This window comes from Helianthus annuus, chromosome 13, assembly GCF_002127325.2.
Source record: "Helianthus annuus cultivar XRQ/B chromosome 13, HanXRQr2.0-SUNRISE, whole genome shotgun sequence".
NCBI classification, from domain to species: Eukaryota; Viridiplantae; Streptophyta; class Magnoliopsida; order Asterales; family Asteraceae; genus Helianthus; species Helianthus annuus.
Window position 1 is genome coordinate 89,122,157 of NC_035445.2, and position 72,089 is coordinate 89,194,245.

Below are 72,089 nucleotides of genomic sequence, written 5' to 3' on the forward strand. Positions count from 1 at the left end.
TGTTAGAACGATATATAACGTGTGTTAACCTTGGTTACTAGTAATATGTAATGTAAGACTCTTATTATTTTATCTAGGACGTGTTGTTAAAAATGTTCCGGATGTTAATGAAAACAAATGTGAAAACAAACACCGACATAAACGTAACACATGTTAATGAAAACAAATGTAACCTTACATGGTCCGCTATTCATATTTCACGTTACCTGCCATCCTCCTGCTGTATGTACATGTTAACACACGTTATACACATGAACCACTAACACAAGAGCCACCAACTATCCCCTGGTACTACTGGGGAAAGTCATTTTTCCATTGAAGGAATAAATACGGCGTTTCATTTTATTTATTCCCAAACTACCTATAAATGTGTTACAATACGTGATCCGCTAATCATATTGCACATTTACATGCCATCCTCCTGCTGGCTGCACATGTTAACACACATTATATTTCGTGTATATCGGGAACTTAACACATGTTAATGAAAACACGTATGTTACACACGTTATATTTTTGTTTGTGTGTACCATGTGCCATTCTCAAATGTTGCTGCTTTTGCACTCGTACTCAGTCATCCCCTACGTAATTTCGTCATTGTTGTACACTCAGCAAAATAGAAAACAAATGCAGGAATCTCTGTTTGGAAAACTACAAATAAAAGTTTTGTGTGTTTGTACCATGTTGGCGCCATGGTTCAGGATGTTTGCTTTTGAACTACTGGTTTATTTAAATGTTATAAACATACCAATTAAATGACAACCATAGATCTTGTTAATAAAACATAATCAATGGTTGATCTTTGGCTTCATAGAATTTCACAATGATTTCGAATGTCAATCTAGTCAAATGAAATAAAATACATGGTCTACATTTATCCACATGGTCAAAGAAGTAATCATGTTCTTTTTGTCCTTTGTACATACTTTTTAAATTAACAAAGGTTAACACACGTTATATATCATTCTATCAGGGGCTTAACACATGTTATACATGAACACATGTCAGGTTACATCATGGAGTTCTGTTACAGCATGAACCACTAACACATGTTATAAACGAACGAAGAGTTCCTTCCCAAAAAATGTGACCTATTGAATATCTTTTTTTAACACATGCCCCCGCATTAGCGTCGCCCACATCCATCCAGCTTGTCGATTGAATATCTTTATTGGTCTGTTTCTGTAAAGCAACACACGTTATATATCATTCTAACAGGGGATTAACACATGTTATGGGTCTGTTTCTGTACTATAACGCACAAAAACAGTTACTATTCAGATCAAAAGCCCAAAACAAAGCAACCTAACCAACAAAAAACAGTTACTATTCAGATCAAAAAGCACCAAACAAGGCAACCAAACCAACAAAAAAAACAGTTACTGTTCAGATCAAAATCCCCAAACCAACAAACACATATTCTTAACACAAAAATAACTAATCCATGGATCAAAATCAAACAAGTTTGAAACCAAAACAAGTAATCCATGAATCAAAATCAAAATTTATAAACACCAGAAGAATGAAAACCAAACTAAAATCAATAGTATTGAAATTTATTACCTATAAACGTCATTCTTTTTTTTTTGAAACAATAATCAATGGTATTGAAAAATAATTAATCTTTTGGCAACATTCTTAATTCTGGAAAAAATAAAACCAATTGTGAAGAACGAAAATCAAAGTCAATGACAATTAAAAATCAAAACCAACTTATTATTGACAGGATCATGATTCTTCGATAGTATCTTGGTTCTTCGATTTCTTTTAAGAAATTAACATGTAAAGTTGAATTAGGGGTGTAAAAAAGAAAAAAAACTCGAACCCATCAAAAAAAAGGATGAAAAACCTTGATCATTCTTATCCTCGTCAGTAGGGAACTCGTTGTGAATGACGTTCCCGTCAGTGGGGATCTTGAAATGGAGGTTTTGAAATGGTGGATCTTGAAACCGAAATGAAGTTCATGGAAATGGATCTTGGGTAGAACTTGAAACAGATATGAAGTTAATGGAAAATGGAGGTTTTGAAAGGGTGGATCTTGAAATACAGAGATGAAGTTAATAAAAAAATGGAGGTTTTGAATGGTGTATCTTGGGTTTTGAAAGTAGATTTGGATGTGATGGGTATTAATTATTGTCAAATCAAATAGGGGAAGATATCTAAGATAGATGTGAAAATACCATAATGCCCTCAAGGACAAAAAGAATATGATATTTACTATGGACACGTGGCAAAATCTAGACCATGCATTGGGTTTGCAAAGTTTTCTTAAATTCAAGGGTTTTTTATAGAGCATTGCCCTATATATATATATATATATATATATATATATATATATATATATATATATATATATATATATTATACTTGTCGCTAAAACTTAACATCATAAAACTATAAATTTATATTTTTTTTAGTCATTGTAGACTTATATTCATGATTAATAAATATACGTTTAGACTAAATCATTATTTGTTGATATTCTTAATCAATTAACGAATATATATATATATATATATATATATATATAGGGTAAGGATAGTGTAAAAAGGGTCTAAAGTGTGAGAAGTGTGAGAAGTGTATTATAACACTATATATAATACTATATAACACCATATAAACACCGTATAACAATATGTAACACCATATAATACCATATAACACTATGTAACACTATATAACATTATATAACAAATATAACACTATACATCTATCATAGACATGCTATCAGACAAACTATAGTGTTATATTTGTTATATAATGTTATATAGTGTTACATATTGTTATATGGTATTGTATGGTGTTACATATTGTTATACGGTGTTTATATGGTGTTATATATTATTATATATAGTGTTATAATACACTTCTCACACTTTGAACACTTTTTACAGGATCCTCTACCTATATATATATTTATTTTAACAAATGTAATATATTTTATTGTATCAAACTTGAAGAGGTTATACATTTGTTTTTAGATAAAAATATATATATAATATCTTTTTAGTCGAGACTGTACAACTTCGTCATATTTTTACTATTATATATAAATACCAATTGTATTTTTGGTATTTATATATTTTAGTCATTTAAATCGTTTTATAGTTTAAACGAAAAAAATCTCCAAATCTTGTGAACCTAGAAATCATCATCTCAGCGTATTCGTTGTTCGTTTGATTCGTTATTCATATTTGTTTTCATATATATGTTGAATAGGATTACTTTTGGAATAATTGTTTCCCAAAATGCTACAACTTATCCTAAGTTGTATTTGGACACTTCGCAAATTTTGAGTAGGTCTATTACTCTCCCATTTTTATCATCAAATATTTTTGGGGTGTATTATGTGTCATGTTTTAGATGTTTCAGGTTAAATCTTCAATATGCAAATAAATGTGTCCTTATGTGTTGCGTTTCTTATTTCTAGTATCTATTGTTTCTTATTTCTAGTTTCTATGGTTTCTCGTATTTATTGTTGCATATGTGTGTGTCTATGTGCTTATTCGGTTTGCGTCACAGGTTTCACGTGGATCCACCTGGCTGACTAGGTTCCCCACGGCCATGGGTTGTAGCCTAGTATCGCAACCAGTATTAGAATCGCTCTTCGAGACTTAAGACTAATACATGCTATAGTCTTTGTGTCTTGTTATTTCTATTGTATCTATGTTGTGATATTGGTGATTTGTTGATTGTTGTTGTGGTTGTGGTGATTATGGTTGTTTCTACAACACATGGATATGCATTTAATTATATCTTTAAAAGGTTTCTAGGTAAAATAAATCAATTAATAAAGCAAAAATATTTTATTTAAAATTCTAGATCTATTCACCAACATTTTGTTGACCCAAAACCTTTATACGCATGATGCAGGCACACAAGTAGGAGATAGAGTTGAAGGCAAAGACACTTAGGACATGCCTTGGTAATAAATTGGACTTTTATACATAACTATTTATCTTTTGAATAATGTATGATTTACGTTAAATATTTTCTATGATTATGTGTGTCAAATTTAGTTTTGTTGACTTTAAAAATCTAAACTTATAATAGTGTCATAAGTTATGGGCAATCATCATGCCATGTACCATTCCGCTGCAGGTCGGGGTGTGACATTAACTAATGCCTCCTCCTTGATTTTTGACCAAGGTTGCGCCTTCGGTTTCGAAGGTTGATCAACAACTAGACGCGCCATTTGTTTCCCTTTTTTTCATTTGGTGGTTTGGGGTTGCGTTTCCGACACATGTTCTTTAACCTCATCTTCTACGGGTTGAGACGATCCTACCGGTGGCGATGAAGGTTGTGGCTGCGATTGAAATTGAGAGTTAAACGTTTTCGCATTAACATTTGTTGGCATCAATTGCATTTGGTTCATTTGAGTGAAAGCATTGGGGCTTTGTTGGAAACCCGAAAAAGAAAATTACGACGCCGACCAACTCAGATCCATAGTTGGATAGTAGCCGAGTACCAAGAAAACGTTTTGTTTTGGGTTCGGCTTTGGTTTTAGGTTCGGGTTGTTTTGATTGTATGGATCCATGGCTAAAACTTTTAAAAACTTGAAAAAATGTATAAAAAAGTGAGAGAGATTGGGTTGATTTGGTTAGAAAATGCGGATAAATGGTTAGTATTTATAAATAAATATATTTTTAGTAATATAGCCGTTGTAACGGCTATGAATTTTGAAAAGTGGCCCGGCGAGCGCGTCATGGGGGAGACGGCGAAGACGGGGATGACCCGGGGGGTGTGCAGGCCCGTCACCGCACATAGCTGGCCCGGGGACGTCCCCACACCGAGTAGCCTTATTTCTTCATCTTCGTTTAACACAAACCTTAGTTTTTATCATCCGCAAACCTCAATTTTTTATTTTACATTTAAAATTTTTTATTCATTCCCAAATATATAAACCATATTACATCTAGCAAGTGACTAGAAACAAAAAGAGTTTTTCGCATATTTCCACCTCCTAGAAGGGCTTATTACATATTTCCACAAACAAAAAATTTAGTTACATATTTTCCCTTTCTAATCCATATGAATTACATATTTCCCATTTTCATTATAATTACTTTTACTAATTACTATTTTACCCTTAATGAACTTTTAATGACTAATTACATATTTTCCCATCTTTCAAAAAAAATTACATATTTTCTCTTTCTACCATCAAATACAAATTTCCCTCGTTCTTCTATTTTCTCAAGGGATTTTTACATATGTCCTCTTCCCAAACCCTTTTGAAAATGTGACTATGTTAGTTTCGATTAACGAAAAATTTGCATAAATTACAATTCACTTTCATCTTTGTGCGATATACTGAATCTAATACCATCACAACAATATGGTGTTGTTGTTTCGTAGACAATGTGTTACCTAAACTATTCGTAAGAGTTTATATTTCTAAAATTTATTCATTTATAGTAAATATTAATTTGTTAATTGCTATTGATGGTGTTGCCATTAATTTATATTTCAAAAAATTAGAATGAATAAATAGACTGCAATAGAATTCTAGATCCATTGCGTGCCCAACCCAAAGCAATAAGTACATTTGTTGTTGATTTTTTTTATTAATAACAATATCTATAATGATCCCCAGTCCAAGTGGTTGGGAGGAGGTCAGGAGTTTTCCCCTTGGGGGTTTCTTCTGGAGGGGTACAGGTTCGAGTCCACTCTGGTACCAATATTGGGTAATTCCAGTGCGGCTGGACCTTAGGGGGGGCCTGGGATTCGAACCCGCAGTGCGGGCGAATTTCTTAAGAGGAGTGAACCGTTAACCGTTCAAAAAAAATAAAATAAAATAATAATAAAAGAAACCAATAAGTAACACGTGTCATTCATTGAAAGCGTCTACATTTGTAATTTCCTGTCTTTTAATACTTATCTTATATCAATTAATTAAATAATAAATAATCAATTAATATTAAATCTTATCTTAATTTGAATGTCGGATAGAATCATTCTATTTTTTCTAATAATATTTTGAGAAAAATGCCCGGATAGTCCCTATGGTTTCGCATTTTTTCACCTATAGTCCCCAACTTTCTAAAATTACCTGAATAGTCCCCAACTTTTCATTTTTTGTTCCCGGATAGTCCCTGGGTCTAACTTCAGTTTGTTTTCTCTGTTAAGAGGGTGTGAAATGACAAAAATACCCTTTCCTTAAAAGGCCAAACCATAGGGACTATCCGGGCATCTTCTTCATTTTTATTTATAAAACCCCACCACCATACTTCATCTTCAACCTCCACCCACCATCACCCTCCTCCACCCTCCACCATCACCACCACAATCACTCTCCATCTCTCGTTCCCCTTTTAATTTGATTAATCGCAGCAGCTGAGATCTGAAACCAAGGCGAAAATTAGAATCGGTGAGACGGTTCAAGGGTGTGATGAAATCGAAGCTGAGATCTGCATTTGTATCTTCATCTTCTCCATTCCTCAAGACCTCATCCCTAAAACACCATAGCCCCAACCCACCTGCCACCACCACCTAGCCCCACGGGCACCAGCACCACCTACCCCCACCCACCGGTTTACGAGCAGAAATCAAAGTTGTTATTTCAAGATGGGGCGGAACCAAACAATTTCAACCGGTGGCTAGTTGAATCGGTTCGAGTTAAAAAAAACGATTTGTGCACAGTTAAAATATTGCCTGAAACGACCATTCTCTATCCATCTAAAACCCATCGAGGTATGTACAACCCTTAAAAAAGATGAACTGGGATTCTGGTTTACCAAATTCAACTATAGAAGGAGCTTGCTGTTAGACAATTAATAAAAAAGACCCATTATTTTAAATCCACAGACAATGAAGGTGAGCATGACCAGAACTTCATCTACTTTTTGCGGAAAAAAACAAAAGGTCAATTAATATGATAATTTTGTAGAAACTGTGTTCCCAAGCTCCACTTTGACTTGTTCCATCACTTCAGCATTTTCTTTGTAAATTTCAACAATTAGTAATAATGAGCAGTTAAAGGGTGAATTTGAGATCGATGATAATAATGAGCAGTTGGGATTTCTGGTTGTCTACTTAGGGTTTGACGGCTTCAAAATCAGAATATTCCGGCACACGTCTGCCGTACTTCCGGCACACGTCTGCCGTACAAAATAACAGCTTCGATTTCATCACACCCTTGAACCGTCTCACCGATTCTAATTTTTGCCTTGGTTTCAGATCTCAGCTGCGATTAATCAAATTAAAAGGGGAACGAGAGATGGAGAGTGATTGTGGTGGTGATGGTGGAGGGTGGAGGAGGGTGATGGTGGGTGGAGGTTGAAGATAAAGTGTGGTGGTGGGGTTTTATAAATAAAAATGAAGAAGATGCCCGGATAGTCCCTATGGTTTGGCCTTTTAAGGAAAGGGTATTTTTGTCATTTCACACCCTCTTAACAGAGAAAACAAACTGAAGTTAGACCCAGGACTATCCGGGAACAAAAAATGAAAAGTTCGGGACTATTCAGGTAATTTTAGAAAGTTGGGGACTATAGGTGAAAAAAGGCGAAACCACAGGGACTATCCGGGCATTTTTCTCTAATATTTTCTCTTCAAATTTAAGCTATAAATATTCTATTTTTTCTAATAATATATTATCTTCAAATTTAAGTTATAAATTAAAGGTATTTTTTAAATAATGCTTTCTTTCCCTTCGTATTTTATCTTTCTTATTTATTCATAATATTGAATTGATTCTAACAACAAACATTTAAGATGTTGCACATATTATGTGGTGGCGTTGATAACAGAAAGACAAAAGGGAACATGCACTAATCGGTCTCTGTCCCGATTGCTGAGTGTTATGTGCTTTATGTTCAAGGCTTGATGCAAAACTACTATCGAGCCGGGGGTCTCACTGAAAGCAGCCTGTACATCTTACCCTCCCCAGACCCTACCTTAGCTTTGCTATTGGTGGGATTTACTGAGTATGATGATGATGATTTAATACATATAATTAGATTTATTCAAACCGTATAATACACGAGGTTTATAAGGATATAACTTTTTTATTATTTAGTTTATAAAATTACATTTATCCAAGCCGAGTAATATACAAGGTTATAAAATTACATTTATTTAAACTGTGTAATACACAGTATTTTTAAAGATATAATTTTTTTTTATTATTTAGTATATATAATTAGATTTATTCAACCCGTACAAATTACGAGTTTTGATTATTTGATATATAAAATTACATTTATTCAGTACAATACATGGGATTCTTAGAGATACAATTTTAATATATAAAATTACATTTGTTCAACCCGTGTAATAAACGAGATTTTTAAAGAATAATTTTTTTTAATTTATGCTATATAATAAAAGAAACCACTTTAGGGACACTTGTCATCATATTAGGTCATCTCTTATAGATAATTATTATTTTAGTTTAATTTCTTCTAATTAATTATAGATTACTCTCATACTAAATATTATTTAATTTAATATCTTCTATTATAGATAACCCTCCTACTAAATATTATTAGTTTAATATCTTATCAATAATTATTATTTAGTTTAATATCCTTCTCATTTATAATATTATTTATTTTAATTAATTATATTTGAACATTTTGTTTAGTTTGGTATCAAATAGATTTTACGAAACTTAAAATAAAATTAATTAATATTATTTATCATTTATATATTTACGGAGTTTTAAATAAAGGGTTAAATTTATTGAGACTTCGTTAACAAATTTTGCAATAATAGAATAATCTATTTTTATCACGAAAACCAAACTTTGTATTAATATATTAAATATTTTTATTCTCACTATACAAAATTACATTTAATCGACCCATGTAATACATGAGGTATTTAAGATATAACTTTTTATTATTTGATATATAAAATTAGATTTATTCAATTCGTACAATACACGAGGTTTTTAAGGATATATATTTTTTTATTATTTAGTACAGAAAATTACATATATTCTAACCGTGTAACGCGCATATTTTTAAGGATGTAATTTTTTATCATTTGGTATATAAAATTACATTTATTCAACCCGTGTAATAAATGAGGTTTTTTAAAGATGTATTATTTTATTATTTCGTAAACAATATTACATTTATTAAACCTGTGCAATACATGTGGTTTTAAAGATATAATTTTTTTATTTGGTATATAAAATTACATTTATTCAACCCGTACAACATGGTTCTTATAGATATAACTTTTTATTATTTAATATATAAAATTATATTTATTCAACCCGTACAATAAATAAGGTTTTTAAAAATATATTGTTTTATTATTTAGTATGTAAAATTTATTTATTCAACCCCGTGTAATACACGGGGTTATAACCTAGTATTATAATATTCAATATGTTTTTGTGGTAAACGTGTAATTGAAACCACCGCATAGGGTTTTTTTTAAGTTAATAAATTCGTTTTATTTAAATCAGTCACACAACAAAATTAGGTTTCTAAATTGTTTCCCTTGTCATTTGAAGGAATTTCATCGTAATCTGTAGTTTTTGGAGAAAAACATATGAGTAGGTACGAAGGAAAAAACTTCATGGCAAATGGAAAATTAGGTTTGTAAATTGTTGCTCCTGCCATTTATGCATCATACGCTCTATCTATGAATTCATGATAAAGATCAGTTTTTGGAAAGGATTCATTATCTATCTCATCGTCTAGGGCGAAAGTGGCGGAGATCAATTCTGGTGTGATCTGAACAGGGGTACCATTCACCTTGAAATGATGGTAGAGGGCTTTTTATCATAAACTAGATAATTTGAGTTTGCCCAAAAAATCTTCAATGTTTTGTAAATGAATGGGTGCATTGGCTACAAGAACATTGTGGTATTTTGATGAAGTGATGATGTTGATAATCGAGTGAAACTCTGTGTTTGTAGATATTTCACAAGATATGGGAGATAGTTGTGGGGTGATTTCAAAATGAGAGCCATTGTGAAATTAGGTCAACTCTTTTGATAATTTTTTAAACAGATAATCTTTTGAGTGAAGAGTGAAAATCTTTGAATCGTTGATCTTTTTTATTGTAGAGAGAGAATTTTTAAAATTTCAGAATTTATCGCACTGGTAAGGATAACCTCTGTTTGGTTAGGGTTTTTACAGGTAGAAGATGACAATAAAAACCCATTTTGTTTTTAGGTTTAGCCTAATCATAACCGGTATTTTTTTCAACTTCTAAATCTACACATCCTAAGCCCTAAGAATAGTAGTTAACTAGCTTCGATTTAGTTAAGCCCACCGACTTCCCTCTAAAAAATATATCCTAAGCCCGCCACTGCTATGATGATTGTGGGATAGTGGAACCACAAGGTGAAATCGAAGCAAGTGACAAATGTGATGGCTTTGAGTCTTTAGTGTTCCTGAGGAGCTAGGTAGAAGAAAACAATAAAAACCCATTTTGTTTTTAGGTTTAGCTCATCCATAACCGGTATTTTTTTTTCAACTTCTAAATCAGTACTTCCTAGCTCATAAGAATAGTAGTTAACATAAACAACTCATGACTTTGAATTTAATCAAATCAATATTGCCAAGATTGTTATTCATAATGATTTTTTTTAATTATGTCAAACGGACAAATTACTCACATTATACCATAAATCATGACCATATTCATAAAATCCTCCATGCGAAACCAATAAGTTGCAATCTACAAAATCCTTTAATGTTAGTTTTGTGGTTAAAAAAAGGGGAGAGAATCTTGATATTGGACTTACATTGAAAACTAATTCTCCTTAACTTTATTATCAAAACCATCACATCAATTTGTTTTTCTAGATTTCCACTTCATACGAATATATTATTTTTCTCTAAATTTAATCATGAAACTTTATTCTTTTCAAAAAGATTATGCTGAGTTGAAAGCATAGCATATACTCTTTTAAAATTGAATTTTACGTTTTTTGAGGAGCTTTAACTCTTGAAGTTTTGATACACTGAACTTGGTTCTTTATATACTATGCAAAAGCCTTGAGGTGCCAAAATATGCCATCATATAACTTGGGTTACAAGTAAATACCTTCACCTTAAAAGATGTTGCATTTTAATTCGAATCAAGTAACCTGTAAACACCCTTATGACAAATGATTTTACTCATTTTAACTATTAAATATGCTTTCAACACTACCCCTAATATTATAAACAGGGCCGGCTCTTGGGCCGGCCAATCCAGGTCATCGTTCGAGGATCAAATTTTCAAAGGGCTCAAAAGGATTTTATAAACTTTTATATTTATACAAAATTATATATTTAGCATATGCATCCATTTATTAGCCAAAAATTGTTGTTTGTGTAGTGGAAAAAGACATTTAATAATAATGTTGTGGTCTCAAGTTCAAGGCTTGATTCCATCACTGTTGTTTTATTTTTTGAATTCATTTCCCCTTAACCACAATTTCGGGCTCAATTCTTTTTATCGCCCGGTGCCTAAATTTTTTTTGGGAGTTTTCGGGGACGGCTCTAATTATCAAGCTTTATCTCTTTTTAACGGCAAATTTGGATCACTGACGGACCACTAGAGTATCATCGTGTCACCTGTGGAACCTGATGGATGGTATTTGGATTGTGATTTATATGTGTTTAATGTCTAATCTTATGCATATTTGAGTGTTTATATGTGTGGAATTGGATAACTATGAGAAAATGATGCTTTGCAGGTTAAATATGAAGATTAGAGGTGTTTTGGAGAATGCAAATGGAGAGTAAATAAAGATATCAAAGCATGATATGATAGAGAATTGGATTACAAAGACTTGGGCGCAAACGGGAAAGAAAACGGAGTTAAAACGAAGAAGTTATGAAGAAAACAGTTTTGTGAATAAGCTGCCGACAGTAGCCAACAGTAACCTACGGTTCAGGGGTTACGGAAATCAGGTTTAATGTGCGAAAATTAGGTTTTTATGGGGATCTTTTATTCCATTCGACTGGGGACGATTTTGGGGATACCATTAGGGGATTTTTGGGCATTCTTCCACCATTCCACACCTTCCAATCATCTTCTAATCATCAATCATGCAATTTCTCATCAAGATTGAAGATCAAATCAAGAGCATGAGCGGCTAAATCATCCGTGATCATCTTCGGGACTAGGGTTTGTGTTAGGAACCGGGTTGACCTAGTTTTACAAACTTTTGGATTGAGATTTGACTAATCATTCGGTTAGTTTATCTTTATTGTTTATTTGTTTTTGATTAAACATTGTTGGATTATCATTGCATACTCGTTCATCAGTTATTTGGTTTTGTCATCAACAATTGGGATTAAATTCTAAGTTGTCATTGTTCTTCAACCTTTAACCATTGAACTTGTTTATGTTTATGAAATCTAGGATTGGTAATTAATTAGGTTACTATTCAGTTGCATCAATCTTTCGGTTTCGATCGTGGATCATTGCAACCAAATATATTATCTGTTAATTATTTATCAAAACAAGTAGTTAGCAAATCATGTCTATGTGATTTCCAATTGGTAGTAATTAGGTTACCCGTGTTTCTACACAACCTGAAAACCCGGAGATTGGTCATTTTTCTCATAATTGTTTACAATCACATTCATTACATTTGTTTTTCTAATAAAACTCTTAAGCAGCAAAAAGCAATTAGTTTAGAATTAGATAATCATTAAAAACAACGAGCTTTCATACTTTCCACTGATTCCCCGTGGATTCGACACCCTACTTGCCCTTTACTAGTAAAAGGTGAATAGGACACTTTTAACTTATATTTTTGACCGACCTTACGACATCGATCAAAATGGCGTCGTTGCCGGGGAGTCGGTGCGCTTAGTTTAGTTAGTTGTTTTTCTTAAAAAATTAAAAAAAATATAAAAATTTGAAAAAACCAAAAAAAAAATCCAAAAATATTTCCTTTTGTTTGTCTTTTATTTGTTTTGTTCCATATTACGCTTGGTTTCTTGTTTGTCTGTGTGCAGGTGATCCTCGTGTTGCATGCATACCAGGTTTTCAAAGAAATCATCACCGCTTTTGTTTGATTCAGAGATAGAAAAGACTGCTCGACAGAATCGCGTTCTTCTACGTTCAGCAGTGAAAGCTAAAGCTCAGTTGTCAACAGTTGCTCAAGACCTTGAACAAGCAGCTAACGAGATGGCTGACCAAGAGCCACAAAACCAAGCTCCACAAGATGAACCAATCCCGCCCATTCCAGATCCACCAATCCCTCATCAGTGGGAACTGAACAGCAAGATGGCAACAATTAATTGCCGTAGGCAAGTTGTCCTACGGTAGTTTCTCAACAGCAACTTTTAAAAGAGGTCTTAATGGGTCACGGGTCCGGGTTGTTTATGTGGGTCGGGTCGCTTGTTATAACCCGAGTTGTGTAAAAAAAAAACCCACATTAAAGTAAAACCCGGTTTACACGCCAGTATCTGATCGTCTCTCTCGTTAGAACCCTAAACACCATTGTCATCTTCAACCTCTAGCTTCGCCAAATCTGCACCAAATCGAGTGGTTCTTGGGTGTAACTTGCTTAGTTTTTCGAGGAGAACAAAACCTCAATGCTCGTTTTCTACGATTCTCGCTCGTTTGTAAGGAATCAAAGAAGGAAGTGACGAACCCTAAGTTTTAAAATTGGGGGTTTTCGTTTTTTAGTTACCAGACGTTCAATCTAGGTCCACACAAGTGTTTTAAGCGACAAAGGTATGTGTTTCTCCACCGAATCATATGATTAGTAAGGTATGATCAGTATATGTCTTGATAGTGATGGTCAGGTATTGCAAATAAGAATGTGGGTGCATTTTTTGTGTGTTAATAATGAGATTGTGATGCCTAGGCTTTGTTGCTAGCAGGGGGTATCTCTATGGCTACTAGCAGGTGTTAATGGTTTATCGAATGTTCATAAAAGCAATTTTGTTGATTCTAAAAGTCAACGAATTGAGAATTCATGAACCTTTTGAATGTGGTAATTTGTTGATGCTTAAAAAAAAGAGAAAAAAAACTTGTGTGTTTTGGATTGCTAAGTTAACTAACACGGTTGGACTCAATAAACCAAGTAGCCAGAGTTTTAAATAAGTTTGGGGAGGTTATTGGAAAATGGTGCACCCTTGTTTAACTGATACGTACGTTTTGAAACGTTCCACTGTGAATTCTTGACTTGACTTGGTTGTTTGGTTGTTGCTTGTTATGTGTGTAGGATGGGCAGGACAATCAAAAGCAAGAATAAGGGTGTTGCTAGTTTGTCCGAATCAACGTCATCACGATCCGTAAGACAAAAGAGAGTTGGGACATCAAGGGGTCAGGATGGTCCGTCAGGTGGAGCACAACTTGTACAACATGAACATATTGACGTTCCACGTAGAGCTGAATGGACGGGTGGTTCATTGCTGAAGATCCATTCACATTGGCAATTAAATGCATTTAATGAAAAATGGCGAAGAATTCTATTAGAGAGGCTGGTTTTCAGTGGGAGAAGGAGATGACTATGGATCAGTTCCGACTGTTTGGGATAGTTCAGAAATTTGAAGCCTTAGGTTGGGAAGCCGCTTTAAGTTGCTATGATGGTGAAAGTGAAAGGTTGTATCTGGATGATGTTCAACAATGGGTTGGGACTTTGAAAATGGACCCTGGTAGACGTCCACCGAAAACAATGTCGTTGACAGGTAGAGCTGGTGGAGTTGACGTAACAATGTCAATAGAGACACTTAATGAAATCGCTCGATTTGATTCAAAACCAGCCAGTCAATACAGTTACCCTACTGAGGAAGAATTAAAACATCCTGAAAAGCAGTCGACATGGGATGCAATGTTGGATGAGATTTTTCTAGAGGGGAAGGGTAGAGGTGCAAATAAAAAGAAGGAGGAACTAAGAGTACCAGCAAGGTTATTGTTAACAATAGTGCAACAACAAGTCATGCCAAGAAAAAGTGACAGAGCATCTGTGAGGAATCCCGATGTTCCTATTTTGTACTCTTTGATCATGAGCAGACCGAAGATATCTTTTAGATATCTTGTTATGATGAACATTTGGATGTCTAGGAATGATTTTAAAAGGTGGCAGATCCCACATGTTCGTTTGATTACCGCATTGCTGAAATAATATGGGGCAATTAGAGAGGGTTCTCCTTTTCACATTGTGCAGAAAATCTCACACCATGGACCCTTGATGGGTTGAAAAAATTTGGATGGAAGTATACCCGAACAGAACGTTACCACAAGTTAAAGCATCAAGGTAGAAAATGGAGGGTTTTGAGACCCGACGCTAGGCAATTGGAGCCGGGTGAGAGAGATGAACCTCAGAGTGATGATTCAGTGATGGGTGAAAGTGATGGTGAAGACGCTGAGGTTGATGAGGGGCCTTCTGTTAGGGCCAGGGCTGGTGTTGGTTCGAGCATGCTTCAACTTAGGGGTATGCAGTTTGGTTTTGAGGATACTTGTCCAGGGTTGGATCAGTTGGTGCAGCAGGCAAGACCTTCCGACTATGGCGAATGGCCTGCTTATTATCAGGCAATCTTTGATCAGAATACCCGAGGCTTTGCGCAATTAAGATGGGATGCTCAGCGAAATTATAGTAGGCAAGAGCTTTGGAACCACATTCATGAATATACTCACCAAAGGGAGATCAATCACAGGGTTGAGGATGATCAACAAAGGCGGTTGCACACAGCATGGCGTACAGGTCAACCGGTGGTGGAAAACCCACCACACATTGATTACACTTCGCTTCCGCCTTATGATGGTTCAGTTGACTACCCGGTGCCTCCGGTTCACCATTCAGAGTGGGTGGACCCACACCAAGAGCGCACTCAAAATCAGGAGGAAGGTCGGGTAGTAGGAGCATTTGGATTCGGGGAATTTGTGGACACGTTGACGTCCATCTTTGGACCTCCTCAGCATCGTTATCACTGAGCACTCGCTGATCGGTGTCGATCAGGTCCATGTGTTCTTCCTATCTCTTGTGTTTTGTATTTTTTCTTATATTGTGTGTTGGGTGGTGGTTTAGACCATAGGCGGTTTGGCGGTGTTTTGTTTTGTTTATTTGTGTAGGATTTATGTGGTTGTCTCTTTGGTGGTGTAAAACATTATACTATGTGTTGGGTATGGTATTAGTGGGTTTTTGTCTTGTGTAGATGGATGGGTGGTTGAAATGAGTCGCTTGAATGGGATAAATTGCATGTTGGTAAATCACACATTTGACCATAAAACCTATACATTGGGGACAATGTATCCCAAGTGTGGGGATGAGGGAAGTTTTTGAAAAATTGAAAATTTTTAACTTTTTGTCTTAAAAGCAGTCTAATCGGGCGTGAAAGCGGCTTGTTCAGTACATCTAATCGTCTCTGCTTGTGGTGCGTGGGTCCTTAGTCATGGTCTAATCTTACAGAATAGTAATATGAGCCGTTTTCAGCAGGTGTTTTTAGAAAAAAAAAAGTTTAGAACTTGCCTAACTAGGGGTGACAAGTTGTTGGTAATAAATGCATGCACACATCGGTAACCTTATTCCCCACGTTAGTGAGATTTTGAACCTACTAGAATGTTAGTTGAATTGAGATTTATATATTCATTTGCTGAGAGTAGGCCGTATGTTTCTCTGTTTTAGAACTTGTGTGATTTGATACATGCTGAGACTCTGGATTTGATATATGCACATAAATGATAAAGGCACATTAGGATCCCCTTTTTCTTTTACACCTTTGATAACCGATTACCCAAAAATTAACCATAGTAGCCAACTTTGAGCCTTATACCTGTTCGTTTGTCAAACCCGAATCATTATCCAAACCGACCCATTACATTACCAACCGTAAATGACAATCTATGTGTTCAGTTGTTTATGTTGTTGAAAAAAAAAAAGAATTAGCGATGAAAAAAAAGAACAAAAAAAGAAAGAAAAAAGAGAAAAAGAGAAAATTCAGTCAAGTAAATAGGCCAAATGGTCGAAATAGGCGGCTGAAGAAAAATATATATTTGTTATTTATTAAGTTTAGTGTGAATAAAGATTGTCATGTGGTGGTATCTTCCTTTTCTTTTAGCCACTTAAAATAGCCAAAAATTCACCACCTTTACCCTAAGCCCAAAACCCGTAAGTCCTTTAGATATGTGCGTTGTCTATGTGATAGAGTGGAGGTGTGATTGTCATACAAGCATATGAATACAGAGTTTCATATTTGGTTAGTGAGTGTTTCATACTAGCGCATTACATGCTAGTTCAGATATTAAACCGAGGGGAGCGACAAATTGTGAGGGGTGTGTTGCATGAAAATAAAAACCGGGAGCATGTTAGGCTTAGTTGGGCGAGTTCGGTTTCAAAAATGTGTACTGTGTTTGCTTGCTGAATTAACACATCTAATGCTACTCTAGGAATGGGGTATAACTTTGGACCCTAGCTAATGCATAGTGGGGGTATTTGGGGTATTCATTATTTGTCCGTGATAGCGTTTCTAATGGATTTGCTTGAGGGCAAGCAAAGGTCAAGTGTGGGGATGTGATGGATGGTATTTGGATTGTGATTTATCTTTGTTTAATGTCTAATCTTATGCATATTTGAGTGTTTATATGTGTGGAATTGGATAACTATGAGAAAATGATGCTTTGCAAGTTAAATATGAAGATTAGAGGTGTTTTGGAGAATGCAAATGGAGAGTAAATAAAGATATCAAAGCATGATATGATAGAGAATTGGATTACAAAGACTTGGGCGCAAACGGGGAAGAAAACAAAGTTAACTCGAAGAAGTTATGAAGAAAACAGTTTTGTGAATAAGCTGCCGACAGTAGCCAACAGCAGCCTACGGTTCAGGGGTTACGGAAATCAGGTTTAATGTGCGAAAATTAGGTTTTTATGGGGATCTTTTATTCCATTCGACTGGGGACGATTTTGGGGATACCATTAGGGGATTTTTGGGCATTCTTCCACCATTCCACACCTTCCAATCATCTTCTAATCATCAATCATGCAATTTCTCATCAAGATTGAAGATCAAATCAAGAGCATGAGCGGCTAAATCATCCGTGATCATCTTCGGGACTAGGGTTTGTTTTAGGAACCGGGTTGACCTAGTTTTACAAACTTTTGGATTGAGATTTGACTAATCATTCGGTTAGTTTATCTTTATTGTTTATTTGTTTTTGATTAAACATTGTTGGATTATCATTGCATACTCGTTCATCAGTTATTTGGTTTTGTCATCAACAATTGGGATTAAATTCTAAGTTGTCATTGTTCTTCAACCTTTAACCATTGAACTTGTTTATGTTTATGAAATCTAGGATTGGTAATTAATTAGGTTACTATTCAGTTGCATCAATCTTTCGGTTTCGATCGTGGATCATTGCAACCAAATATATTATCTGTTAATTATTTATCAAAACAAGTAGTTAGCAAATCATGTCTATGTGATTTCCAATTGGTAGTAATTAGGTTACCCGTGTTTCTACACAACCTGAAAACCCGGAGATTGGTCATTTTTCTCATAATTGTTTACAATCACATTCATTACATTTGTTTTTCTAATAACTCTCTTAATCAGCAAAAAGCAATTAGTTTAGAATTAGATAATCATTAAAAACAACGAGCTTTCGTACTTTCCACTGATTCCCCGTGGATTCGACACCCTACTTGCCCTTTACTAGTAAAAGGTGAATAGGACACTTTTAACTTATATTTTTGACCGACCTTACGACATCGATCAGAACCACCCGACCATATCCATCTCCATTGTCACCTGTGGAACCACCGGATCATATCCATCTCCACTGGCCAATAATGCCTATGCACCAATTCAGGAGGAAACCTAATATAAATTTGGGAAAAAATCTCTTTGTGAAAATCGAACCCAGGACCTAATGGTCTCTAAACCTTATCTCACCTCAAGATGCCAATAGGCTATAATGTCATACCTTCGTAAATTACAACACTTAAAAAAAGCTTACAATAAAGATTGCATGTTATCCCATTTTAATTTAGTTTATTCTGCAGCAGCAAATGCTAGTTCCAATATGGGTTCGAATGAAGCAAAGTTAGTGATTAGTAAAGCCGAAATAAATAAAGGTACTATCATGAAGAGATTAAAACCTCGAGCTCGAGGACGTAGTTTTGCGATACAAAAACCTACCTGCCATATAACTATTGTAATGAAAGATATATCCTTATATGAATATATAGATACCGCCTCTATTACATGGTCACAAACGGGATGCTTACCGATTGAACAAACTTCGGCAAAAGGAAATGAAACGGGCGGGCGAAATGACATGAGAGAAAGAACCTCTTGGTGGAGTCCAGTCCATAGGCGGCTCCTTGAAGGGCTATTGTTCGATAGGCTAGTGATCTCTGAATCTGATTCAGTACTCGATGATGGTCTTCTAATTTTTTAAGTTCAGTATTTGACTAGGTAGGAGGCCTCTTAAGCTTGACTCCGATAGCCACTACCGAACCAAAAGTAATGTTCCCAAAAACGCCAAAAAGTGAGTATCGCCTTGACACCGAAAATGATTTGGTAAGGTAAATTCGGCATCAGTACCAGTACCGGTTCGTTTCAAGATTTAGTACCATTTGCTCATCGCTAGTCAAGACACCTTACCAACACACCTTAATCAACACACAACATGAAGAATCCATATTTCAAGTGTTATATTCTCGATAGTTGAGGGGGTGTGAGTGTCGAAACATTATCTTTGAAGCTAAGTAAGACACTAAAACCGGATAGTTGTAAAGCAAACCGAAACAACCACCCATAATAGGGTCCGATTCTCAGTGGGTGTTGGCAATCAAAGAGAATAATACTCCACACACAAGCTCGCACTTTGATCAAATCAACCACCAATAATATCATGTTCTTCGGTAAATTTCACACCTTTTCTCTCATATTCACTTTCAATTAACCAACAAATTTCAAGATTTGCATCGAATAAAGTTTCAATTTTTAGTTTTTATTCTTGATTCGCAGGTCACTGTGCTCACTCGTTGTTCTTCAAGAGATTGATTTTTGTTGTTCTTTGACGCTCGTTTTCGTATATTTAGATGCAAATTTTCGGATCAGTTTCTTGTTGCATCCGCAGAATTATTGAATTCATGGGGTTAGTGTTTTTCTCTTTCGTCTTCTTTATGTTTTTAGATTTATGAAATTGTTGTTGTATTAGTTTATTAAATTCTCTGTCTGTTGTTGATTTCTGCAAATTGTTGTAATTTTGCAAAAAAAAAATAATAATAAAAAAATAAAAAAATAAAGTTTTTTTTTTTTTTTTTTTTTTTTTGTGAATTGTAGAAGAATATATGATATGAAGTGGAATTTGGTTTTCATTTTATGCAGTACATGAGTTTTTTTTCTTTTTTCTTTTTGTTCATTTGAGTAGTAAAAAATAGTCTTAAGAATCGGCGTGGCCGGGGCTTTTTAATGGATAGGTTGAAGAACTTTTTAGAAATGGATACTGAACACTAGCCAGGATCGAAAAGGTTGAAGATTTATAGTATATAAGAAGCTCACAATAAAATTGGTGTGTTGTATCGATAAAATGATCTAAAAGCGATTATGAACTAAAAACCTCAGCGATAACTTTTTCGATATATAAGATAGATCATCCGAAACGGCATGGTTTAGTGTTAGTTTCAGTGGCCTGGCTTCCAAAAGTACAATTGTCAAACTGGTTTTTTAAGAATGTTTTTTTTTTTTTTTTTTTTTTTTTTTTTTTTTTTGTAGTGGTTAATTGAAAGGGTTTTGGTAGCTATCTATGTTGATCTAAAAGGGTCATCTATGGTGAGTTGTCTTTGTGACCTGGTGTACGTTTTATGAACATCTAGCATATTTAAAAAGAAAAAAAAAAAAAAACCCGCCTTGCGCGCCGCGAGGCGAGGCGCCCATAAAACGAGTATGAGACGGCGCATCAGGGGGGTTATTTGGTATGTGCACCTCATAGGGCTGAAGCGAGAAGAAAAGTTGCGCCTTAGGGGGTTTTGATGTTTGTTTTTTTATGTTTAGGACTTTTTGGGTTAATTTCAAACATTCCATGTCTTTTTAATGTGTGTTTTGATGAATTTGATGATAAATTAGATAGTATTTTATTTTTTATAAGATATATAATTTTATGGAAAAATTACAAGTTTTGTTCTTTATCTTTATACCACTTTTCAGGCGGTGTCCTTTTCAACGAATGTTGACAGGCGGTGTCCTTTACTAAGTATTTTGTTGCAAGTTTAGTCCTTTACACCCAACCCAGTTAAAAAACCCTGTTAATTGTTGGGTGTAAAGGACTAAACTTGCAACAACATACCTATGTAAAGGACTAAACTTGCAACAAAATACCTAAGAAAGGACACCGCCTGTCAACAATTAACAGGGTTTTTTAACTGGGTTGGGTGTAAAGGACTAAACTTGCAACAAAATACCTAGTAAAGGACACCGCCTGTCAACATTCGTTAAAAACAACACCGCCTGAAAAGTGGTATAAAGATAAAGGACAAAACTTGTAATTTTTCCTAATTTTATATTTTTTTTAATTCCGCCTCGGGCATACCCTTCGAAAGCAAGCCTTAGACACTAAGTTCTTTTCCAACGTACGATGACATCATCTCTTCTGTTTAACCCGAATTACAGTTTTGTCTTCCCGTGAATTTGCAAAATTTCTACGAATTTGATATTCGACATTTATCCTAAATCCTAATCATTTTGATGGTTGTAAACCTTATTTGCAACAGAGCAGAGGGTGTCTTGGATGTTGTACTAAGCGTCCATTTATAACTACCGACAATAAGCCCGCAGAAAACATAGAAAAAGGCCAAGTCGCTAATAAACATAGTATTTTAGAAGATTTTTGGAGTAGCAGCACGTATGAGATGGATAATAGTATACCGCAGTCTCAGATAAGCGCTTCATCAATGAGTAATGCACCAGTGGACGCCCAATCTAGTTCCGGCAACAATCCTTCAGAATTCGTAAACCGTGGTACGTTTTTAGTTATATGTTAATCATAGTTGTCAATAGCCAACGTATTGATTGCTATAGCGCGCTAAGTAGCGTATAGGTCTAGGCTCGCTATTAGGGTTGTAGGTAGCGATAGATACCGATAACAGCGACAGTTTATTTTTATTTTTTTGTTTTATTAATATAAATAGCAATTAAATATAGCTATAAAATATCTGGATTTTAGGTTTTTGTTAAATATACGTGTAAAATAGCATATATACCACTTACCAGGGTATTTTGATATAATATACATATAAAAAAATTTTAAAATTTTTCTAGTGGATCGCCATTTATAAAATAGACGCCCGCTATTTATCGCTATTCGCTATGTAGCATATAGGTACCTTATTGCTATTTGTCGCTATTCGCCGTTAACAACTATGATGTTAATTATAAATTGTGAAATAAGTAGTAACTTTTGGTTGCTTTTAGGTCTTCTTCTTTGGAACCAAACGAGGCAACAGTGGATCGGAGATAAGGAACCTGATCACAGTAAAAAAGCTCGACCCCCTATTATAAGGTATGTTTAATCAATTATTTAGGATCCGACTTTCATTCACTCAAAATTTAAAAAGTTCGAAAAAAAATTTACTTGTTTTATTTTAGAGTAAACTGCAAATTGGTCCCTGAGGTTTGGTCACTTTTGCCACTTTAGTCCAAAACTAAAACCTTTTGAATCTGGGTGCCTATGGTTTCAATTTTGTTGCCATTTTCAACGAAAAGCAAAATCTGGTCAGATTTTTTTAATAACTTAAAAAAAGTTGGATGTTAACTGAAAAATCTGACCAGATTTTGATTTTGGATGAAAATGCCAACAAAATTGAAACCACAGGGACCCAGATTCAAAAGGTTTGAGTTTTGGACTAAAATGGCAAAAGTGACTAAACCTCAGGGACCATTTTCGTAGTTTACTCTTTATTTTATTACTTGCTATATTGGGGAAAGTTGATCGGTTTGATTAAAAGATGAGTAAAATGCCAAAATCGTCCATGATGTTTGGGCTGATTTGCTTGTTACATCCAAAAAAATTGTATCTGGACACCTGACATTTTGATTCTGTTGCCATTTCCATCCAAATCACAAACCTAGTTAATATGTATCATCAACTCGGGGACAATTTTGGCAATTTACCCATTTATTTTTAATTTTCTCTTTTACCTTTAAATAAAAAACAATAAAAATAATTATAATATATGTACACACACACACATTTATATATACACACACTTACTTTTTTTTTATTTTCTTTTTAAACCAAATTGTTAATTGTGGTATCATTAGGAATGCAATTATTAAGGGGCTGTTTGGGCAACATCTGAATGGTTAAGTGCTGAACCAGTAAGAGGTCTGAACCATTAAGTGTTGAACCACCATTAAGAGCCTGTATAATGCTTAACCGTTTAGAGGCAAATGTCTGACCAATTCAGATTAGAGGTCTTAACCATTCAGACTCTGTATAATGCTTAACCATTCAGAGGCAAATGTCTGAACTATTCAGACATCTGCTCGTGAAACAAACAGTCTGAACCATTAAGTGATGAACCAGTAAGAGGTCTGAACCATTAAGAGCCTCATTAAGAGGTAAACAAACAACCCCTTACTATTTCGGATGTTCCAAATGATGTCATCTTGGTAATAGTTACAATTATATATAGTTTTAACAGCTAAAACACTAAAGTTATATAATTTCATGTGACGCTATTGTTTTTGATAGTTGGAAGGCAACTTATGATAATTTGCTTGGGACAAACAAACCATTCTCACGGCCCATCCCTCTACCTGTAAGTCGCCTTTATAAAACTACATCTTGAATTTAAATTTAAAAAAAATATATGAATGTGCTGAACAAAATGATATTATCTTGTTAGGAAATGGTAAATTTTCTTGTGGATATCTGGGAACAAGAGGGGTTGTATGACTGAGTTTCTGCCAAACGCAACAGCCGATGTTTATCTATGGTAATGTTCATATCATACGGTGCTTGAATTATGTACGTTTGGATTTTTTTTTTTTTTTTTTTTTTTTTTTTTTTTTTTTTGGGATGGGGGGTCTTCTAATATTGTTGTAAGGTGAGCATAAATGGCACTTGGAGAGTGTAGTGATACATATTTGTTGGCTTTTTGGTTAAAAACTTGAAATTTTTGTGTATAATTTTACCTGGAAGATCACTTGGAAGTTTCTTGATATTAGATTTCTTTGAGTTATATTTTCAAAGAATAAAGTCGATTCTCTTTGGTAAATCGATTGCAAATTCAAATTGGTCGATGCATTGGTCAAGTGGATCGATCGCCTTGCCTAACACACAACACATGCCTGTGTCTAACGCGATATCCTCTTTTTTTCCAAAGTTGTGCGGGGGCGCGAAAACAAGCGACACCGAAATCAAAAGGTCAACAAACTGTTAACCCTGATTGCTTAATCAAAATGTTAAAAAAATATCTTATAAACCTGTTTTCATAAACTGTCGGTAACACTGATGGCAGTTGTAAATGAAATCGAGTATAAAATGTAACTCACGTCTAAAGTATATAAGACGGATACACAAAATATAAAAGACGGATATACAAGTAAAAGTGCATACGTGACCATGAATGCATTTATCATATGAACATACAAGTGGTGTGTGTTTTTTAAAAAGATCTGACATGCCCTTCTGTTTGCGTCGTGCAAACCACACGCAGACATTGCCATATGCAGAATGTTTGTTTTTCCGAAGACGTTTTATGAAAAAAAATGAAAAACATATGCGCGAGCTCTTCTTGGTGCAGACTTGACTCAGCCACTTTTAAGATGTTCTAAGGTCTACAGAGGATTAAATACCACACCACCACCGTCCACCACCATCGTTCACCAGCACCACCCACCGTCCACGTCCACCACCACCCACCGTCCACGTCCACCACCACCCACCCGTCCACGTCCACCACCCACCACCACCAGTTTATTTTAGAAGTTTACATACGTTAAAAAACAAACAGCCTTCTTTTTACAGACTGTAGAGGTTTGATCCACCTCTTCTTCTACAGACGTCTGCAGATGTGATCCGCAGATTATACACATTTTACCTCTTAAAAAGCAAACTGCACCATATATTACTACTTAAACATTATTTAGACAATGCAATACTTAAAACTATTTTTTTTATAATAAGGATAGCATGATACTCTACATGTAACTATAAATTTATGTGTCACAAAATCAAAGTAATATTATTTTGGAAATGAAAAGATATATGTGGATACAGCGACACTGATTTTAAAACCTCAAATTGCAACCATACAACTCATTAGAAACAACGACAATTTAATTAATGCACCACCTGATAGATTCACAAGAATCAAATACAATTCACATAATCTAGAAATTAGTTTTAAATAGATGCAAGTTGCAAGGAGCATGAGTTGGAATGTGTTGGATACTCGATAAACCATGGGGGCATGTTACTAATAAAAAAGGTCCATAATGTGTTGGATACTTGTAAGTATGAATTGGTGGCACTTCTAGATAAAATCATTAACAATTATTTTTGTACTGATAGATCTGATAAATTATATAAAAATGAACACTTACATGATTCTAATTTAGTGAATACAATGTGTGTAATTTGTTATGCAGATGATCAGGGTCAGCCTTGAGAATTCGTGTACCTTGTTCGAGCTCAAAAAAATGTGTCTTTAGGCCTTAACGAAATTGGGTATTGGGCTCACTAAAGGTCTGAATCTAATGTCAGTTGACTAATAACTAATCTTAACCATAAGAATACTTTTGTAAGTGAGCCTATGTTGGTGTTTGTATGAGTATACCCTATTAAAAAAAATTTACATTATACATATCGGGTTTTTTTTAATAACGTGCCCTGAGAATATTGGGCTCTGACCGGTGGTCCTTCTCATCCACCGGCCACCCTTGCAGATAATCCATGTGATATGTTCATATTGCAGCTTTGAAAGACACTTTAGTGCATTCAATAGTGTATACATTTTTGTTAAAAACACTTTATTTGGATTGTGAGCTTACTTAGTGAATTCAACGATGAGTACACTACTTCTGAGTATTGATGATACTTTAGTATTCACTCGTGACTCATGAATACTAAAGACACTTTAGTGTATTTACTAATGAAGACGTACATATGGTATTGAATACGATATTACACTACGAGCGTACTTTAGCGTTTCAGTGACAAATAAACTATTTGTGAAACCGTTCTAAATGTGGAAAAATGAGTGGTCATTCACTAAACTTGATCCACTAGTGAGTACATTACATATAAATACTAGAAGCGTCTCCGAGAATTCACGTACCCTGTTCGAGCTTGAAAAAAATATGCCCTTCCGTAATGTTTTATTATTATTTAAAAAAATAATCAAATTAGTATTGGGCTTAATAAACCTAATGCCAAGTGGGCTAAATTCTAAACCATAAAAAATGATTTGTAAATGAGCCTATAATGGAATTGGTATGTATTTACTATTTAAAAAAAAATAACATATACGTCTCGGATTTTCTTTTATAATCGCGTGTCCCTCAAAATCACGGGCCTTGTGCGGAGGTCCTCCCCGCACACCATCAAAGCCGCCACTGATAAACACATACGGTGTACTTGTGTTTGTTGGTGCATACACTATTTGAGAACTGTAGAGGAATGACCTGATTCGATCATTCTGGATCGGTCAAACTTATAATAAATATAATATAAATACAATTAATATTCTGGATATATTCCCATGCAGATAAAGTATCTGCCAAACCTCTTAAAAATGGGCATGATCCCTATGTAACCAATTCTCCTAGAAAACGGGAAATCCTAAACTACCAAAAAATAAAAATAGGGGATTCCTCCTCAATATTCAGAAGGTTATTCTCTAACCCCAAATCTCTTTCTAGATTGAGTCAAATACTGACTTGAGTGTCGAATGGTGGTTCAGAGACACCGGGGTCTCTGACCCCTTCTAACGTGTTCCATGATTTTGCAGGTTTGAGATGAGATGGATCGAGAAGACGAGGTGTGCCTATGTTCGTGTTCATCATCGTTTAAGTATAGACCCGAACAAGTTCATGCTTCTAGAAGAACTATTAAAAGCTAGAATGTATGCACACTTCACTCATTAACAATCCAATTCTACATAGTCAAAAAAATGGGTGGTTACACGCCAATGTGGGGTTAGCTCACTTGATCGAGGCTCTTGCCTCTTAGACTAGTGGGTGTGGGGAGTTGGTTGGGGCGGAGGTTGCCAGGCAACGCTGGCTAAACCACACCGGGCCAGCGTTGGCTACGGCGTTGCCCCGTTGGCGTGGCTTTGAAGCCTACTATTTTGTTGATGGAATTTACCCTGAGTGGGCTGTTTTTGTGAAATCATTTTCAAAAGATGGAACCCTAGATCCTAAAAGAATAAAGTTTAACAAAGTTTAGATGGCAGCACGCAAAGACGTCGAGCGAGCATTTGGTGTTTTGCACAAAATGTGACGTATTTTGAAAAAGATCAGATAAGAAACGTGATGTACACATGCATCATTCTACACAACATGATTTTAGAGGATGAAGGCGTGCAATTGTTGAATATTATGGCAAGGAGACCGAATAAAATAACAAAGACATTAATGACGTAGAGAGAACACAAACCCAAAATCTAATCGAGTCAAGACAAATAAATTCAAACCTTCGAGCTGATTTGGTAGAACATGTTTCGACACTTCCTAGATTCGACTCCAATGAAGATGAAGATGAAGATGATTGATTTTATTTTGGTGATGTAATGTATTTTTTTATGTGTTTTTAAAATTACTTTTATTAAATTCTATGATTAATATAAAAAAAAACAAAAAAAAAATCGTCCAACATGGCACCCTAACGCCGCTTGGCCACGCCCCTTCTACACCCCAATTTTTTTAGTGTGGACTGGTTAAGCCCACAACTGCCACGTGTCGCGCAATGCCCTCAACCCAAGTCCCCCCACCCCATGGTCTTAGCGAGAGGTCTTGAATTTAATCCCAAGCAAAAGACTAAATTAGGATTTATTTTTTATAATTTAAGAGTATGTAGGCGTTGTCATTAAAAAAAATAAGTCACAATCTCGTTTTTTGTGCTTTTGCTACATTATAAAATTTTCAGATTAAAACTATCCAATATTACAAACTTAGTGTATTGTGCAATCGAACTCACTTCCGTAGCAACTCCATATATCAATTACATAGGTCGTTCCGCATCGTGTTTAGTCGCAAAGATCTAGTTTGCACTTGTCGCAACTTGAAGCTCACATATATAGGTGTATCAAGAACGAGTCGTTTATGAGATTAGAAACATTAGTCGCATATCACATATATAATTGCCTTCCAAAATTATAAAAAAAAAAAAAAACCCTATGTATATATGATTGAAAGACACGGTCAAGGCAAGAATCAAAAAGATTGTAAAGTAAAAAAAAAAAAAAATCAGTTTTAGCATGTTGAACCATGTGAATTCCTAACCAAAGATTCAAATCTCATCCAACTATGACAAAGTGGCTTACCACTTTTAAAAATGTATCTGAAAGAATTAATAGTTTTTATTTATAGTCTTTACTAATATGTGTGTAGAGGGGGATGTTCATACATAACCACTTTATGTAGAGGACCAATTTTACATAAGCAGTCATGGGCGGATCTTAATAGGGCTGTGGCAGGCCACGGCCCCGGGCAAGTTTTTCGGCCGTAGTGCTAATTTTCCGCATTTCGATCGAAATTTTTTATATATTACTATGTTTGGCCCGGGCTTGCCCGGGCTTTTTTTAGTGCCCGTGTTTTTCGGCCCTGGCACGTTCAACGGGCAAGATCCGCCACTGTAAGCAGTGTGTTATTATTATCACTAACAATTAGTATATATGTTTATATGATTCTCTACATGCAATTGGTTTACAACCCTTTGATAATTAATTACTTACGAGATCTATAATTGTATATTATGTTTATTCATTATCTATGAACTCACTCACATTTAAATATTGAAGAGGTGCACCATGGGAGAAGCATGAGTTGAAGAGTTGCACCATGGGAGAACCTCAGAGGGAAGGTTCCAAGATACAAGTAAATGATATTCTGATTTAGACAATTAGTTCGAATCATTTCTGTCAAATATATGTAATATAAGTATATAACATGTAAACTACCCATTGCATTTCTTATAATAAAGAAATTATGTTTTAACATAACTATTAGACTCGTTTGCCTTGATACATAGTTTCCGACAAAAAGTAGCAGCAACAGCAGTAGCAGTAGTAATAATAATAATAATAATAATAATAATAATAATAATAATAATAATAATAATAATAATAATATCTATCTATACTTTCTATAAAAGGAGGAATCCCAATGATATAAGAAAAGCTGATGTGTCAGTAGGAGAGGCTGTCCAAGAAGGCTTTTCTTATGTCATTATTACATCATAAACCTTAATATTAAAAGACTTTAAAATTCAAAGCTGACCCACATTCAAAATCCAAAGGTCTGCTGAGCAAAGGTCTGCCCACATAAAGCCTAATATAAAATATCATTTAAAATTTTGTTTAAACATCTGCCCTCAACATTTTATAATCAAACACCAGTTCCCAATAAACATCTGTCCAGATTCAAAATTCTGGCTCCACATTCAAAATTCAAAATTCAAACATATATTCTAGTTTCTAATCTTATAAATAAGATATAATTATCTGGCTCCACATTCAAATCTCTCTCGCTCATATCTGTGAGCGTATCTCTCTCTCAAATGCATCTTTCTCGTGATTCAACCGCTAATCTCCGATTACACTTCTTTGTTCGAATGTTTGTTGATTTTGTTTACATGTTATCGTTCCAGTATCATTGTTCCAACATCGTCGTTTCAATGAAGCTTCCCATCACACATCAACCTTTCAATATCGATGTTGCAGTATCAATGTTGCAACATCGTGAAAAGTTGCATGTGGTACCTTCTTTGATGGGAGAGTTGCATTGTTCGATTTTCGTTAAATCGAAAGTTAGGTTTTCTTGCGTCAGTAAGATTTTCTCCTTTTATAGAAAGTATAGATTCGTGCAATATCGTGAAAAGTCAGATGTGCTACAACAGTTGAGAAGAGACCTTTGCATTTTAGGTTTGTTTCTTATTTTGATTAACTGTTGATGATGTTGAGAGTTTTTATTTACACTGACATTTTAGAATATGTTAAGATGCATGTTTATATTATTATAATGAACTACTACATAGAAAAATAGAAATTTAATGAAATATTTATAAAATATTACACGCTAAAGTTAACACTTGCTAGGATTTCGTAAACTCTGGCCTTTCTCCATGTGATTTCATGCTCTCTTTTGAATTTCAGGTCAGTTAGCATGTTGCAGATTTTCTGATCCTGTTTTAGAAGTTGTGTCAGAAACTCTTCTGCATTCTTTTGGAACTCTGATGGAGGAGAATGGAGGACTTCATCGAGCAATGCTATGCTGTTCCAGGTTTTGTTGTAATTAGTGTCATTGATTATGTCGACTTTCCTGTTTAGTTCTTCGTCTGTTTTTTGTTCTTTGAGTGACCACATCGAGAATTGTGTTTTAACATCGCTGGTGTCTGACCAGTGGTAGAAGCTGAAGTTTGCCATGTAGACTTTTTGTTGGTTTTCTGATTTGGAACAATTTGTTGATGTTTTAAATCAAAAGTAATCATCGGTCTTTTATAGATTTTAAACACGCATCTACATGGTAAATGAAGAGGTTAATTGTAATTGTGATAATCTGCTTTTGTTCTTTGAACTTCGAAATTTTGTCCCTTGGGTTTCTTGGTATTTAATTTTACAGTTTTTCCATAAAAGTTGGGGTTTGAAAAGGTTTTTACATTAAAAGACTGCTGTTTTGAAATATACATTAATATGTTTATATTAAATGTACACGTTTTCATAATTACAAATTTCAATATGTAAACTCATAGTCACTTCACCTGTTTTTCATCACATTTTCCTACGAAGATATCATACTTTCAGGAAAGTCAAGTAATATAGTTTATTCAAATGGCGTCATTCACAAATGCAAAATCAGATGATTTAAAGCAGCGTTTTGTCAGGCAAATCGAGGAATAGGTGTATGAAGATAGTGCTACACTTCAAGAGCTGAAGAGATGTTTTGATGGATTGCAAGTTGGCCTGTTCACTAGAGAGCAGGTTTCCAGAGATCTTATGCGGATGCCTTCAACTTCCGTTCGTGAGCTTTATGTTGTCAGTAATATAGAGTGCGGTGATAGAGACGTGCAGTTCATGGCGATGCTGAAGGACATACATCGAGAGGTTCAGCAATCGATGGAGTTGAAGCTAAAGTTTCTTAATTCTTGTTGTTATTGTTAGATTTGAACTTTAATGTTGTTCAGTATGTGATGTAATTATTGGACTTTTAGTTTTACTGTCATGAATAAATGAATAAATTTTAATTTTATGAATCTATGTTGTGTTTTAGTTTTACTTATTTAGTATTTGAGTAAGATTTAGATTATGTTGATGTTGAATTGTGTTTGAACATCTGTTTGGTAAGTCAACAGGGTTCAATAGTGTCAAGGGTTGGTTTGATGGTGAACAGATTATGTTGATGTTGAATTATGTCTAAACATCTGTTTGGTAAGTCAACAGAGGTTTAATAGTATCAAGGGTTGGTTTGATGGTGAACAGATGAGTGCAAAGATAAAATAAATGTTTAGAATTTGATTATTGATAGCAGTTTTTTGAAGAATTTGTGCTCCTGCAAATTACAGAGAGTCAATATTTGGAGTTGTAAAAGGTCTGTTGTAGTTAAAGTTTGGTAAAAGAGAACATCTGCTGATGATGAAACAACTGTGTATTCTAACGACTGTTGATTTACCACCGTTGACTAAATGAATAAATTTTAATAGTATTAATCTTTGTTGTCGCATCTTCATTTTAATTATTTCAGTAATTCCTAAGTATTATTGTACAATTTTGTTTATCAATAACAGTTTTTTGGAAGAATTTACCGTATATTTTGGTGTTATAAAAGGTGTGTTGTAGCTAAAGTTTGACAAAAGAGAGCATCTGCTGATGAATAAATGTCTGAAGATGCAAAGGTCTGCTATGGGTCAACAGATGTTAACGAACAACAGATGATATTCAATCTTAAAATGCTTAACAGCGGATTTGATACTTGATGACTGTCGTAAGGGTCAATCAAAAACCTAAATAAGCTACGTAGATAGCGTAAGTAGGGTATCGTATCCACGGGGAATCTGTGGTCAGTGTCACGTTTTAACTAAGAACTAAATTATCTAAATTGGGGTTTTGATGAATTTAATTGTAAAAGCTAAGAAACTAATTAAGAGAGTTGTAATCAATACGAGAAAGAATAACCTCTACCCAGAATCCCAATTACCCGTTTAACATCAAAACATGTTTACCGACTCAAAACACCACATAGACATGGCCTCGGAATTAATGAATCTGATTAGTTATCAAGGATAGTTTTTAAGATTCACTATGCAACCTAATAACCCGTTTAATTGTATCAACTACCCACCGATTTACTAACCCGCTAACAACGCAAGGAAGTTGCCAATACGCTTAATAAATGACAAATAATTCAAACACAATAAACGTTTACCAAGAATCCAACACGAGTGGTCAAGCTGTACCAGTTATACGAATCCGCAAACAAGAATTAATGCCAAACAATGTAAAAGTTCATCCGAGTAGAAGTTATAAGAGAATTAGCCGCGCATCATGGTCATCATTGCTTCAGGATTTGCTAGAAATTGATTAAACATCAACAACTTGCTTGGAAGATGGAAGATGATGGAAAGTAATCGCCCAAAAGTGCTCCCAATCGTCCTCCGGCGGCTGCGTAATGAATTCCACACGTTTTCTTCGAACTAGGTTAAAAATTACAATTTTCCACGCTGTACCACTTTCGCGCCACGTTACAGAACCTCCTCACTCCCTCGCGTGGCGCGAAGAAGCTTATTCTGACCAATCGTTGACTTCTACCTGTCGCGCCACGCGACACCTCACATAACCTCCCTCGCGTGGCTCGAGGGGGCATGGTTTCCAGCATCACTGCTTTCTCGCTCCGTATTGCCTTGTAACACCCGTTTTCCAGCTTGTATGATCATTGTACTGCATTTAAGCGCTGTTAAGCCTGAAAAACCCGACAACCAATAAGTACACAAATTACTATGAATAAACATACTCCAACGCTTAAAACCGACACAAACTATACATAATATGATGTGTTTACACCCGCACATCACATCCCCACACTTATCTTTTTTCGTCCCCGAAAAAATTATTCGCTATGGAATCACAACTAAAACAAATGGCTTTCAATATATTCAATTATTTTATTAAAATGAATCTAATCACACGTTAACCACGATTGTGAATATACTGTCCACTTAAACCCAACCGCCGGTTTCCAAGCCCTTATTTTCGATCCATTAAGTTCAAGTAGTGTATAGTCATCTATGGGTCCCACACTCAAAAGACTACGACTCCACCTATTCCCGTTTCAAGCTTATGAGATTAAAAGCTATTAAATCTACCGTCTTATATAGCAAACTCTTATGTTAGTCCGATTAAACTTTATGATGGAAGAATGGATGATATTGTGAGCTTACATGCTTTTGTATACGATCAGTTTAGCGGACATACGCCACACGAGTCACCATCCCCATGGTTAATGCCATAAACTTCACGTTTTTTTTTTACATGTGCTCAGGTGAATGGATGGATGGAATGATTTTTTTTTCTTTTCGGGCGCCACACTGTTTCGGATTTGTGTTCACAAAAAGAAACAGGTGTGCCAGTTTAATCGGAGAAACTTATAAGTTTCTTACTTATGACGTACCTCTTATACCTTCCACAGTTTCAGTTTCACCATAGCTCCTAAGGCGGGAACCCACAAGACTCCTATTTTAAGTTATTTTATATCAAGCCTAAGGAACCTTTCAACCGGCTGGGCCTATCCACATATCCTAAATTAGACGTGTGACCGACTATTATTATCTCATATATATAGTAATCGAAAAGCCACTGATTTAATTACACCTATCATTTTCCATTTTATGCGAAAACCTTTACGGGACATTTTCTATTTTCTCTTTTTTTTTTGTTTTTTTTAACTATGACTGAACTACAATGACACGACACCTAAACTAAACGCTAGTTTCCCCCTCCCCACACTTATTTCCTTCATTGTCCTCAATGAAGCAGGAAACTACGACTCAAACAACTGAAAATAAAAATAGAAATAAAAATACAACAAAAACCAATGGAACAGACTCCCCTGATTTCCTTGCCGCTCTGCATCTGTCTAGTTCCATGCCTTCCGAAACGCACTAGTACTCCAACCACGGTTCCCAGCCAAATACGACCCATTACTAATTCTAGCAACATCACCAAACATAATCATAGCATAATATATATATATATATATATATATATATATATATATATATATATATATCAGCCCAACCGGTTAACCCTTAAAATTTTCCCCAAATGTGTCAAATATCAAGTTAAGTACAGACCATCATCAGCTAAAAACAAAATAAGAGGGAAAAATACAAAAGATAACCAAAATCACCGGCGCTGATACTGCTAGAACCACCTACTCGTCATCCCCTCCAGACTCCTCATCACCCCCAGCAGCCTGCTGTGGTGGTAGAAACCAATCCGGCACCTCTATGTGCTGATGCTCCATAATGTATCTCAATACGTCATTTTGAACCAGCAACATATCCCTCAACGACTCCAGTGTCACTGGTGCTGATGCAGGCACACGTACCTGACGTTGCGCACGAGGATGCGCAGACGGAGGACGCTCGGACTGCAGACGCACTCTCTGTCTGTGAGGAGGACCCTGCTTTACCGCCTCCCAACGAAGCGGCTCGTCCAAACAAATCATCTGCGCTCGACGCAGTTCTTCAATCCCAAACTCGGCTGTAACTGGACCAGGAGTCAACAAACGCTCCTCATATATATCAGTAACCCCCAAATGCCTTGCCAACCTAGTCACATAAGTACCCAATGGCAACCTGGCTTGACTACCCTTTCGACGACCCCGTGCGAATGATGCCAACATCACTATCGCCAAATTCACTTCTTTCCTATTCATAATGCAATACAAACAGAACAGATCATTCTGACTCACCTTATCTTCTCCACCCTTCCTACCCATGACTGTGCACGTGATGATCCTATGAATATATCTGACAAACGGGTCCCGAATCGAAGATGCCACCGCACGTGTCGACCATTCTGAGTCCGCTATCGTCAACCAAAACTCAGATAACTCTGCTTCCGTCACATGATAATCCTCTCGATTAACTGTAACTCCCCGTAACGACCTCCTAAAATCCACTACGCTTGACTCCTCCCTGGTGTACAACCCAATTGCCTCCGCGAACTGGGGAACACTCATTCTAAACGGTTGACGCCCCAACATAAACTTAACTGTATATGGTTGCATGAACCACTCAGGCGAGTACTTAAAAGTAGAATGAAACTCAACAGTGAGTTTTGCATACTGTGGCTCTGCGCACCGTATCGCCTCTAACCATCAACGGCCTAACAACCCTTCCAATCTCTCCCGCTGATCCATAGCATCAATCATTCCCCAATTCACGGTCCTGTGCTGAAATAACTCCATTTCCAAAAACTTTTCACATCTCTCATATTCTTCGGTGCCCAACATAAACTGTAACAGTGTGTGATTGCGCAGCTCCCTCTGATCAAGAGGCACTGCCACGGCATTGGGTTCCGGCCGCTCCTCAGGCATCCTATATTGGACCGGTTGACTCTTTTTCGTTGCTTTGCGCTTGCGTTTTCCTCCTGCGCTTGATGCACCTTCGTCCGACATCCTGAAAGCATGCAAAGATTTAAGTTAGTCTAATGCCGGTGACGTTCGTAACCGTATAGCATTTCATTCGCGGTTACGAAGTCAATAACAAACAATAATGATGACATCATGATGCGAGTCAGAATGACATATAGTTCGGTCCATTCGTTCGTATGGAGATTGAGGACAAACGAATCAACTGAAACTTACAACAAGTACGTCAATATTCGCCTCGAATTACGATTCATGAAGAGTGTTTGGAATAGTGTCGTATACCTTTTATAAATTTTCAGTTTTTTTTATAATTTATATTAATATACATGTATACACGCTATGCCCCGACGAAACCACCTAGCTTGACTCCGCACTTAACTTACTTGCCTTGACACTACTCATCGCCCTATCCATTCGCACATCTTAAACACTCACCGACTATAATGCGAATTCTATCAACTTCTTTTGATACCCTTCAACTTTTCAATGAGTGTGCCTGTACCATTTATTCGCTCATATGCCCTTTCCTACAATCCTAACCAATATCACAAATATTCACTAATCCGCGACAAACTTCCTACCTTAACTTGCTTCCTCAACCACACACTAAATTGCACAACTTATATCCGATATTAAATTTTTATATGCAGTCTCGTGTTCATGTTCAAATATTACTAAAGAATCTCATGTGCGCACGACTTAAACAGTCTCAAACAGCACCTACTCAAATACACAAACACCTTCTGACTTACCTTTTAACACAATTTCAACATACAGTCGCTTAACTACTTGTGTTACAACCTCTCTTGACTAAAGATCAAAACTTTTTACCATTATTTGCACTACCCTTTTTCACACACTCAAATCAACCTCAAATTGTCATACTAATCTGTACTAATTTTGAACTAAGTTGCAGTTCCTGACCCCTCTCTATATTCCAACATATCTTTTCAATAATCAACCTCAACACATACACAACAATCCTCAATCTTTCAATTAACCAAAATATTCATCTTCATTTAACAACTTAAAGAGACAAGCTTTCATACCTGGATGTACTTGAAGCTGAAATCAACGGAAGTCAATCAGAGGTCGGTTAATGGGTATACGTCGGCCGGAAGTGGATGTCGACGGTGGGCAATAATCGACGGTGAGGGATGGTGAACGACGTATATGGTGGTGATCGCCGGGTATGGTGATCGCCGGCATGGATGGCGTTGGTTGTTTGTGGAGGTAACCGGCGTATATGGTGGTGAATACAGCGGCGACGGTGGTGGTAAAAGAGGTGGTGACTGGTGGCGGTGAATGACGGAGATTATCGCCGGCGGTTAGGGGGGGAGTGAGAGGGGACGGTTATGGTGGAGAAGGGGTTTTATGAAGTGAAGACTGATTTTTAGGTTAAAAGAATTGGGGCCGGAAGTGCGGACCGTCGCGTGGCGCGCCAGGAGATGTTCCTCTCTCGCGTGGCGCGAAAAAGAGCGGTTTCCAGCGGGTACATTTTTTTCATGGCTTCCATGCCTTAGAAAATTTTTTTTAATTCTTCTTGTTTTCCTTTCCTTTACCCCCAAACAATTTTTATAATGCTTTAGCAATAGAAACGTACCTGGGGTTCCTTTTCTGATAGTTTTCTTTTTTCGAATCATCTCATATCCTGAAATACTCCGAAAACATACCGAAAACAACCGAAAATTGTGCAAAAATGCTCCCAAAACTGATTTTCCGGCCGTAATTTTTATGTGATCATAAAATCTCTTTGAAAATCACCTTGTCCTACCCCCCAAACGAGTGTGCGCTGCCCTCAACTGCACTAAAGCTTAACCAAACCACCCGAGCATCCCCACACTTGATTAACGGCACGGTTATACTCGAAAACTCACTAAAAACAGTCTAACTAACTATGAAAGCAAGAAAAATACTTACAAATGAGCCTTAGGCTGCCTCCTAAGAGCGCTAAGTTTTAGATCTTCAGCCAGATCGTACCTGCGCGATTACTCAACATACTCGCGGACTGTGCTCACGTATAGCACCTCCACGTTCTTCCCAGGACCGTTAATTTCTCGAGCATTGAAGTACGGCTTCAGTCTGTGGCCGTTCACCATCTGACGGATATGATCATCAAAGTCCTCAATCTCAAAATCACCGTGTTTTCCGACCTTCGTCACACGATAAGGCCCTGTCCACTTACTCTTCAGCTTTCCAGGGAACAGTTTCAACCTGGAATTGTATAACCACACAAGCTGGCCAACTTCAAACACTTTCGGCTTAATCTTCGCGTCGTGCACTTTTTTCATCTTATCTTTGTATGCAGCAGCACAATCATAAGCCTCATTTCGTATCTCTTCCAATTCAGCCAATGTCAATTGTCGCTCCTTACCTGCAGTATCATAATCAATGTTAATCTGTTTAACTGCCCAAAATGCATGATGTGCAATTTCCACCGGTAAGTGACATCCTTTTCCATAGACCAATCGATACGGTGTTGTTCCAATCGGTGTTTTGTATGCTGTACGATACGCCCACAAAGCATCGTCCAATTTATTGGACCAATCCTTGCGGTCGGCTCGCACAGTTTTTTGTAAAACTTCTTTAATTTGTCGATTAGAAACTTCGACTTGCCCACTCGTTTGAGGATGATACGGAGTGGCAATTCGATGATCAACACCATATCTCTTAAGGAGTTTGCCAAAGTTGAAGTTTTTGAAATGAGACCCCCCATCACTTATGATCACACGAGGGACACCAAATCTCGAAAAAATGTTCGATTGAACGAATTTGCAAACAACCTTATGGTCATTGGTCTTGGTGGCGACACTGCCACCAAGATGTAAAGATTTCCGAACGAATTCGGGAATGGGCCCATAAAGTCAATTCCCCATACGTCAAAAATATCGACAACAAGGATTGGCTGCATGGGCATCTCATCCCGTTTCGAAATGCTACCCATTTGTTGACACCGCAAACAATTCTTAGCGTATTCAAATGAATCCCTAAACACTGTAGGCCAATATAGCCCACACGATAGCACTTTTCGTGCCGTTTTCTGTCCACTGAAATGTCCACCACATGCGGATTCGTGCACCAATGACAAAACTGATGGAATTTCTTCATCCTCAACACACTTCCGGATAATCTGGTCAGCTCCAACTTTAAACAGATCCGGTTCATCCCATATATACTGCTTTGCTTGTGAAAGAATGTGCGCCTTCCTAGATCTCGTCCAATGGTCCGAAACGATGCCTGAATGAGCATAATTAGCAAAGTTAGCAAACCATGGTTGAGTATCAATAGTAAGTAGATGCTCATCTGGAAAAGTTTCCAGAATGTCATGTTTAGGTCCTTCAATCTCATTCACCACTCGTGACAGATGGTCTGCCACCACGTTTTCGCTTCCCTTCTTATCTCGTATCTCCAAATCGAATTCTTGCAATAAAAGGATCCATCTGATGAGCCTTGGCTTTGCGTCCTTTTTCTCCATAAGATACCTAATTGCAGAGTGATCCGAAAACACAATTACTTTACTACCACAAATATAAGGTCTAAACTTGTCTAACGCATAGACAACAGCAAGCAGCTCCTTTTCCGTGGTTGTGTAATTCAACTGAGCATCCGCGAGAGTCTTGCTCGCATCATAGATTGCCACCGGTTTCTTGTCAATTCTCTGTCCCAAGACTGCACCTACTGCATAGTCACTAGCATCGCACATTATTTCAAAAGGAAGTGACCAATCAGGGGATTGTAAGATAGGTGCTTCAACTAACTTTTGTTTTAGTGTCTCAAAAGATCTTTTACAATGCTTGTCAAAAACAAATGGGACATCTTTTAACAAAAGATTACACAACGGTTTAGTGATAACTGAAAAGTTTTTAATGAACCGTCTGTAAAAACCGGCGTGTCCAAGAAAGGAACGGACGCCTTTGACACTTGTGGGTGGTGGTAAGGTTGAAATTACTTGAATTTTGGTGTGGTCCACTTCAATCCCCTTACTCGAGACAACGTGTCCCAACACTATGCCTTCCTGAACCATAAAATGGCTCTTTTCCCAACTTAGTACCAGGTTTGTTTCAACACATCTTTTTAGCACTCGTGACAATTGTTCCAGACAGGCCTCAAAAGATGTGCCAAAGATTGAAAAATCATCCATAAAAATCTCCAAAGACACCCCGACCATATCTGAAAAGATACTCATCATACACCTTTGGAAGGTGGCCGGGGCATTACACAGTCCAAACGGCATTCGCCTAAACGCAAAAGTATCGTAAGGACAGGTAAACGTAGTCTTTTGTTGATCATCAGGATGAATAGCAATCTGATTATAACCTGAATAACCATCAAGAAAACAGTAAAATTTCTTACCTGCGAGCTTTTCCACAATCTGATCAATAAAAGGAAGTGGGAAGTGATCCTTTGAAGTTGCAGCATTCAACTTTCTATAATCTATGCAAATTCTCCACCCGGTTACCGGCCGGGTGGCCACTTCCTTACCGTCTTCACCTATAACAATCTGGATGCCCGCCTTTTTAGGCACCGTCTGTGTCGGACTCACCCAAGTACTGTCCGATATGGGATAGATGATCCCTGCATCCAACCACTTTAAGACTTCCTTTTTCACAATTTCCCGCATGTTTGGGTTCAGTCTTCGTTGAGCATCTCGAGCCGATTTTGCTCCCTCCTCCGTGATGATCTTATGCATAACAATGGATGGACTAATCCCCTTGAGATCAGCGATTGTCCACCCAATTGCAGCCCGGTTGGCTATTAACACTTCCATTAAAGCTTTTTCTTGTTCATGTGATAAATTGGAAGCGATAATTACAGGTAGGGTGTTGTTGTCGCCCACAAAAGCATACTTCAAATGTTTTGGCAATGTCTTCAACTCGACTTGTGGAGGTGAGTCAAGTGATGGCTTCAACTGCGTGTCAATATGATCCGGTAAATTCTCGACTTGATGTGTCCAAGTCGGCTTCAATTCCTTAACAGCCATCACCTCCAACTCTTCTTCCGCGTATTCCAATTCCACCTCTATTTCTGCCAAATCCCTGTCACAAACAAAACACGTCTCTATAGTGCATTCCCCACTTTCGTGAGGATAACACCCGTCAATAATGTCCGCCATGAAGCATTCATCATTGACTAGAGAATCAGATGCACGGGCAAAAGCATTTAATCGGACCTTACGATTTCCAAACGTGATGTCAACCGTACCATTTCTACAATCGATTAGTGCATTAGCGGTTGCTAAAAATGGTCTACCAAGTATGACATTAGGTTGTTTAGTATTTTCAATTTGCACGTATTCTAAAACCAAAAAGTCAACCGGGTAATAAAACTCGTCAACTTTGACAATGACATCACGTAAGATCCCCCGAGGTAGTTTTAACGTCAAGTCGGCCAACACCACGGTGGTGTCGGCTTGCTTCAATGATCCGAAATCGTATTGATCGTATAAACTTCCCGGTAAGATGCTGACACTTGCTCCCAAATCCAGCAAGGCTCGACTCATCTTAAATTCACCCACTTGAATGGGGATTAGAGGAGCACCTGGATCTCGGAGCTTTGGTGGAAGATCATCCGACAGAACGGCACTAACTTTTTCGGTTAAAGCTATCTTTTTCGGAAATTTGTTGTGCCGTTTTTGGGTGCAAAGCTCTTTCAAATATTTTGCATATGCCGGAACCTGCTTGATTGCGTCTAATAACGGGAGATTAATTTTCACCTGTTTAAAAACTTCCCACATCTCATCCTGTTGTGGGCCCCGTTTATTAACAACTTTTGTTTCAGGATTAATTAAAGCCTTAGGAAATGGTACGATATTACCCTCCATACCCTTCCCCTTTTTGTCACCCGGTTCAGTATCTATCACCCTATTATTTTCGAGATTTTCTTTTTTATTCTTTTTAGGGCTAATAGGTCCCGGCTCCGCATCGGACTCGTTTTCCTCATCAACTTCCTCCACAACACCTTCAACCAACTGTGGAGGAGTCCCAACCTGATTATCATAAACTTTCCCAGAACGAAGAATACTTACCTGATTAATTCTGGCGTTAGACGAACTCCCTTGATGCTGTGGATTCTTCATGGTATCACTAGGCAATCGACTCGAATCTTTTCTCCCTTGTGCCATCTCGGTCGCCAGTTGTGCAACTTGCTTTTCCAATGCTTGATGAGATTTAGCTTGCACTTCTTAGTCTTTTTTCATTTGCTTCAACATTTCCATAATCTCCCGATTGGAAACCTCCTCGTTTGAAGTATTTGCCTTGCCCTGCTCCTGTTGTTGCTGATAACTTCTTTGGTTGCCCTTGTTGTAATTTCCTTGAGGGTAATTCTGATTATAATTCGACTGACGGTTCTGATACGGCTGGCTTCCTTGATTCGGTACCTAAAAATGAGGATTCAATTGATTAGTATTACTGTACCGAAAGTTTGGATGATTACGCAAACCTGGATGATATGTGTTTGAATTCATATCATAATTCCTTTGCTCTCCATAAACCATGTTCACGTCCTCCTCAGCCGCTACAAACTGACCCGGGCATGCATCCAATGTATGTCCCAAATCTCCACATGAATCACAAGCCGGAAAGGTTTGCGCCGCATGCAATGCATCCCGTTCACCCAAACCTCTAAATTTCGCTAACTGGCGTTCCAATGCCTCCTTTTCTCTCTCTAGCTGCGCAACCCTTGCATTAGAAGCTCTCGCACTTGATGGTGCCACAATTGGATACTTTTTATTCCTATCCGACTGTGCTTGCCTCTTTGAATCTGCTGCAACAATATCTAAGTAATCCCAATCTACATCCACATGATTTTTCAAAAAGGTACCTCCAGTAATAGCCTTAATATCCCGTCTGTCCTCATTTGAAATCCCATCGTGGAATGCAGTAATCAACTCCCATCTTTGAATACCGTGATGAGGACAGTTACGGATCAATTGATTGAACCGTTTCCAAGCCTCGTAAAGAAGCTCACCCGGTAGTTGCTGGAACTCTCTAATTGCTAATCTCCCCGTTTTAGTTCTTTGCGGGGTATAGTACTCATCCAAAAATTGTTGCTGCAGCTCTTGCCATGTATAAATGCTAGCATAAGACAACGATGTAAACCAATCCCTCGCAGCATCCTTTAATGAAAACTGAAACAATACCAACTTAACCTGATCTGGCGTGAAACCGTGTCCAGCAATCATACCACAAACTGCCTCAAAATCTGCTATGTGTGCATATGGCTCCTCAGTACCTTTCCCGTTAAAGGTAGGTAGCATGTTCAGAATATGTGGTTTTGCTTCAAACGAATGTTCCACATTACCCGGTGCCACTGGCATCACTATCGGGTATGCATGCTCAGCAATATGCGGCCTGAAGTGACTCTCAACCCCTCGAATATTCGGATCCGGGAAGCGAGGATCTCTTTGTCTTTGTCGAGGTGCAACCGGTGCCCTATGAACCTATGGCGGGGTCTGATAAGCATCTACTCCCCGTGGCTGTCTCTGTTGCTGATACATCGGTTGATTGCGATTAACTGGCTGATTTTGGTACCCAGCTAGATACCCCATATACCCATCGTTTATCCCCCATTCCTCGTCTCCGTATCCATCATCCCATGTCTCTGTTCTTGCCCTATTATCCACTTGCTCAAACATAGCACCCGACCGGTTCGGGTGTGGCACTAGATTTGGTTGATTCATGGTCCGTAAAGGGTCGGGCTGTGGTGGTAATCGGCTTTCTAGAGAATAGAGTGGTCCACCAATAAAATGAAATTCTCCAGTTGGAGCAGAGGTTGGTTGGGTGGTTGTGCTTGATGATGGTGCACTTGGTGTGGTTTGTTGTTGTGGTTCAGATGTAAATGGAGGTGGTGGCATTGGTGGTAATTCAGTAGTTGATGTTTGTTGTGGTGTTTGCTGTTGTGGGTGGATTGGTTTTCTGATGGATTCATGGTGTCTTGAATAGCTTTTCCTTTCAAGGCTGAACGAAGAAGCAGATTTTGGCGTGCGGTCTTTTCAATTTCGGGATCAAACAAGAGCGGAGAAGATCTTCCTGAAAACCGAGTATGCATGCAAAAAGATCACCTGCACACACGTTTTAACTAAGAACTAAATTATCTAAGTTGGGGTTTTGATGAATTTAATTGTAAAAGCTAAGAAACTAATTAAGAGAGTTGTAATCAATACGAGAAAGAATAACCTCTACCCAGAATCCCAATTACCCGTTTAACATCAAAACCTGTTTACCGACTCAAAACACCACATAGACATGGCCTCGGAATTAATGAATCTGATTAGTTATCAAGGATAGTTTTTAAGATTCACTATGCAACCTAATAACCCGTTTAATTGTATCAACTACCCACCGATTTACTAACCCGCTAACAACGCAAGGAAGTTGCCAATACGCTTAATAAATGACAAATAATTCAAACACAATAAACGTTTACCAAGAATCCAACACGAGTGGTCAAGCTGTACCAGTTATACGAATCCGCAAACAAGAATTAATGCCAAACAATGTAAAAGTTCATCCGAGTAGAAGTTATAAGAGAATTAGCCGCGCATCATGGTCATCATTGCTTCAGGATTTGCTAGAAATTGATTAAACATCAACAACTTGCTTGGAAGATGGAAGATGATGGAAAGTAATCGCCCAAAAGTGCTCCCAATCGTCCTCCGGTGGCTGCGTAATGAATTCCACACGTTTTCTTCGAACTAGGTTAAAAATTACAATTTTCCACGCTGTACCACTTTCGCGCCACGTTACAGAACCTCCTCACTCCCTCGCGTGGCGCGAAGAAGCTTATTCTGACCAATCTTTGACTTCTACCTGTCGCGCCACGCGACACCTCACATAACCTCCCTCGCGTGGCGCGAGGGGGCATGGTTTCCAGCATCACTGCTTTCTCGCTCCGTATTGCCTTGTAACACCCGTTTTCCAGCTTGTATGATCATTGTACTGCATTTAAGCGCTGTTAAGCCTGAAAAACCCGACAACCAATAAGTACACAAATTACTATGAATAAACATACTCCAACGCTTAAAACCGACACAAACTATACATAATATGATGTGTTTACACCCGCACATCAATACTAACAGTGGTTGGGCTAATGATGAATAAGTATTATTTTATAACGTCTGCTATAAGTATTATTAAATAATTTTGTTTATCAATAACAGTTTTTTGGAAGAATTTACGGTATATTTTGGTGTTATAAAAGGTGTATTGTAGCTAAAGTCTGACAAAAGAGAGCATCTGCTGTTGAATAAATGTCTGAAGATGCAAAGGTCTGCTATGGGTCAACAGATGTTAACGAACAACAGATGATATTCAATCTTAAAATGCTTAACAGCGGATTTGATACTAACAGTGGTTGGGCTAATGATGAATAAGTATTATTATATAACGGCTGCTATAAGTATTATTATATAGTTTTGTTTATCAATAACAGTTTTTTGGAAGAATTTACGGTATACTTTGGTGTTATAAAAGGTGTGTTGTAGCTAAAGTCTAACAAAAGAGAGCATCTGCTGATGAATAAATGTCTGAAGATGCAAAGGTCTGCTATGGGTCAACAGATGTTAACGAACAACAGATGATATTCAATCTTAAAATGCTTAATAGAGGATTAGATACTAACAGTGGTTGGGCTAATGATGAATAAGTATTATTATATAAGGTCAGCTATAAGTATTATTATATAATTTTGTTTATCAATAACAGTTTTTTGGAAGAATTTACGGTATATTTTGTTGTTATAAAAGGTGTGTCGCAGCTAAAGTCTGACAAAAGAGAGCATCTGCTGATGAATAAATGTCTAAAGATGCAAAGTTCTGCTATGGGTCAACAAATGTTAACGAACAACAGATGATATTCAATTTTAAAATGTTTAACAGAGGATTTGATACTAACAGTGGTTGGGCTAATAACAGATGTTAGACTTACGATTATTGAGTTACACCGATTGTAAAACAACTGTTTTTGAAACTTCTGCTTGCCTAAAAATACATCCACTGCTAAAGGGTACCGTCTGTTGTCATAATTTATGTTTATCCTAATGACTGTTGATTTACTATACTGCTGACTGTCATCCATTATGACAATAGAGGTTCTGACGTAGACAGATGTTAGCTAAAAATAAAACAACTGCTGAAAGTTATCATCTGTTCTCATAACTTCTGTTTATCTAACGACTGTTTGACTCACACTGTTCCCAACGATCAACATAGGTTTCCAAACAATTGTCATCGGTTGTCGCAAGAGAGGTTCTGACGTGGACAGATCTTAGCCATCAAATATTTGTAACTACTGCCACATCAGCATTCACTTCTTCTCTCTATATAAAAGTTGTTTCATCCCTAAATCGAGGTTCTACCATTGCAGTCTCAAATTCAAAATTCTCAAAAACAGTTTCCAACATATTAAAAACCCTCCAACTTAAACCCTGTTTCATCCCCAAATCACCTTCTTCTCCGATCATGTCTCTAAACATCAAAAACCCTCACAACTACCTCCCCATCTTCGAGAAAACCAGCAAAAATACCAGCTATCACTCAATAATTGACCTTTTAACGTCATCAAAATACAAATCAATTCTTACTGCTGATGCTCCGGTTCATACAGGCGAGAAATTCCTTGTAAGTGCAACCAGGTGTTGCAGCTTTCATTCTTTTGAGTATTGGGGCCTGAATTAAGTTGTCATTATCGCCTCCTCCGTTAACACTATTACTGAAATTATCGTCGCGCGTGCGTTTACTAGGGTGAGCTTGCAAAGGCTCAACAGGACTTTTAACCGCAACGATGATTGCCGGAATAACATTAACTATTCCCTGAGCGATAATGTTTTCTATATCTTGTCGATTTAAGAAGTGATCCTCGTTATGGTTTTCCGATTGATTAACTTCATTAACCGGTTCATTCACAGCGTGTTCCACCTGATAACTAACAATATATCTAAATAAGTTATTGGTAAAATATGACCAAATGCAATCGCACGAAATCACATTAAACACGTATAGCTACAATAGTCGACTTTTATTTATATACCTGTCTATTACAACTTACAACTGAAATTTAAAATATACTAGGTTTGTGCATTTTAATCTAGCTAGGGACATTCTACTCGGCATACTTTTATTTTATTTCTTTTTACTAGAGTTTCTGGCGTATAGATGATATAGGTGCTAGTACTGGATAAAGGTGTTGAGATCTAACTTTATTGGTTGGTCCAGGTTTGGCAGTTTACTTAATTAGAGGTTGGCATTTATTGCTGTAGTAGCTAACATATAAAGATCTGCCCATTTTTCATCTAATTCGTCTTCCCATGGGGGTTTATTATTTCCTGAGTTTCCTTACTAATGATCATTTCTTTTTCTTGACTTTTTCTAATAATCCGACGTCTTTTCTTAGTGGTAAGTGGTTCCTCAAATTATGCCTTACGAACAAATATTCCTTCCTTAGTATCTGCTGAATATTTTGAGGAATTTGCTTGAGATGAGGTTCCCTTATCTTTTGGTGAATTATCTAGTTGACGATAGATGTCCGAGATTCTTTGCTTACCCACACTGTAAATTAACAAATAGTCAAATAAAAGAAAGACAGAAACACACAATCACACTAACATGTACAACCAAAATTGTCGACCTTGCGACTATCAGATTTTATATATTTTAATAGTATGCATCCGTACACACTGATTATTTTACAGAAGTTTTAATTTAGTTATTTTACAAGATTATATTATTTATTATTTTATTATTATTAAACAAACACACCACCACACACTTTCCTCGTCAGCTGGTATTTCAGAAACGACGTTCCCTCTCGTCGTACTTCCAGGAGATCTGTTCTCCCACTTCCCGAATTCTATTCCCTGCATCCACCAACTCCTCGCCATAGTGGCGGAGTTCAGCTAAGTTTTCATTGCTCATTGGTGGGTTTGGTGCAGGCTCCGGGTCGAATTGAGGGAAAAAGGTGTTAGGGTTATTCAAAAGGTTCTGAAATTCCCAGTCGGTGGTCCACCATTCTTCTAGTTCTGCGGGTAGAGGTTGGGGGTTCACAGTGGAATCTGGGATAGCTGGCTCCAAATTTACTAGGAGTTGAGATTCAACTGGGTAATAGAAAAAGTCTTCATCGGCAGGTCCGATGAGGTCACTAAGTGCCAGTTTCTGATCTAACTCCTCCCAGGGCGGCATTTCTTGAGCTTGCCCAGAACTTTCTCCAATCTCTATCCCTTTTCCCTTATCCTTGGGATCCTCAACCTTTTTAGCTTTTGCCTTCGGTATCGTTGGTTTCATCCTACGCACACGTCTCCAGCCTACAAACCTCCTTCTCTTTTTCACCTTTGGTTTATCCTCGGGTTGAGCCCGGAATACCATTGGCTCCTCAACATCAGCCTGATAGCCCGTGGTAGTATCCATATTTGTTGTATGGATAGTAAAGTTTTGAAGGGCTTCTGATAGTTCATTCATGCTGTTAGCATATATGAAGAGACACACAAAATTCTAAGTTAAATTCTTTTAACTAAAATTTCACTGAATCACAGAATGGCAATCAGAATTTAAGTATTTAAGAAAACTTAATTGGCTTAAACCAGTGGCTCTGATACCACCTTTTTCTGTCACGGCCCCTATCCCGGTTTGACCCGGTCCAGGAGCCGCAGGACAGAAACCCGTGGTATTTATTAATTAATTTGGCAGCGGAAGTTTTTGACAGGATCTTTTAAACTTAAAAATGCCCGATTATTTTATTTCATCACTTGGGACGAACCCCGTAATTTACAATAGAGGAATTTCCCGAGGAAATTCCCTGATTTACAAAACATGTTTATTTATTTACTGAGCCACCACTTCAAGCTTAATTAGTGCTCCGTAGCACTTTTTCCTTGATTCACAGGAGGTCGCCTGAAACATGTTTTAAAATATTTTGTCAGCGGGGAAATACTGGTGAATCATTCAATTTTAATAAAACGACACATAGCTATTAATTACAGCATAAGAGCGATTACAATGACCTTTATCTTATTTTTATCTGGCGCCGTGTCACAACCGTGTGACGATGGTCATACCACTATTGGGTCCTTTCACCCAAGTAGTGATGATTATCACTGTTAGGATTGATTAGCCTAACTGTGAGAAATTAGTAATGAGCACAATACCCCACTAGCCAGTGATTTAAGATAACCACGACTTAATCCCTGTAATTATAACTTTTAAAAATAATTTGGAGTATTGTAAAGCATGATTGATAAAAATTGAATGACTCACATTGCAAGTTTATACGGGCAGAGTTTAGTCTACTGATAAGCTTGATAACCTAGTTTAAACAACAATGCACACGAACTAGGTTAGTAACTAATATAGCATTTACGATAACTCACGAGATACAAACCCTCATAACGAATGACAAAGTGCGATACTTAAACATCCATCGAATTCACGACGAATGACAAAGTATAACCCTAATGTGGGCAGCACTTAAACCTCCATTTGTGTAAGTCCCGTAAAACGGATCTTTCAATGATATCAAACAACACCAAGTTTGTGCGGAATCCAAACTTGATGTGATTCAAGAATAAATCGAAAAATATGAAAATACGAACCGAAAACGAAGAACACACCGGAATCACTTTCAACACTTGCACACGATTCTATTACTTGAATAAGCAAAACCGTCTAGTACAAGTGTTCTTCCCAATCAAATCACCTCTCTCTCTAACTCTAGAATATTGTAACTCTCAAGATCCAACCCTAAAACAAGTTGTAAACTTGTTTATATACTAACTTAAGCCCAAGTCCCTACATGGGCTCCCCTTGGGCCTGCTTGGCCCACATGGCCTAAAGCTTGGCCCAAGTGACCTGTAAAGGTCCACAACCTAATATAAACTAACCCAGTAAAGCCCAGTTCGTAACCATAACCCGTTGTGTTAATTTGATGCGTCAGTCTCACACTTTAGGGCCTAACAATCTCCCCCTAGACTGATGCCATCAAATTGTCTTCATAACTTGAATTCAGCAACGTCTTCAACGAAATCTATGGTTGTCTCTAAGCTGTAGATGTTGTGGAAGTTCTTGACTTTTGAACTCTCAGCACTGGGTCTCTTTCTTCAGATTTTGTGGTTAGCTTCATATCAGAATCTCGATCAGCATTTGCTTGAAAATCTTGTCAAAAAGAATGTGAGAGGAGGATTCTCAGCAGCTCTTTTCTTCTTCAGTCTTTGTCTTTCAAGCAGGTTCACGGTACTTCTTCAAATGTACTTTCACTGTCAGACGGCTTTTCGTATCCGGTTCTTCTGACTCAGGTACATCTTATTGTTGTGCTGCTCGATGCTTCGTCAGCAGCTAACAGCATCTCAGCCTTCAACAACCCCTGTTCTAGATTGAAATCAAGTTCTGCACATGCTCACAAACTCATAAGCAAACATTTCTTATGCAACAGGGAAAATACCATATGAACACTAGGTACATCCAAGTACTTGTACTCAGATTTCACAATTTAAATTCTTTCAACTTTTGATGATCAGTCAAATCTTCAAGAACGGTTATATATTTTTTTTAATTTTTAAGAAAACAAATAATCACTCTATTTTTTTTTGGATTTTTGGATTTTTTCTATTTTTTAATTTTTAATTTTTAAGAACTAAAAACAAATAAAAACTTAAAATATAAACAACTACCATAATATACAATTACAATTGCAATGGGATCAAAATTCGTTCTCAGGCAGACTCAGGAACACTTTTCAGTACGAGCCTAATCAAACTGGTCTAAGCGATTGCCAATATGTTTGTCCACTTAAACTTTAACGCTCAACTTTCAATTTTCAACTTCGTGATATGCTTAAGGTGATATTATACTATTATACCCGTGTGTCCCATTCCAAGGCATACCCCCACGATCAAGGTAAGCACAACGATTCATCGTAACAGGTGAGTATACTGATGTCATCCTTTAAGATATCCTGACTGTGCAGTCTGCATGTAATCTGATTTATCATGTTTTGACTTCTTAACAATGAACACCCAAATAAATACTAATCAAATCCCGGAAATATAAACAGCACACTCTATCATGCAAGTATCTTCCCTACCACATATTTCACAAGTCCAATCCAAATCTCTGAAATCTTAACTGGGAATAGGTTGAGAAGAGAACAGAATAGATCTTTTGCAGAGATGGTATAATATACAGATCAAATGAGTTTTTCTCAATTTGATATAGGTTTCTTGGGGTTTCTTTTGGGCACTAGAGGGCCTCTTTCGGGTGTATTAGATCTACAGCGCGACAACGTACAGCTAGGTCAGCATGTATCTGGATGCAGCAGAAGCTGTCGTTGCCTAGCACCTCCAGGTCAGCATGTATCTGGATGCAGCAGAGGAGGTACATGACTTTTTTCAGAGAAGATTTCAGAATCAGATCAAAATTGTGTGTATCGGGACAACATACAGACATTCAAATAGAAATGAGCTAATTCCAAGTGACTTTCTTTCCTGGGGTCATGTACAATTTTAGTTCTAAGCAGAAGAACAACCAAGATATCCCCGGATGATTCAACAATATAAAGACCCGAAACCTCAGATGTTGGCTATCAATCAACGCAAGATTTAAGACCATAAAATCATATGCCGTTGGTATGTTACCCACATGGTACATAGTTCGTTATGTTTATATCACTTAGTATCTTTTATCATGTTGAGCGTCAAGCCTATCGACATATCCCAGTAGATCCTAGTCTTTTCAGCTTTTTTGACTAATTTACTGGAGGAATCGAATTTCTTAATGTTTAATTGATTTATTTGGTATTTATCCCTAACATTCTCCAGTTCTTTAGTCACCTCACACAATTTTTCTTTGACTATCATGAGTTGGGCCTCGGCTACACTGACATCGTCCTTGAGTTGAACGATGTCCTTACGCTGAGCTTCGATTTTCTCTTTGAAAAGTTTTTCGTTTTTCGTTAAAGTGAAATTTTTTCGTTTAATTTCATTATAGTCTTCGATTAGCTCAGCGTTGTGAATTCTATAAGCCTCAACTCGTTTAAACACTTGCACACGATTCTATTACTTGAAAAGCAAAACCGTCTAGTACAAGTGTTCTTCACCAAATCGCCTCTCTCTCTAGGAAAATTGTAACTATGAATGTCCAACCCTAAAACAAGTTATAAACTTGTTTATATACCTAGGCAAGCCCACTTCCCTACATGGGCTCCCCTTGGGCTTGCTTGGCCCACATGGCCTAAAGCTAGCCCAAGTGACCTATAAAGGTCCAAAACCTAATATTAACTAACCCGGTAAAGCCCAGTTCGTAACCATAGTCCGTTGTATTAATTTGATGCGTCAGTCTCACACTTCAGGGCCTAACAATCTCCCCCTAGACTGATGCCATCAAATTGTCTTCATAACTTGAATTCAGCAACGTCTTCAACGAAGTCTATGGTTGTCATAATGCTGCAAATGTTGTGGAAGTTCTTGACTTCTGAACTCTCAGCTCTGGGTCTCTTTCTTCAGATTTTGTGGTTAGCTTCATATCAGGATCACGATCAGCAATGCTTGAAAATCTTTGTCAAAAAAATGTGAGAGGAGGATTCTCAACAGCTCTTTTCTTCTTCAGTCTTTGTCTTTCAAGAAGGTTCACGGTACTTCTTCAAATGCACTTTCATTGTCAGACGACGTCTCGTATCTGGTTCTTCTGACTCAGGTACATCTTGTTGTTGTGATGCTTTGGGCTTCTTCAGCAACTAACAGCATCTCAGTCTTCATCAACCCCTGTTCTTGATTGAAATCAAGTTCTGCACATGCTCACAAACTCATAAGCAAACATTTCTTATGCAACAGGGAGAGTACCACATGAACACTAGGTACATGAAATTTCACAATTTAAATTCTTTTAACTTTTGATGATCAGTCGAATCTTCAAGAACGGTTACATTTTTTATTTTCAAGAAAAACAAATAAAAACTCTATTTTTGAATTTTTGAATTTTTCTAATTTTTTAATTTTAAGAACTTAAAACAAATAAAAACTCAAGATATAAACAACTACCATAATATACAATTACAATTGCAAATGGGATCAAAATTCGTTCTCGGGCAGACTAAGGAACACTTTTTAGTACGAGCCTAATCAAACTGGTCTATGCGATTGCCAATATGTTTGTCCACTTAAACTTTAACGCTCAACTTTCAATTTTTCAACTTCGTGATATGATTAAGGTAATATTATACTATTATACCCGTGTATTCCATTCCAAGGCATACCCTCGCGATCAAGGTAAGCACAACGATTCATCGTAGCAGGTGAGTATACTGATGTTATCCTTTAAGATATCCTGACTGTGTCTAGGTCTGCATATAATCTGTTTTATCATGTTTTGATTTCTTAACAATGAACACCCAAATAAATTCTAATCAAATCCCGGAATTATAAATAGCACACTCTATCATGCAAGTAGTTTCCCTACCACATATTTCACGAGTCCAATCCAAATCTCTGAAATCTTAACTAGGAATAGGTTGAGAAAAGAACAGAATAGATCTTTTGCAGAGATGGTATAATATACAGATCAAATGAGTTTTTCTCAATTTGATATAGGTTTCTTGGGGTTTCTTTTGGGCACTAGAGGGCCTCTTTCGGGTGTATTAGATCTACAGCGCGACAACGTACAGCTAGGTCAGCATGTATCTGGATGCAGCAGAAGCTGTCGTTGCCTAGCACCTCCAGGTCAGCATGTATCTGGATGCAGCAGAGGAGGTACATGACTTTTTTCAGAGAAGATTTCAGAATCAGATCAAAATTGTGTGTATCGGGACAACATACAGACATTCAAATAGAAATGAGCTAATTCCAAGTGACTTTCTTTCCTGGGGTCATGTACAATTTTAGTTCTAAGCAGAAGAACAACCAAGATATCCCCGGATGATTCAACAATATAAAGACCCGAAACCTCAGATGTTGGCTATCTATCAGCGCAAGATTTAAGACCATAAAATCATACGTCGTTGGTATGTTACCCACATGATACATAGTTCGTTATGTTTATATCACTTAGTATTTTTTATCATGTTGAGCGTCAAGCCTATCGACATATCCCAGTAGATCCTAGTCTTTTCAGCTATGGCACCTTACATGTGTTAGTCAAACCCTTTAACACGAACATTTATTTCACTTCCCATATCATGCAATTTTTCTTTTTGGCTTTTGCATTTTTTTCTAATGTTTTTATATTTTTCTCATTTTCTCCCCCTAAACTCTATATATGTCTCTCTCTCCCCCTAAATTTGTGCATAAATCTTGGATTTTTGCGCAAATTTACCCTTTACAAGAGAAAGGACACTTTATATACAAGGTTATAAACCAAAAAAAAAAGAAAAATCTTTTTGCTTAACCGTTCTGTCATCAGATTGAAGACTAATCAAATTCAAATTAAAATACTGAATTTAAACGGTACCTTTTGCTGATCATTTCTTACTTCTTTTATCTCCTCCAAAGGAAACATATCATCTGTAAAAAAATTTGAACTTTTTGCAACAGTGAAATGTTACCCGTTTTATCTCTGGAACAACCGCTATCAACATTCCAGAGATTGTCAACAGCTCCTCCTTGGTTGTTCCTGAAAAGTAAGGAGATTAGTAAGACATGGGTACCCAGGCCATCGTGGTCCTGGGTTTACCTGAAGCATCAAAATAAGACACTTCCTTTAAACATAAGTCCCCTTTTGTCTCAAGGATTGGAGACATTTCTGCTTTGGATTTGGGTTTCCAAATATGTTTCGGTCCAGTAAACGCGTTTGTTGCCTTCGGTTGAGCAACTTTAGCTGTTTCAGTTTTAGAAAGACGTTTTTGTTCTTGAACAGCCTTGCGTTTGTTTTTAGCAGCGTTCCAATCCCCATCAGAAGGTTTAACCTTGGGATTCACATTCTTCATTGCCTTAGGTGAAGATACCTTCATCGGCTTGGAATGATTGGTATCCTTTGATGTAACCCTCTGATTTTGCATATAGCAGAGAACGTAGGGACGCCTTGTGCAGTTTCTAGCAATGTGACCCGCAATGCCACAGTTGTAGCAAGTTTGTCTTTTCACCGGAAAGACGTTTTGAGCCGCTTGATTCGCTCTAGCAGGTCCTGAAGGATAAACCGGTCCTTTTTGCGCTGGATGTGCCTGCACATTTCTCTTAGACGAAGACGAATTGGGGTGCTTGTATTTGTTGTTTGCAGAAGTCTTGTTGCTCTGAGCACCATTTTTCGTCTTTTCTCCCTTATTGGAGCTTTCAATCACCTTGTCACGAGCCTTATGAGATCGTGATTGTCCTTGATAAGCAGACTTCGCATACCCCCGACTTTGATCTGCTTGTTTTGACTCATTCCGCTTGTTGTGAACCGGCTCACAAACATCAGCACACGAGTGAGTGTTGGCATTTCGTTGCACTTTTGGACGATGAACACAATTTCTAGCAATGTGTCCAGGAATTCCACAGTTGAAACATGTCTGTCGTTTCAATGTGTGGATATTCTGACAGCTAGCAGCAGTAGCTGATTTGGTGGGTCTAGATGACCGAGCTTGCGTTGCCTGTGTTCCATGTGCCTTTTCTGAGTTCTTCTGTACCTGTTGATCAGAACTAGCACAATCATGAGATTCAGACGGATGATGTTTTTCGTCTTTTATAATTTTAACAGGATCATTTTGAAAAGACGATTCAGTTTCTGTTTTAATTTCCCTTTTAGAAACATTTTCTTGTGACTTTTCAGTTAATGTGACCGCTTCTTCTTTTGAAAAATCTGGTTCAGTTTTAATTTCAGAAGATGTAGAAGTTTCATCAACACATGTTTCATCAACACACGTATCATGTGAATCTACTTGTGGTTTACTTTCAGCTACTGTTTCCAATGGGGTCCCACTCGATTCAACATTAGGGACACCCACTGAGACAGATTCAGAAGAAGAATCAGGATACTCTTGATTTTCTTGAGAAGTCGTTTTAGTGGTTTCACTGAATGCGTCCTGAAGGACCTCACCTGTAACACTTTCATGAACTGAAACATTAGAAACGTTAGGATCACACACATTAGCTGAAAAACAATCATCACCACACTTATTGTTCAAGTCATCAACACAAACATTATCAGTTTTGCCCAAAACAACAGGCTCACAAGACGAAACATAAGCTGAAAACGACGCAAACAAAGAACGAGTAAAAGCAATGTCAGACTCAGTTGGTTCAGAATAAGGTTCAAAATATGGTTCAGAAACATTTGAACTAATGACCGGTTCACTCCCATGAACATCACCACACTTTACTTCAGAGCTATCATCTGTACATGAAGATGAAACATTAGGATCAATTGTGCCTTTGGGAACAAAATTCAATGGAGTAGACTTTTGTTTCTCAACATGTCTGTCATGAACAGACGACTTGTTGTTTTTCGAACCATAAGTCATTTTACTCTCGTTCATCATCTCCTCCTCAGTCATTGGTAGATAAGTGTAATTATCATTGTATGGAGGAGGAGTCTGAGTGTAACCCAAACCACGCCCTTTCTTTTTTTTAAATGCGAGTTGTTGATCACATAGGTTTTTAACTAGTTTACTGGAAGAATCAAACTTCTTGATATTAAGTTCATTAATTTGATATCTGTTTCTAATATCTTCCAGTTCCTTAGTTAAAATGCATACCTTTTCTTGAGCTTCTAGGAAATGGGCTGTTTTTACACTCACATCATCCTTTAGTTTGATGATGTCTTTTCGCTGAGCTTCAATCTTTTCTTTATAAAGTTTTTCGTTTTTTGATAAAGAAAAGTTTTTATTTTTGATATCCTGATAATCTTGAATTAGCTCAGCGTTGTGTATTCTATAAACTTCAACTCTTTGTCTACACTCAGGAGTACAGAAAACCGAAAGTGTATCTTCAACAGTCATTTCTTGAACCACGGGTTTGTGAAATATGAATGCCATGATTTCAGCGGGTGGTTGATACTTTTGTTCTTCTCCTCAAAACACAAACCAAACAAGAACCCGTGTACCCGCTCACTCAAAACCCTTTGCACACAACTGAACCCGCTGTCTGAATCGCGCCTCAAAACCAGTCAAACTGAATTCACCACCAAACAAACCTTTTTTTTTTTTTAATTTATAAAATAAACTTTTTTTTTTTAAATTACTTAATTAAATAATAAACAAAACTATTATTATTAGTATTATTATTATTATTATTAATTAACTAATGATTAAGTAATGATTATCAAATGATTATTATATTATTTAAAACCTAAATGAAACAAACAACCGTCACCTTCTTCTTCGTTTTAAATCAACACAGACCAAAACCCTAGTTTTAGATCTTGCCGCCAATACCCTACTCGATATTGCAGGTGATTATGGTGAGGGAGGCCGGAAGTAATGAATATGACCGGAGATGTTTGGTGGAGGTGGTTGACGTGAACTGTGGATGATGATGAATATGAATAGAGGTGATTGCAGGTTATACAATGATCAGTGTATGATGATGATGATGAACGGAACAGTGATAAGTGTGGCAGGGGAACGGTAGCTAATCAGGAGAATGAATTAGAGTGATGAAGCACGTCGATGACGGTGGTGGCGGATGTCGGAGGTGTTGATGAAATCGTCGGAGAAGGTGAACGATGGAGGAAGGAGGAACGATGAAGGTGAGACGGTGATATGATGAAGGCGATGGTCGGAGGTTGAATGACGATGATGACCGAGTATGTATCGTCGAGATGATGACAGAATATAACGATGAATATGGGTTGTCGGAGATGATAATACACTTCAGTGAACGATGGAATGTGCAGTTATGTGATGATTGTGAAACACGGTGATGACGGTGGTGCAACCCGTGACGGTGGTGCAACCCGTGACGGTGATTGTTTGAGGTAGAAGATGGCTGAGATCAGTAGCCGGAGCTGCAGATGAGAACGATGAACGGATGACGTTGTTGATCAGAAAGATAACGGCAGCCGGAGACGATGATGATTCACGGTGACAGATCGTCGGATATGGTGTGCGGGTTCGAGACTGTTGAAGAAGTGATGATGATCGGAGTTCGGAGAGATGGTTGCGAGTCAAATGTTGATGACTCGGAACCGTGGTTGCGAGTCAAATGTTGATGACTCGAGACCTCCAAAGTTTAAGACTCGAAACCTTTGTGATGATAACTCGATACTGATGGAGTTGAAATGATGGTTGCGACAGGATCTTGAACGATGAGGTTGCGAGTCCGGAGGTTGCGAGTCCGAACGATGAATGCGAGTCGGAACGGTGAGTCGAGATCGTGAAACCGTGAAGAGTCGAGATCTCGGTTGCTGTATCTTGTCGAAACCTCTGTTGATGAAAACTTGAAACCTGGTTGCGACTCAGAATTGTTGGACTCGAGATCGGATGATATGGAAACTCGCAAACTGAATGTTATTTTGAAACAAATCCGGTCAACCAAAATATCTTTTACAAACAACTTTTTCGGAAACTGTTGAAATTAATCAAAGGTTTTTAAAAATCTTATCAAAATTAAACAAAATTTCCAAATCAGTTTTTTTTTTTTTTTAAATTTAATCCTTTAACACCTTTCAACAGAATCAAAGTACCAAAATATACCGATTTTCGATAAAAAGCCGATGAACAAACGAAGAACGCGAAGAACACGAAGAACACCGAACAAAAATTAACGAAAATCTTGAATCTTTGATATCACACCGAGCCTAGAAATAGGTTCTAAAGGCTCTGATACCACTTGTAAGTCCCGTAAAACGGATCTTTCAATGATATCAAACAACACCAAGTTTGTGCGGAATCCAAACTTGATGTGATTCAAGAATAAATCGAAAAATATGAAAATACGAACCGAAAACGAAGAACACACCGGAATCACTTTCAACACTTGCACACGATTCTATTACTTGAATAAGCAAAACCGTCTAGTACAAGTGTTCTTCCCAATCAAATCACCTCTCTCTCTAACTCTAGAATATTGTAACTCTCAAGATCCAACCCTAAAACAAGTTGTAAACTTGTTTATATACTAACTTAAGCCCAAGTCCCTACATGGGCTCCCCTTGGGCCTGCTTGGCCCACATGGCCTAAAGCTTGGCCCAAGTGACCTGTAAAGGTCCACAACCTAATATAAACTAACCCAGTAAAGCCCAGTTCGTAACCATAACCCGTTGTGTTAATTTGATGCGTCAGTCTCACACTTTAGGGCCTAACAATTTGATAGTTCCAATCGATCGGACATTGAATCGTAATAGCGATCGAGTTAGTACCCAATATCGTGGCAGCGCCTCCCTAATGAAAATTATGATTTCGAGCAGTGATACTTCGTTTTTTTATTAAAACTTTCGACACAAAATGAAAGCTCCATGCACAGGCTATTTATAGCCTGAATTTGGGTTTTACGCGGCCCGCGTAAACCCATACATAACCTTTACGCGGCCCGCGTGGCCACCTAGTCTACGTGTAGGGCATATGTGTCACGAGTAGGGTCGCTACCTGGTCAACACGTGGTCCCGGATGCTCATCCGGTCAAACTTCATGTTGACGTGGCCCGCGTAAGGTTATGCTTTCCCTTATGCGGCCTGCCTGAAACTCATTTTTCTTGTTTTCTTGGTTTTTCGTGCACAGTAGGGTTTCAGGGGTCCGGGTTTTTACTTACGGGTCAGTTTGGGATATTTTTGAAGGTCCTTACATCCTTCCCACCTTATTTAAAAATCTCGTCCTCGAGATTACTGAAATAAGTGAGGATATTTTCGCTTCATCTCCGATTCCATCTCCCAGGTGTATTCGGATCCTCTTTTCGAATCCCACCATTGTTCCTCATTGTAAGTATATGATGGATAGTTTTAAGTTTTTCTAATATCCTATTGGTTACTTCGGTGATAGAAAAAGGATTGGGATCCTCAAAGCTTGAATCCGGTTGTTCGATCCTTGGTTCCTCATAGTACTCATATGAAGTAGATGGTTCACACCATTGTTCCTCATTGTAAGTATATGATGGATAAGGGTCGAAATTTTGTTCTTCATCGTACTTATATGAGGTGGGTTGTTCACGCCATGGTTCCTCATAATAAGTATATGAAGGTGGTGGCTCATATCTTGATTCCTCAAAGTATGATTATGAAGGCTCATACCTTGGTTCATCAAAATATGAGTATGAGGGAGAAGGTTCATACCTTTGGTCTTCATAGGATGTGTATGAAGTCGATGGCTCGTACCTAGGCTCCTCATAATAGTTGTATGAAGTGGATGGTTGAGATGAGTTGTAATATTGAACCGAGTGCGGGTTACCACAATTAGTGCAATAGTCTCTCCTATAATCATCCTCCTCATAGGTGTAGTTGTAGCCTCCTGAGTATTGATCCATAAGGATCACTCAACAGACCACAATAGAGTCTCGGGACCAGAAAACAAAAATAAAGACGGAAACAGAGGCTGGACACAGCCCCGTGTTCATTGGACACGACCCCGTGTTCAGGATCTGTATCTGGGCGTTTTAATTAAATTTACTGGTCTTGTTGACCACGGGGGCGTGTTCAGTGGACACGACCCCGTGTTCAGACTCTGTATCTGGGCGTTTTATGAAAAATATGCAGCACGGCCCCGTGTTCAACCTACTGTTAATGCAAACTAAACTAAAATGCAGAAAAATGTGTGCGTGTTTTGAAAAAGTTTTGAAAAACTGATTAGGCCGTCGATTTTAAGCTTTCTTAAAATCCTTGTGTCCCCGGCAGCGGCGCCAAAAACTTGATGCGTGTCAGTGTGTATATGTTTTAGGTATATATTTTAAGCCCTTTTTACACTTTTTAGCCAAGTTTTAAATTTATAAACACGATATTTACTAACACTAAACACACATATGGGCAAGTGCACCCATCGTGGACATAGTATAGTGTTGGTAAGATACCGAGGTCGTCCAAGGACACAAGAGCTTTTAGTACCGGTTTATCCTCAACGTCTAATCAAATCAAAATGTTAGAAAAAGATTTTTAAACTAGAAAAATAAAACTAACTAAAATGCTGAAAAATAAAATAAAAATAAAAACAGATAGACAAGATGAATCACTTGGATCTGACTCGTGTGTAGTGTAACCTTTGATTATTTTCGCACTTTTGCACTTGTTTAAGAGATTATCTTAGTTATTGTAGTAGACCCCTCTTTTGAAGGTGACGTTACCCTCAACCCAGTAGTTTGAGTCAGCAAGGATACAATCCTAAAGGGTCGGATTATTGAAAGATAATTAATTAAGTTATTAATGCATAATGTGGTAGGCCCCTCTTTTGAAGGCGACGTTACCCTCGGCTAAGTAGTCTGAGTCAGCAGGGATACAGTCCTAAGTAGCCGGGTTAAAGTTTTAATAGTAGTTTAACTTATGAGGGGATCAAAGAGTTTGGACCCCCGCCATCCAATACCGTTGGGGATTGAAGGAGGTCCTACTAAATTTGACCCAGGTCCTTTGCAGGATCTATACACTGAACAATGACAAGACTCTTACCAAACCGTTCCCTTAACCCCCGACCAGGTAGCCAACATACCTCCATATAGACCGTGGAGATATGAATGGTGAAAATCTTTTATTTTATATAGACAGTAAAATAATGCCAAGACACCACGGACAAACGATAAGGAAGAATCACCTTCAACATAAGAAACTAGTAATTAAAGTCATTAATACAAAACCAATTAAAAAGTGCAAAAGATTAAAAATAAAAAGTATTACACTAAACACTTGTCTTCACCAAGTGATGTAAGAGACTTAGGCAAACATGGCCTTTGATTGTCAAGAACTCTTACGATCAATCTTGGATCCCGAGACGACTCACACACTCTATGATGGACAATGGATGATGGTGGTGGATGATGGTGTTGTGATGGTGGTGGGTGGTGGGTGAAGTGTGAGAGAGGTGGTGTGCCAAGGGATTCGTTGCAAGAGCTCCAAGCACTCCTATTTATAGGCTGAACAGAAGCTCGGGCACGGCCCCGTGTCCATCCGACTCTCTCTCTTCATTAATTGCAATTCGTAATTTCATTAAATGCGTCTGCAACAGTTGACCACGCCCCTGTGTCCGCTGAGCACGACCCTATGGTGGGCAATAGAAGCTTCTACCACTTTGTCTTTTCTGCTGACACTTGGGCACGCCCCCGTGCTCACTGAGCACGGGGCGTGTTCAGTCTTCTGTCTTCTTGTTTTGCTTTGGGAAGATGCTGTCGGGAGGTCGGGCATGCCACGTTTGTTCCATTTCTTGTATTTATGTTAGATTTAGCTGTCTTTTTGCTTCTTTTGTTCATTTGAGCTCATTTAATCCTGAAAATACAAAAGGAAGACAAAAGCACACTTTTTCCAACATTAGTACTAAGAAAAGGGTTAGTTTTATGCCACAATTGATGTAATTTATATGTTGTATTTTGTGCACATCAGTAATTAATACAGCATTTACGATAACTCACGAGATACAAACCCTCACAACGAATGAAAAAGTGCGATACTTAAACATCCATCGAATTCACGACGAATGACAAAGTATAACCCTAATGTGGGCAGCACTTAAACATCCATTTGATAGTTCCAATCGATCGGATATTGAATCGTAATAGCGATCGAGTTAGTACCCGGTATCGTGGCAGCGCCTCCCTAATGAAAATTATGATTTCGAGCAGTGATACTTCGTTTTTTGATTAAAACTTTCAACACAGAATGAAAGCTCCATGCACAGACTATTTATAGCCTGAATTTGGGTTTTACGCGGCCCACGTAAACCCATACTGTGACAACTCGAACTTTCAAGGTTAGCATCGTCGAAACTCGTGACACTTAGCTCGAGATTTGAGTATATATGATCTAATTATACGTAATTACTATTGCTTGGATAATGGTAAGTTGTTAAACACTAAGTGTTGGTTCATAAATTCAGCCACGCACGGTGTCGGGCTGCACACCCTCACACCAGCCCACACTAAATTCATGTTGTGGGCTTCTACATGCCTAGTCTTTCTCGGCCCAATTGGAACCCAACCCACTTAAATAAAATGCATACATACACGTTCAGGGATATAGGTTGCATCTTTTTGCAAAATACAAAAGAAAGCTACAAAACCCTACTCTTTCCCTTCCCTTTTGCAATTGGCGGCAATTCTTTTTTCTCCCATCGTTCCATCACCAATGTTAACCATCAACTGTAACTCCCTCAAAGCCGTTGGTCACATTTTCTACCTTGCATCCTCCCATTACCGGAATATCGTCGGAGCAAGTGATGTGTCGGGATACGCGGAGGATCACGGTAGGAACCATTCCACGACTCTTAAATGATTGATATGTCACACCCCGATTTCCACGTGTCTCACCAGTGGGCCCGGTGGGGGATTACCGTGACGTAGTTGGCAACAATATAGTCAAACCACACAATATATGAATGCACAGCGGAAGCAAAAGATAAATATATTATATTCCGAATAAAAGTAATATCCAAGTATTACAACGGAAAGTAAGGGATCCACAGGCAGATCTATAAACATTGTTCTACAGACTTTAGACGCCTAGAACTTGCAAGATTCCTTATTAATGTCCTGAGCAGCTTCCAGCCTATTACGTACTTGTACCTGTCACTTAGACTTTTGAAAATACGTCAGTTTTCACTGGTAAATACACTCAACTGACTCATTTGAAAAGAGTTTAGGAAAATTGATTTAGATGCACCAGGCACAAATTATTTTTGACACTTTGATTAAAATGCACAGAGGCAAAATTAATCTTTTATAACTTGAGACAATCATAATTATGATCTTGTATACAGATTTACATGTTCGTTGTACGTTCAGGGCCCGATGTAGAAACCGAGTCATGATTAATAGACACATCACAAGTATAGGCCCACTGAGCGTGAGATACCGTTTCCCTTATGCAACTGTCAGGTGTATGCCTACACCCCGTGCATAAGACGTGACCATTTTATAATACAATGATGTCAAGGATATCCGGGACATGGTCATTAACCCCTAAAGGCTTTTATTTCAAACAATACAGATCAAACCGGGTTACCTCAATAACTTAATCACAATCCGATTAAATATTCAATACCCGACCAAGCGGTATTATTATATCGTATCCCAAGCCCGTATAGGGAAATAAGTTAAGAGTATTTACCTGAGCTAGCTCCTGTCTTAAAATAGCAAGAATAATAACTCAGCCGTATTCACTTAAGTAAGCGTAGGTACAATTTACCGGAAGGCTCTAGTCTGGAACGATGGCATAAATAACCAATTAGAATGCTAACGGGTCTTTTAATTAAGCCTAAGCTTAGACCGGTTAGTCTTAAAGAATTGTTACGGTTTAATCGCGTGAAAGGCAAAAACCGTGAATGGAGTGTGATTCTGACCCAACAAGTTTGAAGACTTGTTTCATATGGGTATAACAATCATACTCTGGGTTTTGGGGTTAAAACAATATAGTTTGACCCGTTTCGGCTAAATTATGTAAACTAGTTACATAAGCCGAACCGTGCGCGCAAAGGACGCAACGGGTATCCGTTAGAGTCCTACACTGTTTTCCTAAGCCAATATACTTTAAAGAAGTTGTGGTATCAGTAGGATACCTTCCATAATGCCCGTAATGAGTTTAAGTTAATAATATGCCCCGTAGGGGTATTTCGGTCTTTTTAAAGATTATAAAAGAGGTTTTAGAGTTCTACAGGGAATCTGAGTTTCCCGATCCGTTTATAAAGTGTAAAATACTTTATTTATTATTTAAAATCAGTAGCATCTGGAATCGGGTCAAAAGACCTTATAGAACTCGATTTATGGCCGAAAAGGGCATATTCGGTATTTACCGAACCGTAGCCATAACCGCAGGTTATGAGCAAGGTAAAAATAATTAAAAATCTTTAAAAATCCCAAAATATTATTTTACATCAGTGAGTAAAAGGTTTGGTGTCGAAATCCGGGTTTAGATAGGCGTTATGCTAATTGCGCTATTTAATTACTAAAGTTTCGCAATTTGCGCTAATTGGCATAACTCTTATTCTGGACCTCAGATTGACATGAAATTTTAGGGACATGTTTAGAATTCAGTAACCAAGGTCATGATCCGTTCACATGTCCGAAAATCTCGTTTAAATTTATAAAGGGCGTTATGGTCAACTTTTAAGTAATTAGCGGAAATGCGTAAAAGACTCGGACAAACCACGAACCGGTTACAGAGGTTTATACTATCATGTAACCTGGTCCTAAAAGAGTCCTAAGGCATATCTAAATCGAACTTTAACGGGTCAGAACTGAAGTCAATGCAAAAGTAAAACTTTTGCGACTTTCGGTTCTGAACCGGGTCAAAACAATAACTTGTCGGATCAACAAGCTTAGACTAGTTCTTAAAGTTATTATCAAGCTATATGAATGAAAAAATAGGTTATACGCCTTCTACATTGTTACTTATGCGTTAAATCGAAAATCTAGCTTCTGTTGACTTTTTATAAACAACTTTGACCCGACATTCGACCTAGATAGAGTGGGAATCAGAGGGTGCCCTTTTAAGGGTTTATAGCCCACATGATTACCAACTTATAACTATCTTTGATTCAACAAATCACTGGACCAATTGTGATTAATCTTTAAGTCAACCGTTAATTACGACGGTTTGACTTCTAGGCTATAACTAAGCGAAAACTCAACAAGAAAAGGTCGAGCATACTTACAAGGGTCCTATGAACGACCAGAGATCACTTGGGAGGAAGCTTGAGCTCCAGAAGTGCTCCACAAATGCAGATGAAGGTGTGTGGGATTGTTTGAACACTTGTGGCCTTTTATAGTGAATTCACTCACCACAATTGTTTGACAACAAGGTCTAGCACTCACCACAACTCATCAACATGTGTCCCTAGTGTTTAGGGGTCAATTAGGGGCCTCTTGGAAGGCTTTAAAGGCTTTAAATGTCTTTTAGAAGGCTGAACAGGCTATTTAAACATGTTTCTGCATCTGGGCGCCTGACGCGGCCCGCATGGAGAATCCATGCTTTTGTACGCGGGCTGCCTGAGTTTTAAAAATCAGGCGAGAAAAAGAGGAGGCTCGCGGCCCGCCTCAACTTAACCCAAAACTTCACGCGGGCCGCCTGAGGTTAGAATTTCAGGATTTTTAAATCTTTTTGTAATGATGACAAAATCTGGTAATTAATAACGAAATCTTTCGTAATGATTTACCTGACCTTTCGGGTTTGAAGGGGTAACTTTGCGGTTTGGCCCTCGGTTAATTACAACTAGGGACCTCGTGATATTTACCCGCGTTATTAAGTCCCCGGTTAGTTTATTAATTATTCAGAAAGCCTTAACTTTCATTATTGACGCTTTTAACCCTTCTTATACGAATTTGAGTATAACTCTCTCGTTTTAAAACGGAACTTCGCGGAATTTTTACAGTATATTCTAGTGAGCGTATAATACTGTTACGAAGCCTTGGGAACGTTAAAGGGTCACTCAGAGGTATAATTAAACATGTTGACACAGTTAACCCCTGTAGCTCGTAATCTCTCACTTTCTTCCGCGTTTTGCTTCCGTACGATTTATGATTTATTCGTTTGAAGGTACAAGCGTTATTTAGGGTTACTGTACAGTATATTTACCCTTGTTGACATTTATAACCCTCGAATTTATATATTTTCAAGGTTTGTCAAAATTAGTCCTTTATTTATTATCAATGCCACGTGTAAACTAATGACACGTGTTAACACATCATTGGACACAAAAATTCGAGGTGTTACATCCTCACCCCCTTAAAATAAATCTCGACCCGAGATTTACTCAAATAAATAGGGGTACTTTTCTTTCATTGTAGCTTCGACTTCCCACGTATATTCAGGACCTCTACGAGCATCCCATTTGACTTTTACAATCGGTACGTGCTTTCTTCGAAGTTTCTTCACCTGTCGATCTTCAATCGACAAAGGTTTTTCTATGAACTTGAAGCTCTCATCTATATGCACATCCGTGTGTGGAATCACCAACGATTCATCGGCGAAGCACTTTTTGAGATTGCAGATGTGGAACACATTGTGAATTCCATTGAGCTCTTCAGGCAAGTTTAACTTATAGGCGACTGACCCGACCCGTTCAATGACCTCAAAAGGTCCTATGCATCTCGGACTCAGTTTGCCTTTCTTGCCGAAACGCATCACCCCTTTCCAGGGTGACACCTTAAGTAATACCTTTTCACCCACCTCGAAGTGAAAAGCTTTACGCTTTTGGGTCTGCGTAATTCTTCTGCCTATTTCGGGAACTTTGAGATGGTCACGAATCTGAACAATCTTGTTCATTGTTTCGAACACTATCTCTGGTCCGGATAATTGGACATTTCCGACTTCCGCCCAACAGACGGGCGTTCTACACTTTCTACCGTATAATGCCTCGAAAGGCGCAGCCTTAATGCTGGTATGGTAGCTATTGTCGTAGGAGAATTCGATTAGTGGTAGGTTCTTATCCCAACTACCACCCAAATCGATAGCACATGTACGTAGCATGTCTTCTAACGTTTGAATAGTACGCTTTCTCTGACCGTCTGCCTGAGGATGGTAAGCCGTACTAAAATTCAAACATGAGCCCAAAGATTTGTTGGAAACTCTTCCAGATATACTACGTGTTTCTAGTGTCCCGATCAAAGATAATGGACACAGGCATGCCATGCAAGGCTACGATTTTGTCAACGTATAACTGGGCTAACATGTCGGAGCTATAAGTCTCCTTGATGGGTAAGAAATGAGCCGACCTAGTCAGTCTGTCGACTATAACCCATATCGTGTCATTTCCTTTCCTCGTTTTGGGTAAATAAAATCCATTGTTACACATTTCCACTTCCTTTCAGGAAGTTTAGGCTATTGTAGCATGCCAGGCGGCTTTTGATGCTCAGCTTTGACTTGCGTACAAGTCAAGCATTTGGCTACATAAGCGGCTACAGACTTTTTCAGGCCTATCCACCAACAATTTGCCTTTAGATCCTGGGCATCTTATGGCAATTTTTAGTTGTTGTTTAATTGGGGTTGCGGTCATTAATATATAAGCAATATGAACCGTCTTTCTTATTTAATAATATAAAACGTTCAGAATATTTGGGTCAGGCTATATGAGCCTATATCTTAAAACTTACTTAATCAAGGTTTCGATTGTTCTATGGCAATATGGAGTTCTCACAATGCTCCAGCCTACAGCGTAATGTTAAAATTAATTCTACCTGCCTTCCAGGAGGTAAGCAGGGAAAACTTATGAGAAGATAATTTAGATACAGGGAGACTACCGAGATTTTTCATATCTCAGGCTCCAGTTCATTCATTATTGTTTGTGCCAAACAAGTGACACATATAAGTCCACGAATTTCCAATTCGGGAACATTTACTTGGGCAATACCATTCTGGATATCTTCTTTGAATACTACTAGTCGACATTAGGACAATATGACCATTGGGATATCTCAGGGGTTCCATGTATTAAACTTCCATACTGATCAGGCATGGAAATAATCTATGGGACACATTAGGATACGCCAATCCTCATATGGTACTTTTATCAAACATAGTTTGGCATTCGAAGGCGATAGAAAAACAAATGAGAAAAATATATGAAAATAACATATGTTGTCGTATTCTATGCGAGGAAAGAGTACTCCCAGATTTTTCGGAAGGATTTCTTGCCGATTTGAGAAAAATTGGTTAATTTGGTTTCCTTGGTAAGTTATATCTTGCGGATAATATAAAAGTTTGCTAAGCTTATGGTTTAATGGTATCCAATCCAAAATAAAACTCTTAGCATTTAATTTCTGATAAAAAGATAGGGAAAGTACCTGAGGCCATTATTTATGAACTAGCTCAGGTACTTTAGGCGTTTTCGTTCTTAGGCTTTCCTTCTTTAGCCGCTTTTCCTTTGACATATTTAGGGCACGTGGTCTTGATGTGGCCCTTCTCATTACAGCCGAAGCAGACTGCATTCTCCATGTCTCCACAGTCCAACGTTGTATGTTCCCCCGATTTGCAGATCCCACATACCCTTGGTTGTGATCGGGATTTTGGTTCGAACCTGCACTTCCCGTAGTGGCACTTCTTGCAGGTCTTGCATACCGGTTTCTGGTTGGACTTTCGTTTGTTCTTCTTTATAGAGCTCTGGGAGTTCTTTTTCTCCCTTTTTCTTTTTAGCTTATCTTTGGCATTTGAGGTATGAACAAGGTCCTCCTTATGAGTAAGGAAATGTGGTCCCAGATAAAATTGGGAACGAGTAGCCTGGGGCTCCTTGAACTTTTTCATAGCCTTCTTCACAGCCCTTCCAACACTTGCGTCTACCATAGATTGGAGAACGCTTTTGGAAATTCTAAGGCTCACAATCGTAGCATCATCTGCATGTGTCACATCATTCATAATACGATCGACAGCCGTCTCATCTGAGTTTGCCATTTTCGATATTGGTGCCTAACACCAATAAAAATAATTTCTTAGCTGCAATCCAACAACCGCTATTCTTTATCCTGATGGCTTTAACATATACTAACCATGGTATTTATAGACCATATGGGCTAATATAGTACTATCATTCTCAACGAATGTTATTTAATATATTCATTATGTTTAGCCTAGGTCACGAAAGACCATCAATGGCATTTAAGGTTTGGGCCTAGTTCCTCATCTTTTTGACAGGGGATCAAAACATCACATCTGTCTTTATTACATTGATGAATTTTTGGATAGCTTGAAAGCTTGCCATAAGGATATCAGAAAAAGTGATTCCTAGTAGATACAAACATCAATCTAGGATTTGTTGGAACGTTTTCTTAAGTATCAACGACAAACTTCCATCTCGTATTAAACGATCGGAGTCCTAACAGGAGGAGACAACAGTTCTCAGCAACTATGATTCATTAAAGAATTATATGTGCCAGTAATAACTAATTTCTGCATAACTGCTTGATAAGGAAGGCACCTGCTATATATTTATCATACTGCACCATCTCCCGGGAGTTCATCCTGTCAACTCAGGCGTTTGTTCTTTTGGCTTCTTCGGGCTTCTTCTGATTCCTAGGGCAGTTGGTCTTGATATGCCCCTTTTCGTTACAACCATAACAAGTTGCATCTTTTAGCTCCTTGCAATCCAGGGTTTTATGTTCCTGAGACTTGCAAATTCCACATGGTAGAGGCTGAGATTCAAATCTGCATTTCCCGAGGTGGTACTTCCTACAGGTTTCGCACTTGGTCTTCTCAACCGACTGCTGGCTGTCTCTTTTAAACCTGGAACTCTTCTTATCAGAGCGATGAGAATTCTCATCCTCCCTTTTTCTCTTTCCATCTACAGAGGCCTTGGCAGCCTTGTCTCTAACCACATCGAGTGTGAGAGATAGCGACAGATCTGCTGTTGACCTGAATGTAGTAGGTCTCGAAGCCTTAACACTGGCTTTGATTTCTGGGGCTAAACCCCCAATGAAGCGAGCAATTCTCTTGGGTTCTGGTGTTACTAGGTAAGGAACCAGTCTGGACAGGGTATTAAAATTGGTAAGGTAAGCTTGACAATCTAAGTTCGTCATAACCAACGATAACAAATCCGATTCGATTCTTTCGACCTCATGTTGAGGGCAGTAGTTCTCCCTAATGAGAGTAACAAACTGCTCCCATGTCATGTTATAGAGCGGAATCTTCCCAGTAGCTTGAATGAGAGACCTCCACCATGCCAGTGCCTCTCCTTTGAACGATTGGGATACATATTTTACTACATCCCTTTCAGCACAACCGTTGATGTCCACCACCGTGTCCATTTCTTCCAACCAAGTCATACAATCTACTGCTCCCTTTTCCCCCGTGAAATCTCGGGGTTTACAGGAAGCAAAGTATTTATAGGTACAAGACTTGGTACGTTGTTCATTATCGAACACTTGCTTCTTGGATGGAACACTGTGTTCATTTGATGAATGACGATCGTCATCCTTCTTTGGTCCTTCATTCTTAGAGGGCGGCTCGTTATGAGGCTCTGAATGAGTTTTAGGGACAGATTTAGAGTGAGGTATAGATGAGGCTTTACCATTAGTCTCACTATATTCCCTAAATCGCTCCTCTACAGCTTTAGATACCGCTGAATCAATCAATGTACGAAGCTCTCCTCTGGTTATATTAATCCTTTCATCATCGCAGTTTTCCAGAGAGTGACTGTTCTCTTCCTTTGACCTAGCCATGTAGCTTTATATGCTACATAAAATCAAACGAGGGCAAGGTTTATATGGAAGCTCTTACAGTTTTATCGTCTTAAACGATTTATTAACCATGGTAATATAAACCATATTGGTTAATTCGTTAGTTATATTTAATTATCATCTTCATTATAATTTATCCTAGTTATAAAACATCAAGGATATTAAGGTGGCGCAGAGGGCCTAGTCACAAGGACAAATTTTAAATCATAAGCCATGATTTCAGAGAATCAAGGCCCTTAAATCTATTAGCACAACAGGCTTAGTCATAAGGACATATATAATTTATAAGCTATGATTTCAGAGAATCACAGCATGAAGGTATTCTGGCACAATAGGCCTAGTCACTAGGACATTTATAATTTATAAGCTAGGATTTCAGAGAATCAAAGCCTTGAGGTTTGAACCTAGTTCATTACCTTTTTCTGACAGGGAGTCATAGACTACCTCTGCCTTTTGTCTTATATGACAATTAGCATGGCCCGTAGGCACTACATCACTATTGGATGTCTAACAAGTTGGCCCGTAGGCACTACACCACTAATGGATGTTTAACAAGTTGGCCCGTAGGCATTATATCACTAATGGATGTTTAATAAGTTTGGCCTGTAGGCACTACATCACTAATGGATGTTTAATAAGTTTGGCCCGTAGGCACTACATCACTAATGGATGTTTTTAATAAGTTTGGCCCGTAGGCACTACATCACTAATGGATGTTTTAATAAGTTTGGCCCGTAGGCACTACATCACTAATGGATGTTTTAATAAGTTTGGCCCGTAGGCACTACATCACTAATGGATGTTTTAATAAGTTTGGCCCGTAGGCACTACATCACTAATGGATGTTTTAATAAGTTTGGCCCGTAGGCACTACATCACTAATGGATGTTTAATAATGATCATCTTTATTGACGATTTAACCCATGATTTATAAATCATTAATTTGGGTTTTGGAATTCATAGAAGGATTCTCTTATAGGAATGACGCGTGCGATTTTTAACGAATCACATCTGCCATGGATGTTAACATGATCACAGAGGTTAACAGGAATTCCGAATCTTTTAATCAGGTTTTACCATCTTGGCCCGGTCTTATAATTGACCCGAAGGCTAGGTTTCACACTTAAGATTCTTAATTAATAACTATCGCAGATCAATTTTAAATTGAGGTGTTAAATAT

General features: G+C 37.6%; 4 protein-coding genes across 5 annotated transcripts; 1 reads left to right on the forward strand and 3 right to left on the reverse strand.

Annotated features, from left to right (window-relative positions):
- Positions 1–19,628: 19,628 nt before the first annotated feature.
- LOC110898542 lies at positions 19,629–24,069 on the forward strand. 2 transcript variants are annotated; one of them, XM_022145336.2, is made up of 6 exons: positions 19,629–19,782; positions 19,889–20,018; positions 21,634–21,880; positions 22,334–22,421; positions 23,616–23,682; positions 23,770–24,069. In XM_022145336.2, exons 3-6 carry the CDS (start codon positions 21,772–21,774, stop codon positions 23,821–23,823), a joined length of 318 nt encoding a protein of 105 aa, XP_022001028.1. In that variant the 5' UTR covers positions 19,629–19,782; positions 19,889–20,018; positions 21,634–21,771; the 3' UTR covers positions 23,824–24,069. The 2 variants fall into 2 exon arrangements, with proteins under 2 accessions (XP_022001028.1, XP_022001026.1); XM_022145334.2 differs by having other exon boundaries at positions 21,639–21,880.
- An 11,392-nt stretch (positions 24,070–35,461) lies between these two features.
- On the reverse strand, positions 35,462–41,855 carry LOC110901240. Its single transcript, XM_035982272.1, has 4 exons — positions 40,088–41,855; positions 38,518–39,550; positions 37,736–38,401; positions 35,462–35,762 (listed from the first exon to the last, which is right to left on the reverse strand). The coding sequence occupies exons 1-4, from the start codon at positions 41,853–41,855 to the stop codon at positions 35,462–35,464; spliced, it is 3,768 nt and encodes a 1,255-aa protein (XP_035838165.1).
- A 60-nt stretch (positions 41,856–41,915) lies between these two features.
- On the reverse strand, positions 41,916–43,049 carry LOC110901241. The gene is made up of 2 exons (XM_022148079.1): positions 42,225–43,049; positions 41,916–42,110 (listed from the first exon to the last, which is right to left on the reverse strand). The coding sequence occupies exons 1-2, from the start codon at positions 43,047–43,049 to the stop codon at positions 41,916–41,918; spliced, it is 1,020 nt and encodes a 339-aa protein (XP_022003771.1).
- A 25,509-nt stretch (positions 43,050–68,558) lies between these two features.
- Positions 68,559–69,128, reverse strand: LOC110901243 (zinc finger CCHC domain-containing protein 9-like). The gene has a single exon (XM_022148082.1). The coding sequence runs from the start codon at positions 69,126–69,128 to the stop codon at positions 68,559–68,561; it is 570 nt and encodes a 189-aa protein (XP_022003774.1).
- Between the last annotated feature and the right edge of the window lie 2,961 nt (positions 69,129–72,089).

Bases quoted from the DNA above. Each gene is read 5' to 3' on its own strand.
- LOC110901240 (XM_035982272.1), bottom strand. From the start codon at position 41,855: ATGGCACAAGGGAGAAAAGATTCGAGTCGATTGCCTAGTGATACCATG. The intron at 39,551-40,087 runs GTAAGAAATTTT...TTTTGTTAAAAG, and splicing joins GATTGTGGAAAAGCTCGCAG to ATGTCCCATTTGTTTTTGAC. The intron at 35,763-37,735 runs GTATGTTGAGTA...GCATGCTTTCAG, and splicing joins TACGTGAGCACAGTCCGCGA to GATGTCGGACGAAGGTGCAT.
- LOC110901243 (XM_022148082.1), bottom strand. From the start codon at position 69,128: ATGGCAAACTCAGATGAGACGGCTGTCGATCGTATTATGAATGATGTG.
- LOC110901241 (XM_022148079.1), bottom strand. From the start codon at position 43,049: ATGCCAGTGGCACCGGGTAATGTGGAACATTCGTTTGAAGCAAAACCA. The intron at 42,111-42,224 runs GTTTATGGAGAG...CCTCATTTTTAG, and splicing joins CTGAGGAGGACGTGAACATG to GTACCGAATCAAGGAAGCCA.
- LOC110898542 (XM_022145334.2), top strand. From the start codon at position 19,963: ATGCAAATTTTCGGATCAGTTTCTTGTTGCATCCGCAGAATTATTGAA. The intron at 20,019-21,638 runs GTTAGTGTTTTT...GCAACAGAGCAG, and splicing joins AGAATTATTGAATTCATGGG to AGGGTGTCTTGGATGTTGTA. The intron at 22,422-23,615 runs GTATGTTTAATC...TGTTTTTGATAG, and splicing joins GCTCGACCCCCTATTATAAG to TTGGAAGGCAACTTATGATA.